Here is a 72089-nt window from a genome sequence, read left to right as displayed (position 1 = left end):
TCAGTGCAGGCAGTTGCATATTAACTACCAATTCCTTTTCTTCTTTCTTAGGTACTATTTTGTTATATATCATTCATATTTTTGTGTATCTATGATGGGCACATTCATATTTTCAATTTCACACACAAATATTGGCAATCCATTATTCATTGGGTTGCTTTTCTTCTTAGGGTTATATAATTTTTTTTTCTAATGTTATTGGTTATCATAATCTTATCTGCAATTAAGGTTCAAAATATCGATATCAATGGAAATGTCGAAGTTCTGTTCTTATGGAAAATATGAAAAACTTTATAGAAATTGTTATAATTAGTTAATAAAACTTTGATTGTGACTGAATTATACTATAATTGACCATTTTTAATGATTGTTTCTATGGAGTAAGATGATGTTTAGATTTATATTGTAAGATATTTGTGCAAATGTTGATGCGGGTGTAGAAATTTTAAAAATAAATGGAAAAATAATTATAAAATAATATCAACTATAAAAAATTAATTAGAAAATTAAAGAAGATGAAATATTTGTACATAAAATAATTGTAAATTGAAATAGATACAAAAATGAAAAATCAAATTAACATAACATAATAAAGATAGAAAAATCATAACATTAAATATAAAAGGGATGTAAATGCATAAATTAAACATAAGACAACATAATTAAAAAGAAAAAAAAAATTAGAATTTGAGAGAAAATACGAGAAATATTAGAGAATTCACGCTAATTCAAATTTGAGGTGACATAGTATAAAAATTCGAATAAAAATATGTGATTTTTTTTTTAATAATATGATCTATTAAACTAGTATAATTAATTGTTAGAAAAAAAAAATAAAAAATTCGAAACTTTGATGGAAATATCGAATTTTCGACTCATTTTAAATTTTAAACCATACCTGCAACATAAGATAATCTCAATTTTACGTTACTTTACTTTTAAAAAAAAAGTTTTTTAAATTAAAAATGACGTCATTTGCGTACGTCGAAAAAACAATCAGTATTTTAATGCCTAGGAGAATGTGTGGATTTATTTTATATTCAGCTTAACCATTTCAAAGGTTTAGAAAGGAAGGGTTTTTTATGATTGGATCTTAAGAATAAATAATGAAAATATAATTTAGTTTAATTTTTAAATTTGGTCCTATGGCCCGCTTGACCTTAATTTTTAATTTGATTTTTTTATTAAAAATTTTCAATTTGATTCTTGTGATTATTTAATTTGGTTTTTTATAGGTTTAAAAATTTAAATTTGGTCTCTACTCTTTGGTTTAATTTGGTTGAACTATTCTCTTACATTACCTTCAAGCCCTTTTACTCATTGAAAATTTATTAAGTGTATTTGAAGTGTTGAGTTAACTATATATAATTAATAGTTATTACAATAGTCTTTGTGGTTGTGGTGCAAATTAATTTAGTATGGATTATTAATTTATGTTTGGGGTATAAATTATTTTATTTTATAAAAAATAGTAAATATTGTAATAAAGAGAGAAAGATATAAAATAAGTATGAAATAAGGTTATAATAGTTGGAAACACCAACTATTATAATTGGAACTTCAAACATGGAGTAGACTATAATAGCCCACTCCACCTGTTACCCACTAAGTTGGAAACGAAACACCCATTTTAATTATTTTTTCTATTTTTTACTCAAACCTAAACTCTAATTTAACTAACACATGAAGCTAAGTAAAAGATATATACCTGAGTTGATCCTTAACACAAAAATATACAATTCAATTACGTCATATTTACACTAGGTAAAACGTAAACCACCAATGGTAATATGAAAAGAGACCCCCCCCACTTGATTACATTTGTTGTTGTCTACATATGTTCCGTAATCGCAATGAATCATAGGACCTGTCCCAAAATCTGTAATCAAAATGTGCAATCTCATTGAGGAACGGATGATGCTCAATCTGATGTGTTTAAAAATTACATGGGACCGACTACCTTTACCATTACTGTTACAAATATTTGTTACTATAATAGTATGAAAATTATGAATATGTCACATTTACCTTTATCTTTACCATTATCGTTACTGTTAGGGATGAATGATGACTGTAATAGTAACAACTATAGGAAATGTGGCAGATTCATAATTCTAAGTAAACGGGATCAAAAGTAATCCAATTAGGTTTATGATTCAGATCCATTACGATTGATCAAATAATGGACTCCTATTACAATAATACCAATTTTCATTACTGATTAATAAATGTATCTTTAAAACGAGAACAATACACCAGAGATGCATGAAAATTGACTATATATATATATAAGATAAGAACGATTAGTTTGATTAGGGTGGATTAATAATAATAATAATAATAGTATAATGGTGGTGTTTGAAACACTGATTTGTGTTGGTCGGTGGGTTCTTGCACCGCACAAAACAGACCTACGTTGATGTTCACTTAGGCTTTTGCTCCATTCTCCGATGGAGGGAAAAAAAAATCTACAAATCTCTCTTTTTCTTATTATCATAAAACTCTCACCACTTCAATTATCAATATTCATAATAATAATAATTCATACAACTTTTCTTAGTTCTTTACCCTATAATAAATAAAAAAACGTCCCCTTACAAAAGTTAAACTAATAAGGGGAAAATAAATAAATTTATATATATATATATTTCTTAAGCATATAAAAGTTTGTCTAAAGAGTTAAAAATGGTTATATTTGAAGGGTAGGTTTAGATGAAGCCCAAGTTTAGAAAGATTGTGTGAGAAATTGAGAGAATATATCGTTAAACTTATAGGTATTGTCATTGATACTGGCCAAGTGGCAACTAACTATTAGTGTGAGGTTGGCCACCCCTATAGAAGAGGGACATGAGTTAATATTTCACCTAGCCAATAATGTTGTGGAGCTTTAAGATGAAGTTGGATTAGTCTTGATTGTGAGAGTCTAGCTTAACATATGAGTTAAGAGGATGATAATAGTCTGCATGACTTCATGTCCCATCTGAACTCTAAAGGAAGCAAGTAGAGTATGTCGGAAAATCTAATCCTAAATTGATTCAAGTGACTGATTGAGACAAGGTAGGATAATCATGATTAGAGCCTTCAACATAGATACATACTTGAAAGAAAAACTCTCGTTAAGCTGTGAATTAACAATCAATCCTTATTATATTCAACAATACTCCCAAATTGACTTAGGAATTAAAGTGTATTTGATGAAGTAATACATTTGCAATGTTAGCTAAGAAAAGTGAAGAAATGGGAAGGAATGGAGATGTCCCTTCAAAACCAATTATTCAAAAGAGTGACCCTCTATAGAGTCTTTAGAAAACAGATACGTGTATGTGTGTGAAAAGACATGTTTCTTTCCTTAGGAGATGAGAACATCAACAAAAAGACAAACACATGACCCTTTTCAAAATTTAGTTCAAATAGTGTGCAATTTTTGACCATTCTCAATTATATAGAAAAACATTTCAATCTCAAACAGTAGTATATTTCAAATTTCTTCTCCAAAATTTGAACCAATTGGCTAATAAAATAAAAGAAATGTATGGGTCATTGATGATATGATTCCCATAGAAATTAGAATAGTTAAATGTGAAGAGAATAATAAAATAAAATAATTAAGGGCCAAGAGTATATTAAAGGATATCAAGTTAAAGGGCACATGCCCCTCAATCCTTGGATAGTTGCACAAGTGTGGACAAATAAAAGAGAAAACATAAAAACAAATTTGAAAAGATATGTCATTTCACATATAAGCAATATTTTTCATTGAAGCCCATAAATGTGAAGGGGCACTTCTAGTGCCATATGCCACATTCTATCGTTTAACTTGTCTCCATCAAATCAACCCTAGTGTCTTTCAAGTTTTCTATAATAATTCTTTATTGTTACTTGTAAATGGGCCATTTGTGGTTTAATTTGTTCGATAACTATTTACGTTTCCTTTTTTTACTTTTTTAAGTAAGATTATAGACACTACTTCTATCTCTAAATTTGTTCTTTTGTTACCAACTTTTTATTAAGAGTTTAAAAAAATCAAACAAACATTTTAACTAAAAAAATAGCTTTTAAAAACTTGTTTTTGTTTTTAGAATTTGACAAAAAATTCGACCATTGTACTTAAGAAATATGCAAATTATTGTATGGAATCAGAAAAAAATAGACTTAATTTTTAAAAAATAAAAAATAAAAAACGAAATGATTACAAAATAGAATCTTAATTTTTATTTTTAGTTTTTTTAAAACATTAAGTCTATGAAGTCAACGTGAGTTTAGCTCAGTGATAATTGACACGACTTTTGTCCCTAGAGGTTGGAAGTTTAATCCCCACCCCTGTAATTATTTTACTTAAAAAAATAAGATTATAGACTTGTAATATATATTTTATTAGTGTTTCCAAAAACCAACGATATTAACAAAAAAAAAAAAATTAATTTATTTTTATTTTTGAAATTTTGTTAAGAATCAAACTCTTTTATTTAAGGAAGATGAAAACCATTCTAAGAAATGTGAAGAAAAAAACCAAAAACTAAAACTCTGTTTGAAAACCATTTGGTTTTTTATTTTTAAAAATTAAGTCTATTTACTCATAAATTTTTACCATGATTTGCATTTTTTTTAAGTTAAAAAGTTGAAATCTTAACCAAATTTTAAAGATAAAAACATGTTTTCAAAAACTAATTTTTTAGTTTTCAAAGCTTAAATTAAATTTTAAAGGCAATAGTAAAAAGTATATAACAAAAGAACAAATTTAAAGAAAAAATGCATGTTTATGATCTTAATTTTCAAAAATTAAATAAAAAAACTAAATGGATATTAAACAAAGTCCAAATAAAAAAACTAAATGGATATTAAACAAAGTCCAAATAAAAAAAATTAAATGGATATTAAACAAAGTCCAAATAATTATCAAATAGAATCGTAATTATGGCCATATAAAGTTTTGCCCTTTTGTTTTTTAATCCAATTTCAAAATTTACCGAGGCAAATTAAAATTAAGCTATGTTGAAGACTTAAATGAAAATGATTTTTTATCTAATTCCCTAAAGAGATGAAGAGGACAGAAAGGTCAGGATGAGGATCCACTGAGTATATTTATTACTGCTTCAAAGGACAAAGATTAAAAAAAAAGGGTAAAAAGGAAATAGTTGAGAACCCCAATTTTTCTATTGGCCAACAGTAAAAAGCAAAAAAATAACCTTTTTTTTTTCTTTTCTTTTTACTGAAGTGTAGATTATTTTATAATTAAAAATAAGTTAAAAACTAAAATGAAATTTCTTGAAGTAGTTAGAAAAATCTGGATTCCGAATAGAAACAAATTGATGTATTGTCAGAACGTCACATTGATCAATCAGACAAATAAACTCTTAAAAAAGGGGGAAAAAAAAAAAAGAACAGACAGATAAACTCTTCAATTATTAAACCCAAAGTTTTGGTAAAGTAAATACATACATATATGTGGTAGTGAGGTAATATTTCAATTCCAACTATTGTTTTCACTTTTCCATTTCCTTTAAAATAATAATAATAATAATAATATTAATGCTTAAATTACTAATATTGAAATTTGGTGAAATATACATAGTGCTCCCCTAAACTTTTAGGAGTTAATGTATTAATACTTCTCAACTATGTTATTTTGTAAATAAATATTCTTTAATTACATACTTGAACATGTGAATGATTATATTTTTAAAAACACATGCGCAGGTGTGATTCAAATGTTAATTACTTAACACATAAAATTGAGTAAAAAAAATTAATACGGTTACGAAATCGTAATCAAATAATACAGAAAATATGAAAAAAAAAAATAGAGAATCGATACATAGATTTAAGTACTTTACTAATAATGTGTTAATTATGTCTATGGATTGAAGCAAAACGATATTATTAAAGAAAATGTTACAAATTACAAAATAATTACACCTCTATAATTAAAGAGTTCATATAGTGCATTTCACTAAATTTTAGAGACATACCTTCGTACTAGAACCTTCAAAGCTTTGATATCATATTTAAGGCATTTCAATAAATACAATTATAGTGTTATGAATATTAAGGACTAGAAAAAAAAACAGATAATATAAAATACTACCTTCTATTATCCAACGTTGCATTTGCACTGTTTTTAAATGATGTTAATCCAACAATATTAAAATGATTATTCACGAAGAAAAAATCATAATGTGAAATGTGAATAGAGAGAGTAGATATTTTATGGAATCGTTAATTAAAATAACATGCCCATATATCCAAATATGCTAATAAAAGCATTAATAATATGAAAAGTTACTAACAAGAATAAAAAAAAGAAATTTTTTCACAAAAAAATGACAAACTATTTATAGAAATAGCAATAAAAAAACATTGATAGACTTTTATCAGTATTTAAGTATATCAGTGTCTATCATAGAGTATTAATGATAGATTTCTTTCAATTTTATATCAATAATAGATATTGATAGACTCCTATCAGTCTTTATTTTTCTGTAAAAGGAGATTAAATTTTGATATTTGATATGAATAATTTTTCATATTTTCTATTTTTGAAGAACTCCTTGAAAAAAAAAATAGAAAAAGTGCTAGAAATGGTTAGTACGGTAAAATGATAAAAAAGAGGTGATATTTATGAGGGAGAAAAAAAAAAAAAAAACTTATTTGGTTTGTTAAACAGTGAAGAGAAAGAGGTGTGATTCTGCAGCCCATGCCTACACAACCCAATCTCACTGAGATTTTCATTAATTTAATTCCAACCATGACGTTTGCTTTTCCAACCTACCCCTCAACACTCATTATAATCAAAACCCTAAATTCTTTTGTACCGTTTTTCAATCGTTTTGATTTATTTTGACATTATTTCTATTTTTAAATTTTTTTACAAAAAAAATTATTAAGATAATTTTTAAAAATTTATTTTTTGTTTTTAAAATATAGCTAAGAATTCAATAATTTTACTTAAAAGATATGCAAATTATTATAAAAAATAAGAAAGAAATAGACTTAATTTTTAAAAATAAAAAATAAAAAATGAAATAGTTACCAAATAAAACATAAACAATTACGAGAATAAAACTTTCAATTTTGAAAGAGAGAATTAATGTGAATTACTGTTAATACTTAACATTATTTTCTTCTTTTTTATATTCCATAGAGTTGTAGTGATGGTAGAACTGTGTCAGTTTTAACCCTCTATTTGATAGCCTTTATGAGTAAGACTCTTCTTGTTAGTTTCTTTTCGGAAGAGAAGTGATTGTATTAAAGAAAGAGAATAAGAAACATTTTTGTGTTTTTATATTTTTAATTTAATTTAATTTAATAGGTCAGAGAGGCATCAATGAAATTTTCTAACGTTTTCCATCTATAGCTTAACAGTAAGGATATTTTTTAAATTTTTTTAAAAAAGTAAAGCGTATTAATCAAACTTTTTTAAGTTCATGAGTATTATTGAAGAGTTTAGGCCTATAAATACTACTTTTATATCTAAATTTATTTCTTTGTTATCTACTTTTCATTTATAGTTTAAAAAATCAAGCCAATTTTGAAAACTATAAAAGTAGCTTTTAAAAACTTGTTTTTTAAATTTGAAATTTGGTTAAGAATTCAACCATTGTACTTAAGAAATATGCAAATCATGATAAGAAATGGGGAGAAAATAGATTTAATTTTCAAAAACTAAAAACTAAAAATATAATGGTTACCAAACAGAGTCTTAATGTTTTTTTTTTTAAAAAAAAATTAAGTTTATAGATAATCCTTCCACATCTTAATTGTATTCTTTGCTATCTACTTCTTACCAATATTTTCAAAATACAAGCTAAATTTTGAAACCTAAAAAAATAGTTTTTAAAAACTTGTTTTTGTTTTAAATATTTGACTAAAAATTCAACTATTGTATCTAGAAAGATGCAATTTACTGTAAGAAACTAAAAGAAAATTAGCTTACTTTCTAAAAACCAAATACAAAATACAATTGTCAAACGAGACCTTAGATTTTATATTTTCAACTTTGGTTTATTTTAATCGTTTTAATTTTTTTAAAACTTTAATATGAGAGTATGTGTCATGTCATTTAAATCACACTGACATTGGCGAACAATATTAAGAGGTATTTGGGTCTAACTTCGAGTGAGTGGAGTATAGCCCACTAAATGTTTGAAGTTCCAATTATAATAATGGGTGTTTCTAACTAATAAAACCTACAATTAACTATCGTATTACTATTTTAGATCTTTTTTTTATTAAAATGTTTACTATTTTCTATCCAAATTAAACTAATCTATATTATAACTCATGGACTATAATAACAATCATCTATAATAACGAACACATCATTACAGCACACAGTGGGGAGTCGATATTACGAAATTGACAAGTAAAAAATACAAAAAAAAAATGTAAAGAAAGATTGACACACAGATATATGTGGATCACTAATAGAGTGTTAGCTACGTCCACAATATAGAGGGAGAACAATATTATTAGAGAGAATGTTTTCAAAGTTCAAAATGATGTCACTAAGGCTTGAGAGTTTATACAGTGCACTTCTTTAAATTATATAACCATAATTGTAAATAACCATAAATAATTAAATATGCTATATACAAATTTTAGATAGGTTTAGAGGACATTGTCCTCAAACCCTATCAAGACGTATAACCTCTAGATCCAGCTTGCTGTCCTAATAGTAAGACGTTCGTAATTAATTATTTGAAATGCTAGATAATAAATTTAAGGTGTTCCAACAATCCACGTAAAATTGGCATATGCCATGTGAAATCCTAGAAAGTTTATAAGTTAAACTAAGTTTTGAACTTTATATTTGAAAGCGGTTTGTGGGCCTATAGAAGGCCCAGGTGATAGCAACTGCTACTCCCATCTGCACTGCCATTTTTTGCTCTGTTCTCTCTTCTCTTTTCCAGTACTTTATAAATACAAACCCCAACCCTTTCCCTCATTTCCTCCTCAACTCTTCAAAAAAAAAAAAAAGAAAAAAAATCTTACATTTCTCTATCCTTCAATCCCTCCATCTCTTTTCTTCACAGAAAACACAGAGAGTTGAGAGAGAGAGAGAGTTAAAAAAAAAAAACAAAAAACTGTAATCTTCTTCATCCATGGCTTCCCCGGTCGCTGCTACTGCAACTACTTCAACTGCTACTCCCAACGATCCCCCTTTCTACTTCGATGAGAAATGGAAGATGTCCAAGAAAGAAAGCTTAACCAGATCAACCCGATCTTCTTCTTTCCCTATCATGAAAAATTCCTCTCATAGAAGGTGTTCTTTCACAAGAAAGTGCGCTAGATTAGTTAAAGAACAGAGGGCTCGATTCTACATCATGAGACGATGCGTCACCATGCTCATCTGTTGGCACGATTACACCGATTCTTGAAGCTAACCCATATGGAAAAACTCATGAATCTAACATACTCAATAGAGAGAAGTTGGAAATTTCCCTCTTTTTATCAGATGGGTCAGGTTCAGAACAAGCTGCTTCAGAGAACAGAGCAACTCTCAGATTGGCCTATTGAAGAAGGAGAGAAAAGAAGATGGTCCCTTTTCGAAGGTGGGCTGACCAGTGCTAAATCTTGGGGCGAGATCGATGAAGAAACCCACTTGTTTGTGAATATTTTTTGTTTTGTTCTTGTGTTTCCCTCTGTTTTTTTCCCTCTGTTTCATGTCCTTTTTTTTTTTCCTCCTCCCATGGAGTCGGTGTTTGCTGTAAGTTTTCACTGTTGTATGAGATCAGAGGAAGAAAAACAGAGTTGAAAAGAAAAGAGTAAAGAATTAAAGAGGGTTTCTACTGTAATGTGAATCATTATGATCTCAAAAAGAAAGAGAAAGGAAATGAATTTTTGAAGGCGTAAATGGATTTTGATGATTGAATTGAATGACGGGTCTTTCTCAGATCTCTCTCGATTTACAAGAGGTTTTAGGAGAGAGAGAGAGAGGGAAAAGATGGGAATTTGGGGAGGTGAGTATTTTATGGATCTAGTGTGCTTGTCTGACAACAAACAATTAATTAATCAAATTTGTTCCAATTGTTTAATTACTTACAGATACAACAACAAATATATATAAAAATATATTATAAAATCAGAGTCTTTGAACAACATGGATCAACGTGGGGTGTGGGAAACAGAGACGAGATGAGCCTCCTTCAATTCAATTCTCCAAGGGCCAAGGCCAAACTACTTCCACCCACTTCTTATATTATAATACAGCGCGTATAGACGTTTCAACCTTCAAATTTTGTAAAGAATATGCTGTTAAGTTATTCGTTGGACCACGGCTTAATTAGTATAGTGTTTATATACTCAACCTCGATGTTAGAAATTGGATTTCTTTGACGTGTCAAAATGTGATCTTTTTCTTTAAACGTTCGAGATTCAATTTCCAATATTATAGATGTCTATCATCTTAATTTAAATTTCCGTTCTATCTTTATCTTCATGTCATCGTGTAATATGAATGTGATGGTATTTATAATCTTTTTCTTTAATAGGCTAATTATACTACAGGATTTGAATCTAATCGGATTTTCTTTTTTTTATTTCACCTTCAATGTATTTGAAAATTTTAATTTATTATTGTCAAAAAAGTTAAAATTTGTTAACAAGTTTTGGTGTTATTAATTATTTATTTTATAATATATTTGAATATTTTTTACCACATATGAAGTAGGCGATTGAACCTTAGACCTTGTTATATACACATATACATATGAAAAAATCTCAAAGATAGAAAAAAAATGTAAAACTATTTACAGAAATAGAAAAAAAAAAAAACGACGAACTTCTATTAGTGTCTATCACATACACATAGTATTAATGATAGACTTCTATCATTTTTTATCACTACTAGATATTGATAGACCTCTATCAACCAATATCAAAGAAGATTAAAATTTGTTATTTTGTGTAAATAGTTTATCTTATTTTTCTATCTTTAAAAATTTTCCTATATATTAACAATATTTGGACACTTAATCATATCATTTTGATATAGCATTTTTATTATGTGTTTAAATGCATTAATAAACTATAATGTCATAGAATGATCTAATTGAAAGCTTTTAATATATTAAGAAAATTTTGCAAGACTAAGGTATAAATTATATATATATATATATATAACTTCAAATACTAGTAGCTGTTTAATATAATACATTACAATTATTCAATAACTTCAGAGAACTATTGAATTCTAATAATTTCATGCTTCCAATACTTTATCAAAATATATATAAATATACACCATGCTTGCAATAATTATTAAAATATATTATTTATATTGTAGGGAAAATTATTAAAATATAACATCATTTGATTGTTTGTGTAAATTAAATAAGAAAAAAGATATACTTTATTAATCCAATAATTTGCATATCTTTTCAACAAAACTAGATATTTGATGTGATATTTTATATGTTAAAGAGTACAGAAATTGATTAGAAAGAATTTAACAACCATCTCAGAACGTAATTTAATAATTATTAGATGCCAAAAGTTAATTTTTAATAATAAAAAAAAGAAATTAATAAATTTGATATTCATTCATTCACATTATTATATTATAAGGCATTAAATTTGTTACTATTTATCGTAATTCCTGGTGATGGTGGAAAATTTGAAAATAAAATGTAAATAAAAATTGAGGAGAGAGAGAGGGGGTGGGTTTCATAGTAGACAGGTAGCTGGTAAAAGTAATTTAGAGGTGGTGGTGAATTACTGTTTCACCCTTCTAAATTGGCTACTCTTTTTGACCCATTGTGGACCACTTGGACCTACTTTTTTGGACGGTCAAAATTTTGGGCTTCACCACACATTTCTCTCGTTTTTTTTTTTCTTCTTCCAAGTATTTATAAAATTCAATCTTTCTCTGCTGAATTTAATGCTTCATATTTTTTAAATTAAATTAAAATTGTGGATATAATAAAGTAATCGATGTATGTCCCATATATGTCGAGAAGGATTAATTCCTCATCACACCGTATTTAAACTCTTGAAGTAGATAAGTACGAACAGAGTCCAAAGACTATCAAGAAAGGACATAGGGAATGCATGTCTCAAAAGAGAAATGTTAATGTCTTAAGGTTTGGGCCAACCAGTTAAGTTAGTGAATACATACCAATTAGAAAATAATCGAATCGGATTTGAACTAGTACCTTGCAATCTTGAATGCCAAAAACGTCCTTAACACCACTGTTGTCACACATAACTCTAGACATATGTCAGAGGACTAACTTATAAATAATCTCATTTAACCACCGGGGAAGTATGTAATCTCTAAAGGAAAGACCCAACCTTATTTTTGTGCTTACCTGAATTAGTCATTCTTCACACTAACTTATGCATCGAAGTATAGTAAGCTTGACAACAAACCGGTGTAAGGATCTCTTATGCAAGTTGGCTCAGAGAATATCAAGACTTAACTAGAAAGATGCGAATCGGAGATCAAGACAAAAATGTACCTGCAATGAAACTTAACGCAGATAAGATTCGAGCACAAACATATCATTATAGACCCAAACTAAAAAAATAAATCTTAAAATCTCTCCAAAGAAGTAGACATATTTTCAATGTCAAACTTATGTGGGCGAAAAAACCATTAGGTACATTATTGGTTAATTTAATTGAGGAAATTTATAGTATGATTTGTTTATATTTTAGTTGTGCAAATTTAATGGAGAAACTTAAGATGTATTTGTGGAATAAGGACTTAGGAGAGATGGTAGTGGTAAGGAAAAGATTAGCATCCAAATAAAACAAACACTATAACTATATTTATAGTTAATGGAATTAAGATTTGGCAAATGATTACCAAATTTTGACTTGGAGTGTTAGTGAGGATTGGAAGTCCAAAAGCAACCGAAAAGAGAAGAATCTTTCATTTATTTATTTCATTATTTTTTCCTAACAATATTTTGTCTTTTACTTAATCGTGAAAAAAAAAGAAAGAAAAAGGAAAAGGAAAAAGAATAATGATAAAATAATGCACAAATATGAACGGCTTTTTCTTCATGATTGGAGACCTCTAATCGTCTTTTCCACCATGTAAATCTTCTAACTTTATTATTATTTTTTTTTTTTAGAGAAGAAGGACATTATTTTCTTAGATTTTTTTTTTTCTTTTTAAAAATAAGTTGTGGTTTTTCTTTTAATTCAACCTATTCAAATAATGCGTCACTCAAATGCTATTACATATATAAGGTCACGCAAGAACAAAATTTAGCCAAAACTTAGTACTTGGTAGCTCGATTCATGTCTCATATGAGAAGCCAAAGATCCTCGTGGAATTAGGAAACTTTCAATTTAGTCGCAAATTTTGCCATATAACTAATACGAGAGAATTTGAGATGATCTTAGTGAAACTATTGGTCATTTATTGATGATAAAATATAGCCAAAAAAACTCATATGATATTTAGAATAGTATACAAGTGTGGTGTTTGTCATAGAAATTACGAGGCTTAAGTTAGTTTCTAGCAAAGGGTCACAACAAGTATTTTAGGAAGAAGATCATAAACTTATAATCTAATACGAAGTTATCATAGTCTATAGTGGGATTAAACCTAAGGTTTTTCCTTAATCCCTTTATGGATAGGACTCCGAAAAGGTGGATCGAGCCTTCATAGGGAGAACTAGCTAGCGTAGGATGGCTTAGGCCTCCATGGCTAAAGCAGACCTTTTGAGTTGAATGGCCCCACTTTCCTCCAATTGTGGCCATGCAAACGCCAAGCGTTATAAAAGTGGAAAACTTGTTATCCTCATCCTCGAAGGTCCAATGGCCTCACCTACTCTCGAGTTGTGCGTCTCTTTGGCATGTTTCCTATCCATCTTGGGTCTCTGTTTTGGATGAGAAAACTTTCCTGGCTTTATTCTCAAACTTTAGTTTCCCCTCTTGATCTTTTTTATTGGTTCAATATTTTCTAGAACACCATTTGTAATATGAAGAAATTAATTAAAATTATCTAAGGTAGGGGTTTTTTGTAGCCTAATTATAAGTGAGACTTAAAGTTGTAGGACACTTATGGGGTTGAACCCAATTAAGATAAGGTGAAGTGAAGAAGTTTGTTCAGCTTGGGTGAATTTTAAGTGATTTGGCAACCCAATTCTTGTAAGCTGACTTAGACCTAACTAGAGTTATAGCATGCTACCTTGACCTAACCCTATTGAGCCCCAAGCACTTGAATCATGGTCAACGATGTCACACATTAAAGGTCAAATAATCACTTTGTTTCATCAACCAGGCAAATATCAAACACAACTGGTGTAGGGGAACATGCATTTAATGGTAAGTTATCACAATTCATCACCTAGCACATTATATCTCAAGCCTAACTTGTGAAGATGCACTTAAATTATATAATTGACGAGCGGCTATGTCTCTTTTGATAAGTCATATCTTAACCTATAATTAAAATAGTGATTAAATTTTCTTGAATTAAGAAAAAAGAAGTTAAGATACATATCAACCGACTTATATATTATACATTGAAAGTACGCTTAAATTCAAGACTAAAGTTTGATTCATATAATTAGTTTGATGAAGTTGTTAACGGTGGAATATTCATAACATTGTCTTCTTCGAAAAGAAGATTAAAGAAAAAATAAAAAAGAGAAGAAGAAGATAATTTTTTTTAAAGGCAAAAAATGATAGTATTCTAAAATTGAAGTAGAGGCAGGCTTATTACTTTATTTCCCATCAATATCGGTGCTCCCATTTGACCGAAATCATTAGTTATATAAAACACAAAAGTTCTATAGAAAAAAGGAAAAGAAAAACATAAAATTATATTACAAATTTAATCCTATAATTTAGTTCGATAAAATTCTCATAAATAATCTCTATCTATAAAACTAAATCTAAATCCTTAAAATTATTAGAAATAGATTTTAATATTATTTAAGTCCTAGACACTAAAGGTGTAATTTAAATAAAGAAAAGAAAAGAAAAGAGAAAAATCTCACTTTTTAAAAATCCATATAATTTAAAATTTTTGCTTTCATAGTAAGGTTAATTAAATCCAGGTTAAATCATAAGTTCCATCCTGAACATGTATTTTGTATTTTTTTAACTCAAAATCTTAAAAATCATAGTTTTTGAATTTTGAATTTTTTTGTTTACTAGGTCATTGAAATTTTAGTTTGTGTTGAGTACATCCATTTTTGAAAATGAATTAATATGAATATTTATTTTTAATGATGGCTCCAAAATTTAATTTCGTATAGGTAGTATATTCGTTAATTAAAACACGAAAGCCTAAAAATAAAAATTGTAATTTTAAAAATTCAAAGAATGTTTTTGTTCTCTTTCTTAAAAACAAATAAATAAAATAAAATAAAGATGTGAAAGTTCATTAATTCATCTAAAGGTTAGGGAGTTGGGGGGTGGTAATAAATATGATAAAAGAGAAATTAACCAAAATGATTAGTCAGAATAAACATTAAAATCATGATGGAAAAGAATAATTAGAAAGGGGAAAAAAAAAAAACAATGGGTGAAAAAAAAAAGGTAAAAAAAAAAAGAGGAAATAAAAAAGCGAGAGAAATTGAAAAGGTCAAAAGAAAAAACGTACGAGATTCTTAAGGACCTGAAAGTGGGGCCCACCTTAGATTACTAAAATCCAAATATTTTTTCATGGAAGTGTGGTCCCCACTTCTCAATTCTTACCTTTTGTGGCTTTCCATCATCTTTTGGAAAAAAGAGTGACATTCCCATCCCGTCCCAACCAAACCCTAAATCTCTCTTTTTTACGAAATAACTTATCAATTCTTAATTAATTAATATATACAATTTTTTTTTTTTTAAAAAAAATAAACAATCGCGTTATTTAGTATTTGTTAGGTTTAAAAACATTTTTATCACAATATAATCTTTAAACTTTAGTTTATAATAATTTAGTATTAGTATTTTTAATTTTGTAATAATTTAATATTTATATTTTTAATTTTATAATAATTTAGTCCCTAAATTTTAATATATAATAACTTAGGTTCCGTTTGATAACTATTTCATTTTTTATTTTTCGTTTTTAAAAGTTAAAACTTATTTTCTCTTTATTTCTTACCATAATTTGCATCTTTTTTAAGCACAATGGTTGAAGCTACGTTTTTAGTTTTCAAAATTTAGCTTGACTTTTTAAACAATCGGTAAAAAGTAGATAATAAATGAATAAATTTGGAGATGAGAATAGTGTCTATAGGCTAAATTTTCAAAAACAAAAAAACCCAAAGAGTTACAAAATAGGGCCTTAGTCATTGTACTTTCAATTTTTTTTATTAATTTATGATTAGACTGCATAATTTATAAAAAAAAATATTGAATCTCTAACTAATTTATCCGTTTATATATGTATAATTCTTAACATTAATTTTATAGTAGAGACTAAATTGTTAAAAATTTTAATGGATAAAAATTAAATTGTTATAAACTTAAAAGTAAAAAGATTAAATCATTATAATGATTAAATTGTCACTTTTATGAAAGTTTAGAAGTGGGACTTTCGGTGAGAAATAATAAATTAATTGTTAGAAGATTAGAAAAAGGTTTAAAAAGAGCATGGAAATGGATTAATAACTAATTGTAGTGATTAACTTACTAAAGGGAGTGAAGAGGTGATGTAATTAAGTAAAAAGAAAAAAGAAAAAAAAGAAAAAAAGAAAGGGGGAACGGCGGATGGGGCCACGAAGAGGATTTGGTAAAGAGTCACAATCAATGGCACGCCAGCAAGAATGATATCATATGATAAATGTTTTGCCTACATTATATTATCTCTCATTTTCATCCCCCAATTGGTCCGAGTAATTTATATCTATCCATCTATGGATCTATGTGATGTCAGCATATTTTTTAGACATAGAAAAAATGCATTTGACTTTCACGTGATAACAACGATAAATTTGTAATTTGAAGAGGAGAGAATCTATCAAAACAAATAAAAAAATAGTTCAGACACCAAAATTTAAAAAAATGGAGAAATGTAGAGTGGAGACTAAGTTATAAGTTTAAGTTCATGAAATCCAAATTCAAGATTAAGATGTCGTATCTCATACTTATCCTATATAGAACTAGAATTTACTTTTTCTTCTGAGGATTCAAATGAAAGTTCCTACATATGTTAGAATTAGATTTGATTAGATAAATGATTAGTTACATTTATTTGAACCTAAGTCCAAACTCTTTTCCTAACTTTTAACATATTTAGCCCGGTTCTATTTCATCTACAACATGTTTTGTTGCACCTAAGAGTTCAAGCCCATCAACTACTACAAGTTTAGTATTTAAATTTAAAAACTTGTATTTATTTGGTCCATAAACTTTAAAAAGTGTAAACTTAAACTTTTAATTTGTGTATTAATTTATGAATTTTCAATTTTATGTTTAATAGAGAAATAGATCATTCGAATTTTTTTTTAAAGAATTCATGAATCTACCAAACACAAAATTGAAAGTTTAAATTTTATTAAACATAAATTCAATTTTATATCTAATAGATTGATTAATTTTTAAAGAAAAAATTGTATGTCAATAACGTATTATGCATGGAATTGAAATTTCATACGCCTATTAGACATTTGTAAAGTTCAATGATTTATAAGACATAAAATTAAAAGTTAGAGAAATATATTTATAATTAAAGTTTTTTTTTACTCATTTTAAATATTTTTGTGAAATTTTAAACTAAGTCCCATAAAAAAGTAATGGATCTGTCACTTATTGCACTCGAGATATCGTTGAATGAGATGATAATTTAAGAGGGAAGGAAACATGGCAAATGTAAACTTGTGAGGAAGGTAACAACTGAAAATGTAGTATGATTGGTAGACTGTTTTGTGATGAATTAATAAAATTTGAAGATAAATGAAATATGAAAACATTTCAGGAATATACATTATTTTAAAATTTTAAAAACATGGATAAATTTGTTGCTAGGAGGTTTTTGATCATATAATCTAAAAACATATGTACATGAATTGCAATATAGATAATAACGTCAATAAAAGCAATAGTATTAAATTTTATTTATTAAAAAGATGTAAGGACCTTGAATAAATATATATTTTCTAAAGCTTCATATTGTCTTAAGGCATCATTATCAAACCCACTATATGACATTGCACCTTCCTTTTAGTTAATATATTAGTAATACCTTCTATCCATTATTGCAATCTTCAAGTCAAATGCATAGGGGTTGGGGGATTATAAATTTACCCCAATAGAAAATTGTCATTATTATTTGTTTTTATTAAAAAAAAGGTTAGATGCCTTTTCTTTTAAGTTGATATTTTTCAAGTAAATAATCTAAAAGCATAAATACTGAATGAAAGGGGATTTTTCAAAAGATATTTTAAGTGTGTATATATATTGAAAAATTAAAATTACGCAAAAACCATTTGATTCTTTAATGGGTCAATGAAGCCATTTAATGTTCGATACTTTTTAAATTTAAATTTCTTCTCTCCCTCGTAATTGCATCTCAAAAGAGGAAAACCACACATTTAAATTATCTTTTCTCGAGTTATTAACTATTCTTTTTCATTCGCACAATGTAATCATATATGAAATATATATATGAAGTTATATTAAAAAATATACTTAAATGTATATACTTTACAAGAAAAAGGGACTCTCCGATGCCTAAAACAACCGTAAAAAAATATATCATCAAGAGAGACTCTCTTCCAACTACGTGAGGATGCTGTTGGGAGTGCTCAATAACTCCCGATGCGGTATGTGTCTTGTCGATAGTTGGCAAGAACTCTCGATGCGCCAAAAGCAAGGGTTGGAGACTCGGGAAGGAAAGAAAATTGAAAGCACGTCAAGTAAGCATCTCAATTAGAATTGATATCCAGCTGGAATGGGCGTTGGAGACTTTAGAGGGAAAGAAAATTGAAGCAACTAAGGCCAATCTGGACATATCGAACTCCCGACGAATTAAATAATTCGTTTAATTAATCGGGAGTTGTGTAGGAACTCCAGACGGTTATGATAGTCCGTTGGGAGTTCCGTTTTAAAACCCCCAAATTGAACCCCCAATTTCTAAATTTGCCTTCTTCCTTCTTCTAACCCTAGCACATAGATGAGAAACCCCTAAATCGAAGCCAATTGTTCACTTGCCATCTATCCATTCTATCGTTGTCCATCGTTCGTTCGTCCTTTAGTCTTGAAGGCAGCTATCATCCATCCGTTGGAAACTACTTTTGGTTAGTTAAACTTTGATCTACTTTTGGTGAATTATATTAAAGGAATGGAACTTATGCATATATTTCCTTGGTTTGCTCGATAACGATTTCCTTGTTTTTGTCTTTATGTAATTTTTGATTCGTACATTTTATTCATTCCCATTTCTGTCCCCCTTATTTTCAGCTCTAAACAATTTTTTTACACATTAAATAAATTAAATATGTATAGGAAGAGAATCAAAGTGGAATTTAGACAAGCACCTCAACTCAAATTATACGTTTTTTAAATTGTAAAATAGTTCCTGAACTTCAACAAAGTCATCATGACACAAGGAAATTTAATTGAGAATTCATAATCATTTTCTGCCTTTGATGCCTAAACTAGCAAACAATTAACCAAAATATTCTTCTTAACTTTTCCACTTTTTTCCGTGGTGGTTTTTAAATTTATTTATTTTATTATTCTTAAAATTTTATTTTTCTAGACGGTTTAAATGTTTCTACTTCAATCTTTGTGTTTAATAGAATTCCATGCTTTAAAACATTTTCTAATGTTATGTTTGTTTAGTCATGTAATTTAAAATGTTAATAAATAAATAAATAAATTGATTTCCACGATGAAGAGTTTTGTAAATTAATTTAGCATTAATCTCCTTTTGGCATTGAATTTGGTAATTAGATTTGTAGGATGAAAGGGTAATGAAGGGAAAGAATAAATGGGATGGGCCACTTGTTGGGTTGGGAGTTTTTCTTATAAAGTTGTAATATTACCTCAACTTTATAGTTGGGAATGACTTTGGACCCATGATCCATAGCAAAAAAAAAAAAAAAAGAAAAAAAAAAAGAAGGTATTTTGAGGGTAATATAGTAGTTTATCATTCATTGAAATATTTTGATTTACCAAAGAGGTATATATAGAGTGACTTTTGAATGATCTTTGTAAATAAATAACAGATTATCAAAAGTGTTAGGAATGACCTAAACTCGCAGTTCGTAAATGTTGTTAACATATTCTATTTATCAATCAAAATGTTGTTGAGTTTTTTATTCAATAAATTACTATTGATATTGCATCCTTCTATGAAAATCCAATAGATGAATCCAAGGCTATAGCATGAATACTTTAACTTTATGTGGTGACATAACAATGGATCGAGTTTTAGTATGTAGCCAAAATGGTCTATAAGTATACAGATGAGATTTGGTACTTCATCTTGGTGACACTATTGGATGCGACCCATTTTGTATACTAATATAAATGATGTTATAAAAAAACCATTCATGAAGAGACATGTGAGTGGGGGCATCTTGTGCAATGAGTTTGCATAAGACCGGATCTCGAAATAGTCACTTTTCTTTATAACATCTGTTTACTATTAAAACCGATTATCTCAAACTCAATGACCTAGGCTAACTTGATCTTAATCCTGAGCTAACTATAAACTCCTGTTTATTCAGGATTATCTTTTGATATGCATAGTTGATAGTGGTCCCACAACATTGCTCAATAAGCCTCCCATTTTGGGATAAGACCGGATAGATAGCTAGGGACATAACTTTGTAATATGGAATTCACTCCTACCTGATTTAGGGTTAGCAGATGAGTTGTTCTCTTAAGCGTTGATGCCTTGTCTTGAACAACAGGGCCTTGCCCTCTCATGGAAGAGAGGGTTATGATTTATAAGTTGGACTATAAATCAATTGTTCAATGGAGGATCAATAGGAATTTAAGGAGCAAGATGTATTTACAGGGGATAAAACGGTAATCTTTGACCTAACTGTAAATACGAACGACCTGTGAATGATTGACTTACCAATTATGGTTAAAATGGACAGAAATATATCTACAGTGAGGAGAGTGAAACTATCGAGCTATAATGGAATGTCTTGATAGTTGACGAATAGTGATTACTTCGATTTAAAGAGTTTAACTAATTAATTACAAGTCGTTGGAGCTTATGATCTGTAGGTCCATAAGGTCCCTCTACTAGCTCGTAATTTGGATTAGTAAATTGAGTAATCTTGATAAGATTTTAGGGTTTAGAATTTGTTTGAAATGTTCAAATTCAATTTAGGTTTCTATTTATTGTATTCGATACAAATAAAACATATACTTTTATCGAAATTAAACGAAATTGGAGAAACGATTAATGTTTAAAATATAATTTAAATATTAATTTCATTATGATGGAATTAGTTTTTTTTATTAATTTAATATTAGATATTAAATTAACAAAATTAATCAAAAGGTTTTATTAATTAGTTTTATTTAAAAATTAATTAATTGAATTAATTTTTATAAAACTAATAAATCAAATTAAATAAGTTTAATTTAGAAAATGATTTTGAGAATCATTTTTTAAAAAATCTTTTCTAAAAAATCATTTTCCAAAGTGAAGATTTCCAAAAGTTGGAAATCCCCACTTTGATATAAACCACCTTATTCACTCAATTCCATTTTCTCTATAAGTAGGAGCTGACCTTCATGCAAGCCATTAATTTGCATGATGAAAGCTCTATAAAATGAAGTGCTGAGCTGAATAATTGGGTCATGCTTACAAGAACTTCTTAAAGAACCTTGCAGAAACCTCCAAACCCTCTTCAAATCTTATATACATCCAGTTCAATTTAGTGTTTCCATCACGCAATCCTTGCAAAATAATAGTAGAGAAGATCTTGATGGTAGTCTACTTGAAGATTGAAGCTCTTTCACGTGGAACTCAGCTGGTATTGAAGAGGATACTTCAAAGGTGTTGTGTTCAACAAACCCTATTCTGTAAAAGTTACTTTGAAGCATGTTTTAATCTCAAATTAAGTATAATTAGAGTGTCTATTGATTTTGTTTTTCTCCGTTGCACGTTAATATACTCTAACAGCAAGTACATTTCAATTTTATAATTTTCTAAGTTTTAAGATAAATTTTTTATATAACTTTCTAATGAAAAATTCTAGGCAACACTTGAAGTTAATTCGTCGTGAAGCTCAAAACGTCTCTGATTTATATATAAGACATCAATACAAATTTTTCGATTGGTTCATATCTCAGGTATACATATTATTGGAAGTTGAGAGGTGATTCATTTTTTATAGTCATTTTTAACATATAATGAATTATCAGGTTCTACAACTGCGCGAGAGAGACGATCTCTCTGATGATTTCTTTTCACTTGCAATGGGGTCTTCATCTAAGGTGCGCTCGTACAATAGATGTATTGTTAATGGGGTATGATTTCACACTATAAATTGTGATAATTGTCGAGCTACACGAAATAGTGGAGTCCTGTGGTGGGGAAGATCAGTGGGAACGAAAGTGTTGATAACAATTTCTACGATTTCGTAGACGAAGTATTACATTTCCAATATGCGAACAAAAGACGTATTTTTATGTTCAAGTGTAGATGGTTTGGCACAGATAACAACAAAAATAATAGGATACATGTGGATTTAGGATACAAATCAATCCACAATCTCACTTTTGGTATGTTGATGAGCCTTTCCTCTTTGCTATCCAAACACAACAAGTCTTTTACTTCAACGACATAAAATATGGTAGCAATTGGAAAGTTGTTCAAGTAGTCCAAAATAAGCGAATATAGGATGCACTAAAAGTGGAGGATGTTGAAAATGAACAAGTGGATTTACTAGAAATTGTCGATGGAGTTCAAGTGGATTAAACCATTACGGAGGTTACTTTATACAGAGTCGAGATTGATTCTACAGTTGTGGTGCTGGGTTGTATGTTCTAAAACTTGCAGTTTGTAATGTTAAATGTATTCTATAATCAATAAAGATGTTATTGACGTTTATTCAATAAAACTATTGTTGATAAGTGAATTGCACTTGTATAGACTAAATCCAATAAACTAAAGATCCATGACTATTATATGAATACATGAACTTTATGTGGAGACATATGAGTGGATCAAGTTCAGTAAATAAACCAAAATGGTCTATAGTATACGAATAAGGCTGAGTACCTTATTCTGGTAACACTATTGGATGCGACCCACTCTGTAGTTGTTACAATTTGTTGTAAAGTGCTACAAACGAATAGATCCTGATTCTTTCATGTATTGATATGAGGAGTTAGGGCATCCTATGTATTGAATTTGCATAAGATCGGACCAAGAATTGAGTCACTCTTACTTTATACGTTGTTTACTATTTAAGACTGACTATTCCAAAGCGATGTCCTAAGTAACTTGACCTTAATTATGAGCTAATTATGAACTCCTGTTTATTCGGGATTATTCTTAGATTTGCATGGGTAAGGGTTGGCTTAACAGTGCGGCTCAATATGCTTCTCATTTCAAGGGTAAGATCGGGTAGATAGATGGGGACATAGGGTGCAAGATGGAATTCACTCCTACCCGCTTTTAGGGATAGTAGAGAGGTTGTTCCCTTAAATGTTGACTCTAGTTCTTGAACAAGGGGTCCCATCCTCTCATTGGCTCGAGGGACTTGGTTTAGTGATTGGATCACAAACCGATTATTCAATAGAGGATTAGTGGGACTCAAGGAGCAAGATGTAATCTCGGGGTAAAACAACTTTTGACCCAGCCGTTATTACAAACAACCTGTAAAAGGTTAACTTACTAATAATGGTTATATCAAGTGGACATAATATATCTACAGTGAGGAGAGTGTAACTATTAGTGAAGTGACCTGAAAGTTAACGAATGGTGGTTAATTAGGTTAAAGAGTATAGTCGGTTAATCTCGGATCATTGGAGCTGATGATCTGTAAGTCCATGAGGTTCCCTTACTAGCTCATATCGGGCTAAACCTTTGAACAGTGTGACGAATGAATTTGAAATGTTCAAATTTGATTTTTGGAGCAAAGGGTTAAATATGTATGGTATATTTAACCTAATATTTAATTGTGAATTAAACATAAAGAGAGAGAGAAAATAGAAGATATTTAAATAAGATTTAAATATCAAGATTACGAATAGAGATTCATATTAATTGGGATTATTGTTAGATTTAATATTAAACTAAATTAATTAAATTATTTAATCTTAATTTAATCTTAAAATTAATTATAAAAAATTAAATGAAATTGGTCAAAATTGCATTAAAAGTCAAATTTCTTGACTAGGTAAAAAAATGCAATGAAAGTCAAATTATTGACTTTTGACTTTGAAAGTTAAAAAAGTCAGATTTGTTGACTTTAGACTTTGAGAGTCAAATTTTGACCATTAACCAAGTTAGTAAAAAAATCTAATATTTGTGGGTGGGAAATGCCAACTCTTGCATTGTTAAGTGTTGTCTTCGTTTGAAGACACTTTACTAAATTCCACTTTGGGTTAGTGGATTTTTTAGTGTCAAATTCTCATCAAATTCAATATTGCATGTTTTCCATATAATGGCCTTTAAAATGAAGAGTTTCTTGATTTTTAAAGCTTCTTGGCCAAAGTGGAAATTTATGAGAATTATGTGATAATCTCATAAATGTTTTCTCTAAAATACTTAGCTTTTTCCTCTCCAAATTAGTCACTCATCGGATCCCATCATCCCGTTCTAAGGCTGGAGAATAGTCGGAAAGACTCTCGTGGCGGTCTATGAATCATTTGTCAGGAGATTACAACTGATTTGGAGAAGACTAGAGACTATCAAGATTGTATTTCTACTTTGCCGTTATTCTTATTTTACTTGCATGCTTATTTTTTAAATTAACCTAATTAGAGTACTTTAGATCCATTATTTCTTCCGTTGCGCATGTTTTATTCCATCATGTGGAACGACCAATTATTTGAATGCTGATGATGACTTCATAAATGATGATGAAGAACAATTATCCCAATAATAGTTCAATTCCTGACGAATAATTTGATTTAAATGACGATGATGACTAATCATGTATCTACTAAATTCTCTTTCTCTGTTTACATATATTTAATATTGGTTTTATATTATTTTTTCTTTTTTGTGTTTGTATAGATATGACATCAACCCCTAATAGGCAACATGAGGCAGAGGAAGAATTTTAGGAGTAAGAGATATATCTAGGCAATATGAGATCTTTTAAGGGTGACACTTCAGGTTAGTATTCGTACACATCTTTTGTTGACTAAAATATATCCTAAATTGTTTTAAATTTTTATTTCTCAGATAGTAGCTCTCCATCCACTTGGAGGAAACGCGAGCATTCGTGGAATATCGGATTGGAAAAATACACAAAAAAAATATGGAAGAATTCCAATCGTGAACAAAGAAGGGGAGAAGACGCCAATTTATCAACATTCTATACGATTCAGTAATGCAATTGGTGTCTTCATTAAATCTGCATTTCCAGTACGATGTCGTACTTTCGTTGATGTTCCAAACGAATTTGTAGAATTGGCTAAAAGTCAATTGTTGGTAAATTTATAAGTTTGTTCTTTTAGATTGTCATACACATCATATATGTTAATTATTCCTTAATTCTTTTGTAGCCTCATTTCGTGATTGATTTATCCGATCAAACACTTAATAATTTTATCGAACATCAAATGCAAAACTCATTCAAAGAATTCAGAGAAGATGTGCACAGAAATTACAAGAAATGTAGCAACCCTCAGCAAGCACGTGTGAATTCGCCTAGCTTGCTTAAGAATAGACCAGAAGATTGACAATTTTTGTGTGATCGTTTTTACGATGAAGAATTTTTGGTATAATAATTGAGAACGACTATTATTTACTTCATTTACTATCATGGAATTTTATTTGATTTTTTTGTTCAAATGTAGGAAATTTTGGAGACGAATAAGAATAATAGAGAGAAATTACCGTTCAACTACGTAGGCGGATCGAATTCGTTCCTACAAATTTATTTGAGCTACATAAAAAGGAATGTCGAGAAGTAGGACGTGTTGATCTATTTAAAGAAACACACTCTAAAGGTGACAAGTTCGTGAATCAAGTAGTTGAGGATGCACATGTAATCAATTTTGTTTTGTTTTCATTTTGTTTTTCATTTGTAAGTTTAGTCACTCGTACTTATACACTTAATTAATATATGCAAAATCAAATGTTAGAATTATAATCCAACCCTACTCCAGAAGGTTCCCAACCACTAATAGAGGATGAAATTTGGGAGACGGTTTTGGGTAGATGACCTGATCATGTAAAAAGCTTAAGTCAAGAAGGAGTAGTAGCTCATCGAGTTCCTCATATACTCAAGGAATAGAAAGTAGGGAGGTGAGGGAATTGAAAGCTAATTTCAAACAGTCTCAATCGAGGATTAAGAAGATTGAAGACGTTAAAAAAAATTATAGAAGATCATGCAAGACAAATGGAGGAAATTTAAAGAAAAATGATTGAAGATATGATACGATCATGGAGAGAAGAGCCATCGAATTAGGTATGATTACTTCATTATCTAGTTGGCTAATATGTTGTTGTCCTGCAGTTATGGTAGCAAAATAATTATGTTTTACTAGTAGCTTTATGATAATTAATTGTTGGCTATCTTGCAGTCCAAACAACTGAATTTTTATGTGTTTTATGGAGTTTTTGTGTTTGTGGATGTTTTATGAAATTTGAATGTTGTGTATGGTAGGTTAAGATTAATTATACTTGTTTTGGAGTTCAACTTGGAATTTTTTGTTTGTTTATGGAACTTTATGAAATTTAAATGTTGTGTGGGATGAGTTGAGATTAGTTATATTTCTTTTGGTGTTCAACTTGTGATTTTGTGTGTTGTGGAGGTTTCAGGTTGAGAATATGTAGTCTTGCGAGTGTATTGATTTTCTTTGTTTTGTAGGAGTAAAAGATTCATCTTATTGCTTTTGTTTGATTGTGAAAGTTTATGAATTTTGAATGTTGTGTGGGATGGTTGAGAATAGTTATTCTTTTGGAGTTCAACTTGTGGCTTTTGTGTGTTTGTGGAGGTTTCAGGTTGAGAACATGTAGTCTTGGAAGTGTGTTCATTTTCTTTATTTTGTAGTATTGTAGAATTTTCTTTCTTTAGTAGGATTGTAGGATTTCCTTTGTTTTGTAGGATTGTAGGATTCACCTTATGGTTTTTGTTTGTTTTGTAGGATGTTGTTTGTGTTGGGATTGATGCCTGATGGTAAGCGCAAGCGCACACGTCAAATTATAATATAGTAAAACGGTTAAGAGACCGAGTATCATCATTTGAGGAATTGGTTTGACTCTTTTAGCTATTCAGAGATTCTTCTAATTTTATTTTGGGGACTTGACTGTGATGAGAACCTAACTAATTTAATCCTAAAAAGTAAAAAAATATAAAACTGTGGTGAAACTAAACAAAGACACGTCCTAGGGTATGATTTCGTTAAACGGATTAACCAAATTAATTATTTTGACCTTATATTGATTTATGAAAATTATAGATTTAGGAACCTTTTATCCATATATCCTCTCTCGAGCTCAACCCTTACTAATGACTAACCATTGATCCGAATCTCTTCTTTCGCTCGACTAGCCACAACACTAAGTTCCTCCGTCGATAATCTCTATTCATCTTCTATCACTCTCGTGCATACTTGATTAACAGTTTAACATGCTAGATCCAACTCAACACCTTCTCTCTCGATATAGACATTAAGTAAAGAACATTCAATTAGTGATTAGTTAATCAAAAGCATTAAGAACAAACATGCTAAATGGTGACGTAAAATTATGGGGGTGGACGCAATTATACGATGCATGTCTTAAGCTATGCGTTGATTCTCATGCGTCGGTGGTCATGTGTTGGAATGAAAATATGCGTTACTCTTATATGCGATGACCATGCATTCCTGTCACAAGTTTTTTTGCGTTCTCGCCAAGTATAACGAGAACGCAAGTTTCTCGGGTGATCCGAGGTCGAACTCAGAGACTTGTAACTAAATGTTATGCGGTGATGTGTTTGCGGCGGATGAATAAAGAATGATGGGGGTTGTAATCTAATAACTACTCCTACTCCTAACTATCAGACAAAGCGATGGGAATATGAATGAGAGGTAGAGACACGACAACTGTTGACGCATAGTAAATGCATGGAAAAATAGATAAAATGGTGAAGATGTCTTCATTGCATCCCTTAAGATTGACCGCAAGGGCAACCCCAAACAACACAAGCTATGTGATCATGCTACACACACTTTTGCCTAATTCTAGGATGCATGCAATGTATATGCGAGTGTCGAGAGGCCTTATTTCTAAGTCTCTATTCCTGCTCATGTGTTCCCATACATAAACAAGATGACCACATACCACTGTATCATACTTCTTGGACGCATGCAATGTCCTCTCCATAGGGTGCATATGCTGTGTAATAGCAAACAGAGCATTTCTCTAAGTCCCCATCTCTTGCTTATGCATATCTAATCTTGCTCTCTCGAGTCTAGATTCTAACCTAGCTCTCTCAAGTCTTAAGTTCTTTCTTTAGACTATCTCTCGAGTAGCTCTAAAGGGTGTTGGGCGCAACATAAGATAAGATGATCGCATAAACTTGGTTGACGTAAGATTATTCCTATCTCTAGTGAACAATTGCTTACATTGCTTAATGCGACCAACCACTTATCCTTCCGGGCAGTTGGTTGTTGCTGACTTTACTCATAGACAAGCATTGTGTCCACTTATAGACAAGCATTCCTACAGTTTCACACTAAAAAAAATAAGGTTTACTCACAACACTCACGCAACGCACACCTCCCGGTGGTTTTTACATGCTTCATATTCCTATGCCGCATGATTAAGTATACGATACTCTAATAGTCTCATTAACTGATGCAATGAAAGTTAAATATGCTAAGTAAATGAAGATGGAGATGGATTCGAAGGAAAATGGAGAAATTCATTGATCATAAAATGTATTAATTTCTTAAGCCAAAATGTAATACAATACAAGAAAAGAAAAGAAGAGAAATGGAAAGGCGAGCTGGAAACAATGTCTTGCTTCCAACAGATATATGTCAAGGCTACTCGTGGTACCATGGAAAGGCAGTGGAGCAGACTCTCTCGAGCTTTGACTCCGGTGAAGGCTCCGGTCGTCACTCGGAATGGATGAAGGGGATGAAGAACTCTCAAGCTTTCTATTACGCTTTCGTCTTGATCACAAGGATCTGCCCTAAGGCGAGCCTCAGGGGAAAAACTTTGGATAAATTGAAATTCTGCTCATCGACTTTTATTTATAGAGCTTGATTGCCAATAGCATTAATGGACTTGCTCTGATTCTGACATTCGCGGTGCGATGATCCTTTTCTGAATCTCTTTTACTCGTAGCGTGGTAGGTGAAATGTCAACAACATCTTTTGATTCTCCCGAGGTATGCGTTCATGTTGCATTCCACCAACCTTGCGTTCATCCCTCTATTATGGTTATCATCATGTAGCCGCAATCTTACGATGACCGCATTCGCTCGATGATCGCAACCTCTATGTGATAGCCGTATTCGCTTGACAACCCAACTTCTATGCGATGGATGCATGCGGTTGATGGCCGCACATCCATGCATCGAATGTATGCGTTCGCCTTTGCGATGGAGAAATTCTCCGCATGCGGTGGTCTTTGCGATAGCTCGGCTTCCGCGTATGCGTCCACTTCCTGCGTTAGCTACAAAGTTAGACATATGAACGCATAATAATGCATAATAGTGGGTTAGCTGAGATTCTTAATGCCGAACGATGCAAACTCATTTTCTCATGAATTCCTAACATATTCGCCACATATTTCACTTAAAAATCCTCATAATTCTAAATAAAAGGCCTAAGATGACGTGCAGATCACTAAAATAATTATGCATAATTTCAATCCAAGAAATAACCAAATAAGTTTTCACAATCCATAAAACTAAATCAACACCCTAGAAACACAAATTAGTCACTCATGCTTACAACACAAACATAGACCATTCATGAGGTTTCCAAACATAAAGGATAGAAATTAAAAGAAGGAAGAAATTGAAAGTCGTGTTCTTGACTCTCGTCCTCGAATCCGAAATCGCAACCAAACAATCTCTTCAAATCTTCAATCCTTTGAAGCTCCAAGCAGCGTTGCAACACTACCCTGTTTCCATGAGCTCTCTGCTTTTAGCGTCACGGGGCAGTGTTGCAACGTTTGTTCAACACCGCCCTGCCTCCGAATTCCGCATTTTCTTTCCTTTATCTCCTTTGATCATAACCCTAGGTCAAAACTTTGACCTTCTTGGGGGTATTTTGGTCATTAATCTTTCAAAATTGCTTGTTCTCATCCAATTGCTCAACTACAATCAAACAATAAAAACATTAAAGATCTTAAATAAAGCATAAAACTAACTAAATTCTAAACCTAGAAAACACACTTTTTGGATGCATTCCAATGCCCTAAATCTTGTGGGTCCTGTAGTTTGTAATAGTAATGTACAAGTATTTTATTTATTTAATAAATAATGAGTTATTTATTTGACATTTAGTAGCATTAACCCACAAATCAATAAACTAACATCCAAGGTTATCTTCTGTAGCTTAAATATGTATGTAGAGACATATAGGTGGATCATGTTTAAGTGATAACTTAAATGGTCTGTAGTATATGGATAAGCCTAAGTACCTTATTCTGGTGACATTACGAATATGGCCCGCTTTGTAGTTGTTACAATTGTTGTAAAGTGCTACAAATTATCTGATCCTGATCATTCATGTAAAGACATTTGAGCGGGGGTATTCTATACAAAAGCGTTTGTACAAGATCGGACCACGAAATGACTAATCTCATTATATAACACCGTTAATAAAGAGACTAACATTTCACCAGAATGACCATAGGTGACATGACCTGAATCCTGAGTGAGTTATAAACTCCTGCATATAAAGTGGTCCTTTGATTTTTATGGGTAAGAGTGACCAGATTGCCGACTCAATTAGTTTACCATTTTAGGGATTCTTCTAATTGGGGAGCTGGAAACACAACTACACAGGATGAAGTTTAATCCTTCCCCAATATCGAGGTAAGTTGAGAAACTGCTCCCTTAAGGGTTGATTCTGGGGCTTGAATAATGTGGCGCCACACCCTCTCTTGGCTTGAGAGAGGGTTTGGTCATAGTGGGACTATGACTTATTGTTCATTTGAGGAATCAGTGTTACTTACGAGAAATTTATGAAGGGTCATCGCACTATTGACTGGTTATATCCAATTGACACAAAATATATTTATAGTGCGAAGAATGCAACTTTTTTGTCTTAATGGAATATACAAGCATACAACGACAACAATCAGAATCAATAAGCACTCTAATTATACTTAATTTGAGTTTCAAAAGCATGTTAAAACAGATGATCAGAGAAGAGGGTTTCAAGTATTGGGTTTGATGCCTTAAATCTCGTAGGGTCCTATAGTTTGTAAATGTTATGTACAAACTCATTGTTTATTTAATAAAATATATGATATTTTATTTCAATTTCTTGTTGCATTAATCACAAACCAATAAACTAAGTTCCATAATTATCTCGTTACTTAAACATGTATGTAGAGACATACAGATGGATAATGTTTTAAGTGATAACCTAAATGGTCTGTCGTAGATGAATAAGGCTGAATACCTTATCCTGGTGACACTACGAGTATGACTCGCTTTGTAGATATTACAATTGTTGTAAAGTGCTACAAGTGATCTGATCCTGATCATTCACGTGGAGACATGTGATCGAGGATATTCTATACAAAGGAGTTTATATAAGACTAGACCAAGAAATGAGTAGTCTCATTATATAACACCGTTCTTCATAGAGACTTCTACTTCATTAGATCACCATAGGTAACACGACCTAAATCCTAAGTGAGTTGTGAACTCCTGCCTATGAAGGTGGTCCTTTGATTTGTATGGGTGAGAGTAGTCAGATCGTCGATTCAACATACTTACCATTTCTGGGATTCGTCTGATTGGGGAGCTGGGAACACAGTTACACAAGAAAAAATTCAGTCCTTCCCCAATGTTGGGGAAAGTAGATAAATTACTCCCTTAAGGGCTGATTCCGGGGCTTGAACATTGTGCGCCATACCCTCTCCTAGCCCGAGAGGGGTTAGTCATAGTGGGACTATGATTTATTGTTCATTAGAGAAATCAGTGGTACTTAAGGAGTTAGATGAAACCATAGGGGTAAAATGCTAATTTGATCCAGCTATACTTATGAGCAATTTGTGAAGGGTCGTCATACCGTGGATTAGTTATATCCAATGGACACAAAAATATATCTGTAGTGCGAAGAGTGCAACTATCGGTCTTTAATAGAGTGTCCGACCATTAACAGATGGTGAATAATTTAATTAAAGAGTTTAATTAATTATTCACAAACCGTTAGAGCTTCAAGCTACAGGTCCATGAGGTCCCCTCGGTAGCTCATCGAATTTTATGAGAATCAAGTTTTGGATTGATTTGAATTGTCCAAATTAATTGAGAGAATTAATTATATATGATATAATTACTATAATGTATTTGGTACATTATAATATAAAAAAATTAGGAGAGGAATTAAATATTTGAATATGATTCAAATGTTAATTATATGAATTAGATTAATTTTAGTATAAATATGATTTATATTAAATTTCATAAGAGAGAGAAAAGGAACTATATGTTATATATTGTATATGATACAATTTTAAACTATATGTTATATGTTATATATGATATAACATATGATTGTATAATATATAATAAGTTGGTTTATATATATTTGTTATAATTTTAATTGTGAATTAAACTTATTTATTAATTATTTTATTATTAAGTAATTTGTTAATTATTTAATTTTAAGTAATTAGAGGGAGAGGGGAGTTACAACTCCCTCCCCATCTTTTTCTCTCCACCACTCATGTAAGAAGTGGTTGAGGTCTCTCTTTCATATACTTGCAAAAGGAAAAAGAACGATACAGAAACAAGGTAGCTCTCTGTAAAGTTTTTTTTGGCTTCCCAAGGTTTTTCTCTCAAAATTCTTCCTTCTCCCTCAATCCCAAAACACTCTACACTGCACACCTCCTAGATTCTCACTAAAGAATAATGAGAGCTCCTTTGTGGTAGTATTCGAGGGATTTGATTGAAGAACGTCTTCAAGGGTAAGGTTTCCTAAATCTTTTTGGTTTAAATTTTTTTTGGGGCATGTTGTATAATTTATTTTTTCCCTAATGCATGTGTTGTAAATTTTTCTAAAAAAAATAATCAAGAATTGAGATGATTCACTTCCGATGTGGTCCCCTTCACAGGGGTTCCTTCATCAAAAACTTATACCTTGGAAGAAATCCACCAAATCCAAGCTAGTCTCCACGGATTTGACTTCCAAATCAATAGTAGACCACCAAGAGTGTCTTCTTTACTTGTCTCCAACTTGGATTTGAGTGGTGGAACTCTAGATTGAGCTTAATTAGGAGGAAGAAGAGATGGTTTGAAAGAGTGTGAGAATTTCTGTAGCAAATATAAAATCCAGCGGCCTACTCCTCTCAATCTCGGAAATTAGGAGCTTTTTATGTATCATATGCATGCAAACACGTAAGGAGGCAACCTTTTGATAGAGGCAGCCTTTTGACACTTCAATTGCCATTCTTATAATGGGATAAGTGTTGAATTTAGGATTAATCCACCAAGCAACTCAATTTGTGGATTTTTCCACTAACTAAAATATTAATTTTCAATTTCTTTTGATTTAATTCAAAAATTAAAAAATTAATTTGATTTTAATTAATTAAATAATAATTTAATATCAAATATTTAATTAATTAAACATCCATATCATACATGAATCCTATTCATGTAATTAATATTTAAATCAATATTTAAATGTTTTAAGCTCTCCAATTACGTTTAATTTCAACAAAATTAAACTTTAATTATATCGAATATAATCATCCAAACCCTAATTTGAATTTGAACATTTCAAATTCAAACCCAAACTGCAATTCGAACATTTCAAATTGAAACCCTAATTTCGATTTTGAACATTTCAAAACCGCTTAGTTCATTAATCCAAGGAGTTAATGTTTTACGAGCTAGTAGAAGGACCTTATGGACCTACAGATCATGAGCTCTAACGATTTGAGATTAATTGGTTAAAATCTTTAGACCGAGTTAATCAATATTCGTTAACTACCGAAACACACCACTATAGCTCGATAGTTACACTCTTCTCATTGTGGATATATTTTTGTCCCCTTGATTTAACCATAATCAGTAAGTTGACCTTTCATAGGTTGTTTTAATAACGACGGGGTCAAATGTTGTTTTAACCCCGAAATTACATCTTGCTCCTTAAGTTCCACAGATCCTCTAATGTGAAGGAAATCAGTCATAAAGATTTCCCTAAGCAGTGGAAGGATCGTTCCAAATTTCAATCGTATTTGAATAACAACAATTACAATACAAGAAACGGAAACTACAGACTATGCATACAACGAAATTACAACATGCTTTACTATACGATCAAAGGAAAAAATTAACATACCTTTGAGGACTCATTTTCAATCTCCCTTGATCACGAACACTCATTCACAGCAAGAAAACAATCACGAGCGCTCGAACACTTCGACCCCTACACTTCACAATCATAGCGACCAAGAACTCAGCAATCTCCAAAATCACGAACACAGTGAACTCCAAGACCACGAACACAGCGAACGACCTCCAATAAACCTCGACAATGTCGAGTTGAGTACGACACCACCATAATGGCTACCTTGGTATTCTCGGTATGAGAATCCAGAAGTGTGGGCTCTATGTGGACTTGGTTAGAGGAAGAGACTAGAGGAACAACAATCGTGTAAACGATTGAGTAAGTGGGAGATGACAAGTCTATCGTATAGACGATGCCCATCATTTAACAAATGTTAAGTGATCGTTTAGCAAAAGTTGCATGGTCGTTTAGCTAATTGGCCAGCTGAGTGACTATCATATAGAAATACTCCACTATCGTCTAGTCTCTCTTCAGCCGTCGTTTAGTGAATCTCATTCACTCGACAGCATCTGCATGAGAACTTTCCGAGAATAGAAACTCTCAAAATCAACTTCTAAATTTAGGAAAACATTTTTCATTTTATCTCACGGTTATCATGAAACCACCAATAACCTCACACTCAATTAGTTAATAAATAAAAAGAGATAGTTATCCAATAATTAATATTATTATAAATATAAATGATAACCAACTTACCATAGTATATTTATAACCTATAGTTTTCATATTTCATCTCATTGAACATATAAACCATAGCTCTTTTTCTATTTCATGACACTTAATGTAAATCTCATTTCATTAATCCTCCACTTGATATATCTCATACATCATATCTATCATATCATATATAATCGAATTATCTCTATTCAATTTGAACACTTCAAATCAACAATAAAAACTGATTCTCAACTTGAATCCATTGAGCTACGTGGGGAACTTATGGACCTGTAGCTCGAAGCTCCAATGGTACGTGAATAACTAACTAAACTCTTTAGTCACGGGATCCACCATCCGTTAACTGCCAGACAGTCCACTAAAGATCGACATCTAAACTCTCCTTACTACAGATATATTATGTGTCCATTTCAACCAATCAACAGTGAGATAACCCTTCACAGATCGCTCGTAAATACAACTGGACTAATAACCATTATGCCCCTATAGTTACATCTAACTCCTTAAGTATCATTGATCTCTCTAATGAACATAAGTCATAGTCCTACTATGACCGAGTACTGATCTCTTCCAAAGAGAAGTTGTGGCCACTATGTTCAAACCCTAGAATCAACCCTTAAGGGAGCAAGCTATCTACTTACCCTTGCTTCGGGGAAAGAGTGACTTTCATCTTGTGTAACTGAGTTCCCAGCTCCTAAATTAGACAAGTCCCCAAAAAGGTAGGCATGTTGAGTTGGCAATCTAGCCATCTCACCCATACTAATCAAAGGACCGCCCTCAAAGGCAGGAGTTCCCAAAACACTCAGGATTGAGACAAGTCCCCAAAAAGGTAGGCATGTTTCCAGTATCAACGACGTTATATACAGAGACGAATCATCTCGTGGTCTGGTCTTATACAAACTCTTTGTATAGGACACCCCTGCTCGCATATCTCCACATGAATGGTCAGGATCTACCATATGTAGAAGTTCATAACACTTGAAAACCTCTACAAAATGGGTCGTATCTGTAGTGTCACCAGGATCAGGTATCCCACCTTAATTCTTATACTACAGACCTATTTAGGTTATCACTTAAGGCATGATCCACTTGTATATCTCATATACATGCTTAAGTTTACATACAATAATCATGGAGTTTTGTTTATTGGATATGAGTAAATGTCAGATAAAATAACTTTTATTTTATTCATAACAATGTGTATAAATTACAAATTATGAGACTCCAAGAGAATTAGGACACCAATCCCAACATAATGAACAATTGGTTTTTGATCCAATCACTAAATCGAGTCTCTCTCAGGCCAATGAGAGGGTGAGACCCTTTGTTTCATACCTGGATTCAGTACTTAGAGAACAACTTTTCTACTATCCCTAAATCGGGTAGGTGTAAATTCCGTTTTGCACTCTATGTCCCCAACTATCTACCCAATTTTATTCTTGAAATGGGATGCTTATTGAGCCGGTGCTATTGAGCCAACCTTCACCTATTCAAATCTAAGGATAATTCCAAATAAATAGGAGTTCATAGTTAGCTCAAGATTAAGGTAGAGTTACCTAGTTCATCGATTTGAAACAGTAAGTCTTAAACAGTAAATAGCGTTATAAAGTAAGAGTGACTTATTTCTCAGTCCGATCTTATGCAAACTCATTGCATAGGACGCCCCCGCTTCTTATGTCACTACATGAACGAATCAGGTGAAGGAAATTTTTCGAAAAAGATCCTTTGAGCGGAAGCAAAGATCGACCCAAATTTCATTTTTCATTGAATATAAGTTTTAGAGTAAAACAAGAACAAGATATGTATTTACATGATTATAGCATGCTTTAAACAAAAGAATACTTAGGGTTTCAGAAACCCTTACCTTTGAAGAACCCTTTCTTCAATAACTCCCTCGTACAAGCCACGAATGGAACTTCTTATCCACGCGGGTCTTTTTTTTTAAGAACGAACACCATCCCTTGAGAACCCTCTGTATTCTCTTGGGATAAAGGATTCAAGCAAGAGTTGTGGACTTTGCTTGAATCCTTGGAAGAGGGAAGGAGATGGAGAGGAGAAGAAGGAAAAGAAGAACTTTTCTTCTTTGTGGGTTTTTCCATAGAGAGAACATTTCCCTCAAAGATAATTAAGGAAGAAGATAGATAACCAACTTCTTGAATCCCATGTAAAAACCATTGATAGAATAAAGGGAGGGAGTTATAACTCCTTTCCTTTAATTAATTTCAATTAAATTAATATATATATATATATATATATATATAATAACTAGTTATTATATATATATACTATATGTTATATCAAATATAACATATAGCCTATAGTTTATATTGCATCAAATACAACATAAACTATAGATTTTATTTTCTCTCAACAATACATGACATTTAATATAAATCACATTTATATTAAATTCACTTATAGAAATTTCATCCATATAATTGATATCTGGATTCATATCCAAATATTTAATTCATCTCAATATAAATCATATTTATATTTAATTACATGAATCTCATTAATATAATTGGTATTCGAATCATATTCAAATTCCTCTCATATTACCTTAAATTATAATGTATCAAATACATAATATTAATTATATCACATATATAATCAATTTAATTAATTATATCATATATAATTAATTCCCTCAATTAATTTGAACACTTTAAATTAATCCAAAATTAATTATCAATTAAATCTCTGTTGAGCTACAGAGGGGACCTTATGAACCTGTAGATTAAAGCTCCAACGGTACTTAGATAATTAATTAAACCCTTTAATTAAATTACCCAATATTCATTAACTGTCGGTCACTCCACTAAAGACCGACAGCTGCACTCTTCGCAATATAGATAAATTTCTGTATTCATTGGATATAACCAATCAACAGTGCGATGACTCTTCACAAATTGCTCGTAAGTACAACTAGGCCAAAATACCGTTTTGCCCCTGTAGTTACATATAACTTCTTAAGTACCAATGATTCCTCTAATGAACAATAAATCATAGTTCAAGTATAACTAAGTCCCTCTCGAGCCAGGAGAGGGTGTGGCCACTATGTTCATGATCCGAAATCAGCCCTTAAGGGAGCAATTTATCTACTTACCCTTGCATCAGGGAAGGAGTGAATTCCGTCTTGTATAACTGTGTTCCCAATTCCCCAGCTAGATGAATCCCCAAAATGGTAGGCTTGTTGAGGTGACAATCTGGCCACTCTCACCCATATAAATCAAAGGATCGCCTTCATGAGCAAGAGTTCACAACTCACTCAAGATTCAGGTCATGTCACCTATGGTCATCCTAATGAAATGTAAGTCTCTATTATTAACGGCGTTATAAAAAGAAACTAATCATTTCGTGGTCTGGTCTTATACAAGCTCTTTGTATACGGTACTCCCGCTCACATGTCTCCACATGAATGATCAAGATCAGATAATTTGTAGCACTTTACAACACATGTAACACCTACAAAGCGAGCCGTATTCATAGTGTCACTAGGATAAGAATAAGGTACCTAGTCTTATCCATGTACTATAGACCATTTATGTTATTATTTAAACAAGACTACTTGTATGTCTCTACATACTAGGGTTGGCAAAAAAATCCGCGGAGACCCGCCCCGTTTGGGTAGGGGATTCCCCGGTTTGACTGGGAATGGGGTCAAACCGGGAAATTTTTTCAAGGCCCCGTCCGGGGACGGGGACGGGGACATTGAATCGTGATTGTTCGTGATTATTTTGACTAGGCAGGAGGCTTTCATGAAAACTATTCTTGAAGGATAAGTCACGGTTCTAATCCTTCTCTCTTTCTTTTCTATGCATGCTGTAAATTAATTTTTGTTGTGATGCATAATTTTGGTTCTGTAAAATTTGCTATTCTATGAAAATATTTGTGGGACCAATCCCCACTTTCGCAGTGGACCAAAGGTTCCTTCAGTTTGAAGATACTGTTCGAATGTTGTTGGAGATGATGTTGAGAGTTCTTTCTTCTATGTATTTGTCAAGACATTTCTTTTGTAGACCATTTTGTCAATTTTTCTCTTGTGTAATAAAGAATACTATGGACTTCGTTTGTTTGTTTGTTCGTTATGTGAATAGTTTTTATTTGCTTAATAATGTTATACATTTTAGGTTATTTAGATCAAATTAAAAAAATTAAAAATTAAAATAAAAAGACCATCTACCGATGAAAAACGTTGGGAGTTCTCCTATCTTCCAATGGTTGATAAGTTGTCGAGAGTTCAAATTCAAAAATTTAAATTCTGAATTTGAAGCCGTCAGGAGATATAAGAACTCCCGAAGTCGTAGAACAAGCATCAGGAGCTTATACAAACTCTCGACAGTGTATGTTGCCGCGTCGAGAGATGTTCTTCCAACAGATATCTTCCGACCAAACAAGTCGTCGAGTGTGGATCTTCCAACGCGTTTTTTTACCATTTCTTGGCGATTTTAAGTGTCAGGAAAGGAGTATTTTATGTAGTGATAAATATATATTAATAAAATATGAGTTTATATGTAATTATGTACTAGTAGTAAGTGTATATATAAAGGTATATATTGATGACAAGTGTATATAAATACGAAGGTATAGCGACAATAGTATATAAGGTAATATATACACAGTATATATTAATAATCATTTACAGTGTGATTAAAAAAAAAAATTGCATGACTTTTATTTTGAAAGATTGGATAATGAAATTACAGTGTGATTAAAACCAAAAAAAAATTGCATTACTTTTATTTGGAAAGATTGAATAACAAAATTAATAAAAATTTGGGCAAATACCAATTTATATCCCTAACTTTAGGTGTTGTATCAATTTAAACTCTAAATAAATAATTGTATCAATTTAAATCATAAATTTGAGGTTGATCAATTTAAACCCCAAATTAATAATTGTATTAATATAAACTCTGAATTATTATAAGTGTATAATTTAAATTCTGAACTTTCATAATTGTATCAATTTAAACTCTCTATTATATTTTATTTGGATACATTTATAAATATTCAGGGTTTAAATTGATATATTTATGAAAGTTCAGGGTTTAAATTAACACATTTATGAAAATTCAGGATTTAAATTAATATAATTATTAGTTTAAAGTTTAAATTGATACGAATCCTAAAATTTAGAGTTTAAATTGATACAATTTCCAAAATTTAAGGTTTAAATCGATACAATTTTTAGTTTAGGGTTTAAATTGATACAATCCAAAAATTTAGAGGTATAAATTGATATTTATCCTAAAAATTTGATATAAAAGTTCACTAAAATAATTAAATAAAAAAAGCAAAAACGGATGAAGAAGAAAAACATATTTCGTAATAATACAATCGTGTGAAAATAAATCTAATTTAAAATTTTGGGAATTCTAATAAACAAAAGACTATAATTATGTAATATAATTTTCTTACAAAAAAAAATTGAGTAAATATACTTTATTGATTATGGAGAGATATATATTCATTAAATCTAAAAATAAAAATATTTAAATATTTGAACATATTTTCAAATCTAAAGTTTGTCAATTTCACACATTTCCTGTTAGAAAAAAAAAGAAAAGAAGAGGAAGCAGATATTCATGGGCCACTATGTTTTGGTTGGACCAGGCCTTTAAGTCAAATATCAAAGACCCAAACAACACAACACTTGATCCAAAACTACCTTCTTTCGGCAGAGCATGTGCTGTGGTATGTGAATTGAGTGGCACATGATAGAAAGTCACTTCTACAAAGGAAGTCATAAGCTTCTTGACATCAATCACATAATTAGCCAAATCAACATGGACATCCACTAAACCTCTCAACATCTGAACAATCCTCAAAACGTCTAACAACACCAATATGTGGGATACATTCAATTTGAAGGCTAAATGGAGGCCCTCCAAAATGGCCAGGGCCTCACCACTCGAAGGATTCAAAGATAGATTGCATAGAAGCCCTTAAAGATCCAAAGGGGGTCTAATCACCCACCAACGCTCACCATCAAGGAGCTTACTTTGCATGCTGCATCAACATGCACTACTACATAAATAGGATTACTTGACATTTTTCCAGTGTCAAGTAAATGGTATACTTGACACTTTTAAAAACATCAACTATTCAAGTGTCAAGTATAGTGTGATAACTTGATCCCGAAAAAATGTCAAGTAATATGTTTCTTGATACAATTTTCGTCTCAAGTAAGATAATATACTTGACATTGGTGGTATGTGAGTTTATTCGAGTGTTAAGTATAGTGTGATACTCTTTGACGCTTTTTATGTGTCAAGTATATGTCTTTTTGTTTTCAAATTAAATAACCAATCGATATTCTCATTTTCTACCTTGTATTCCAACAATACAATTACATCAAATAAATAAACATTATACATTTAAGATCTATCAACTCAATATATTCACTAAAAATCCATATGTTCAACTATGAACGCTCCTCACAAATTACAACAATATTTCTCTTTCATATGTACACATAAAATAAAATCTCAACTATTCTTTTGTATACAAAACTCAACTTTCAATAAACACATAAGTGACAAATTGTTTAATAAATAACCTCTCAACAAAGTACATTATTTAATCTATACATTGAGCTTTGAAGTCTAAAGATCGAGAACTAAAGGTCAGACAAACCATGTTTAAGCAAGTCAACCTGCAAAATAGAATAAAGGGCGATAACATCAAATTTCAAAATATATAAATAAGTGTTAAAATACAACAACGTAATCCAACCTACAAAAAGTTCAATAATAATAGTTACAAAATGCAAATTCCAGCAACTATGTAATAATTCCAAAAGAGTTTCAAGGCCTTAATACGTATTAAAACGTCCAAACATCGTTAACTTTGTTGGATAGTGGCTCCAATCCCTTGAAATCTTTGAATTGAACATCAAAATTTGAAAATAACTCAATTATTAGACCAATACTTCAATGGGTAACAAGGAACTATCAATACTAACCTCTAAACTTACCAAAACCTTGCCAAGATCGGTCTCAAACCTATTGGACAGCAACTCAACTCCTTCCAACACTTCAATCTAACATAAAAAAAGTGACAGGTATTACTAAGTTAATGTCAAAACTTATTGAGTGTTCATAAATTTTCAAGTAAAACCATCAACACCAACCAAAATATTGTGGGCAACAATGGAACAATCCTAATATCAAACAGCAAACAAGATATAGCTCATATACTTACCGAAATCAATATCAACCTGTTGGACAGCACATTAATGTTCTCCGAATCTTGAATTTAAAGCCAAATCACAAAGAGTATCAATCAATTTGGGTAAAAAAAACTTATGGGTATTCAAAAATTTCCAAGAAACCCACTAAAGTAATTAAAACTCACAAAACTTACCAAAACCTTACCAAAAAATACAAGATTCCAGCGAGATGGAGTATAGATCTGACGAGATAGAGTGAAGCCCACACTTGAACAGATCTGTTACAAAGCTAGACCTCAACGAAGACGTGGACGACCTCGACGACAACAAACGAATTTGGCTGGACCAACTTGATTGAAGCGACGGAAGCGGTTAGGGGCATTCGGCTACAGATCTAGGCAGAGCTGAAACGACAGAAGTGACGGAAGCGTTCAGCTACAGATCTGGGCACGGCTGAAGTGACGGAAGCAGTTGGGGGCGTTTGGCTACAAATCTGGGCGGGACTGACGACTCATGAACGACGTGCACAGCTGGCCGGCTGGTGCGGCTGAACAGACAGCGAGGGAGCTGAGCAGACGACGAGGAAGAGGGCTGGCGTGGTTGAGCAGACGACGAAATGAAAAACTCAATAACAGCGGCACGAACGGAGGCGAGGGGAGAATGAAGACTGACGAAAGTTAGGGCTCTCGGGCGTACGAAAGAAGAAAAAAAATTGGAAAAAAGGGAAAGATCGTGAGTGAAATAGTGTAGGAGCGTCGATAAATAGGAAGGGTGAACCTTTAGACTAACTCCAACCCTGACTTCATATTCTAAAATCCACTCACATCTAAATTCCACATATGAGACCAAATTAAAATACAAGTTTTAAGGTTTTGAAAATTATATTTATAATAGAATATAAAATAAATGTAAACCAGAAGTTTATAGTTTACTTCAAACCATATTTTAACTTTTTTTTTTGTCCCTAAACTTTTTAAATTTTCTATCCTATCCCTTCAAAATTTGAATACTTGTTTTTCCAATCATCAGTAATTTTCTATTATCAATTTAACAAAATATAGACTTTTTTCAAAATCATCCCTATTATCAATTTAACAGAATCTAGACTTTTTCAAAATCATCCTACTCCTAGTTTATGAATCATGATTATATATATATATATATATATATTCACTTTTTTTATATATAAACATCTACTCTAAACGAATGAAATATGAGAACCAAAAAATTGAATAAACATGAAGTTTAACCAATAATATCATAGCAATGTCCAAATTCAACCATGAAAATATTCAAACCCTAAACCTTAAACTCAATTATAAAATGTTTAATTCTAACTAGCATCTAACATAATTAGAAAAATAAATACTTCATTGCAAACAACTCATTTTAAAAAAGATATTTGTTTTAAATGACTAAATAGAGCTTACACCTTATTCAAATCTAGAATTAAAAGGTTCTGGAACTGAAAGTTTTTTTTTTAATGAATAATTGAGACAAGTAGTACAAACGTTAAAGAAAAAAAAAAAGAATTTTCCTAACCTTATCTATAACATCTAGTTATTATTTATTTGATTTGAAGACTTCAATGAAGTTGGTACAACATGAAACCCTATAGACATTTTGTGATGTTTATAAATAGGAAACATTTAAGGTATGAATTTAATTCATGTTGAAATGATTTGAGAAGGGAACTTAAATACTTCCTTTTCTTAAAAAATAAAAAAAGTGAAAAAAAAAATAAATTGATTGAGTAAAAACTTGAATTGAGGATTGGTAAATGTGGGGCATATAGAAATAATTGTATGGAAGTTAAATGGAAGTTTTAAGGGGTGATGAAGTTTGGAGTTGTTTGGTAGCTACCATAAACCATTACCAAACAAGATACAATCCCAATGAAAAATGTAATCTCTAATGTCCTATGTTTCTAATTCCTAACCACTAGTTGTTCAGCCAAATACATCCATTCCTACCCTTCCTCTACCTTCAACCACCATACACTTTTCTTTCTTTGAGATAGGGAATCTTCATTTAGACTAGCTAGGGTCGGGTTTCGGTCCAAATCAAGTAAAAATTATCGAATGAGGAAAAATTATTTCGCCTAATTTATTTTTTACTTTTTTAGAATGGAAAAAGAGATTATATATGTAACAAGTTTTGAAAATGAAATTTTGTCTATCTTTATATAGGTTTACTTCTAATTGAGATGAAGGATAAGAAAAAAAAAACTTGTCCCCTATTTTTCATATCAAGAAATATATTTGGGAGGCTAGGTATAAGTTATTATGTAATAAGAAGTTTTTTGAGTTAGGATTAGACTCCTAAAATTTGAGTTATCCATCAATATGATGTTGTAAATATAGCTTTCTTATTATTTTTTTTTATATAAAAAGAATTGAATTTGAAAGTTTATAATTTATTACTCATACTTGATATTAATTTCTAGGACAGAAAAGGGTTTATTCATGTATTTATTATTATTTTAATTCTTTATAGTAGAAGTCGATTGTTTAAATAATGAAAAATATTTGGGTATTTTCTAGGCCATAACTATCTCTCTACATCCTAGGGAGTTATCAAATAAAAATCTGCCATGTGGTAAATTTGTATTTTTTAAAAGGAAAATGATTTTTTTTTTAAAAAAAAAAAATTTCCTTTGTTTGTGTAAAAATGGGAAATATGGAATTGGATTAGGTGTAACATATGTTGCACCTAATTATCACTTTTAGGGGCTATTTGGGGCAATGAGTTAAGATAGATGTCTAGAATTTATATGTCTGTAGAGTTCATTTTGTGTTTGGGGTGCAGAGTTATTTGGTCTGAGTTTATATGTCTGTGTTTAGGGTGCAGAGTTGAGTTCATATGTCCGCGTTTCTAATGCATTTTTTCAAACTCTAAATCATATGCTTTTATTATTACTATTTTTTAAAAAACTTTTTTATTCAATAATTTTATTTATCTTTGTTTGAATAAAATATGGATTACAATTTTTTTCTTTTAATTTTTAAAAATTTTCTTTCTTTCATTCTTTCTTTTTTGGGTTATGAACAACAACTAATCCATTACATTTCTTGTAGAAATATGGTCAAATAAAATGAGAAATTAAAGTGAAATCAAACTTTTGATTCTAGCTAAATTTTCTCCATGAATTTCATTATCATCTTCTTCCCTTTCTTCTTCTTCCTATTGTTGCTCTATATTTTTACTATGTCATGAATTTTTTTTAATTAAATCTCCCCTATCATCGTAACAACCAAATGGAATGTCACCACATTTCTTTAACAGTTTCACTTTCATTTCCTCTAAATTTGGAAGATCATCAAAGAAAAATCTCTATTTTTCACTAATTCTTGCTAGAAAATGTTCTAAGAAAAAAAATTCCATTTTATGGTTTTTTTTATATGTTACATACTTTTCAACTACAAACATACTTTTTGTCTAAATATTCTTAACACTCGTTTGATATGTGAATTCATTACGTATAAATATTGCACTTAGTGTAGACAAAATAATACTTTTTATATAATCAACAACCCTACAACATACTTTAACAATCATCAGTTTTATAGTAGTCGGAAGTGGTTGTCGAAGTTGATTATTGAAGATTATTTTTATTGGAGTCTGTAGTCGGAGGTGGTTGTCGGAGCCTGAAGTTGGTCACATAAAAGTGTATTGGAATTGGTTGTTGAAGTTTGTCATCGGAGGTGGTATTCAAACCAGAGTTGGTCGGGTGAAAGTGGTCGTTGAAGTTGATCATCGAATATGATTTTCGCTAGAGATTGTAGTTGAAGGTGACTTTCGGAGTCCAAAATTAGTTACACGAAGGTTGTATTAGAGTTGGTTGTCGGAGTTTGTCGTCAAAGGTGGTTATCGAAGCCTCGAGTTGGTTGTCGAAGTTGCTCGCTCAAAGAAGATCATCGAAGGTGATTTTCATTGCAGTTTGTAGTCGGAGCCTACAAAGGTGGTTGTTGGAGTAGGTCATCGGAGTTTATTGTCGGAGCCAATTAGTTGTCGAGTTGGTAGCGTAAAGATGGTTGTCAGAGTTGGGTCACCGGAGATGGTTATCGGAGGCCAGAATTGGTTGTCTCAGTTGGTCGCGGAAGGTTTTCGGAGCTCGGAGTTGGTCGCCGAAACTATCATCAGAGGTGGTTGTCGGAGTCCAAATTTTTTTTGTCTGAATTGTCGTCGGAGGTGGTTGTTGTAGCCCGAAGTTAGTCGCCAGAGTTGTCAGAGCCCAGAGTTAGTTGTCAGAGTGTGACAGTGACCGATGGGTGGAGAAATTGCAAATATGGAAAGAAGGGAGAATTGGGGTGAGTTAGTAAAATATACCAACTCAACTCCACCAACATTAAAGTTTGTGGGTCAAACAATGAGATGGTATATTATAGCAACTTAACTAAACTCATGTTGGTGAGCCAAACACCCCCTTACATAATTCTTGGTCAATTTTAATCTTAGTAGCTAAAGTGAGTTTAGCTCAACGATAATTGACATGACGTTTGATTGCTATTCGAACCACAAACCTTGTGGTTACTAACACACTTGTATGCCAATGAAGCTATATTCGATTTGACGCATTTGATTGACGTTAATTATTGACATTTGTGTGTTTTCATTTTTATGTTTACATTATATACATGTGTGATGAAAAGATAGCACAAACAACTAAATAAGAGAGATCTTCCCTAACAATGAAGGAAACCTACTCCGAAATACAATTCGACCAGAAAAATGCTTTGTCTTCCAAGGAAGACGCAGAGGAACAAAAAGACTTGGAAGGTAGGTCTTTAAGTTTTCCAGAACATGAGTAGTTTTGTTACAGGATCTTTTACATAAACAAAAATCCACCACTTTAATGGAAGAAACAAAACTAAGAATTTCTTCCACAATGTTTCTCACTTACTTGAGATCCTCGTAATTCTTGTTAATGATCTTGATGAGATCTGGACAGTTTGATTCAACCACTATATAAAGAATAATAGAGTCCTCAAAGTGGTTCTTTAAGCTCTTGAGCCCTTCTAAAACTACTAGCCTTTCAAGCGCTATGATTGGCTAGTTCTTGCGAGTTTCTTTACATCTAGCACCAATTAGAGACCCTTGAGAGTTTCGGATAATCCAACTCAAACCTCCTCTGGTTGATGAGACAGACCATGAAGCATCTATATTGATCTTCCAATAACTTTTTGGAGGAGGCTTCCATTTTTTCGGACTCGAGTGGGTCTCGAAACCTTCATGCGTTGAGAATTCTACTTGATCCTATCTTCTAGAGCTTTGTGAATTTTGATGTTGGGTTTGTAACATGAGCTTTAGAGCCATTTTGGTTAGGAGAATTTTGATATGCCCAAATACTCCACAAGATGAGAATGCCTTTGTCTCTCTTCTTCGTTCCTTATATTAGTCCTCTGCTTCCACAAAACCTCTAAGCTATCCACATTCCTATTCAGAAAAGAAAGGTTCATATTAGGAAAATAGCACAAACAATTAATATGCATAATTTCCTTTTAAATATACTTCTCTTGGTAAAAATAGCATCCTTGATAGTTTTTCAAGTGCAAATTCTTGCTCTATGAACAACTCTGCTTTTCCACAAGCTCCTCAAAAAAGATGTTTACGTCATAGTTTAAAATTTCGATCGAAATTTCAGTATGAGAGAAATTTCGATTTTCCCTATTGAAATTTCGAAATTTTTTAAGCAATTAGATTCAATAGAAATTTTTTAAGGTTTATAAATTTATCTTGATTACATGAATTGTATAGTTTCACACATCAATGTACAATTTCACCTCAAAATTGAATTGATTCAAGTTTTATTTTTTACCATCAAAGGCTTTTAATTTCAAGAAACCAAATTTGAGAGAAATAATAACATGTATTTATTTTTAACTTCATTCAAACATTTTTCTACTGATTTTTCATATCATTTCATCTCAAAATTGGACTGATGTAAGTTTATTTTTTGCCATCTAAATCGTTCATTTCTAAGAAACGAAAATTGATGAAAATAACATATATATATTTTTAATTTCATTCAAATATTTTTCCATTGAAATTTCATGTCATTTCACCTTAGTATTGAATTGGTGTGAGTTTTGCTTCTTTTACCATCTAAAGTTTTCATTTCCAAGAAAAAAGTCTTAAAAAAATAAAATAAAATTTGATATTATTTTGTAATTATTTTTCTATTTCTTTCTTAAATTTATGCTCTTGCAACGATATTTACACAAATATTTACACTATATCTCTAAATATTGTCTTAGGGCCCATTTGAATTGACTTAAGAAAAAAAAATGTTTTGAAAAAAACTCATTTTTATTTATGTATTTTTTATAAAAGTTAATTAAAATATATTTGAAATATTATTTTGAGTGGTTGTCAAACACTCAAATTTTATCCAAAATGACTTATTTTTTAAATTGAACACTTGAAAATTTATTCCAAACACACATTTACTTTATAGAAATAATGATTAAAAATGGTCAAATATAATCTAATTAGGTCATAATCAAAGTTTCATTAACTAATTATAACAATTCCATCAATTTCCATCAATTTTCATAAAGTTTCTCGAAATTTCTATCGATATCGATATTTCTATAAAATCGACAACTGCAATAATATTTTGAACCTTGATTTACACTATATTTTACCAATTCAGAGTCCAATTTAATAAATACATCATCAATCTTCGTTTCAAAAGTTACAATTCGATTCAATCTTTTCTCTATCATTATTGAACTTTAAAAGAGAAAAAAAAAAGCTCTACATATGCTTCAATGACATTCTTACACGTAAGCATTTGAGCCGTTGATCGGTTTAAACACTCCAAAAAGGAAGCTTTTACACCACATGATCTAGGAATTTCACTTTCTGCAGTTTCTATTCTATTCTATTTCTTGCACATTTTCTTTGTAATAAAAAAAAAAAAAAAAAGTAAACCCTAAATAATAATAATTGATAAATAATATGAAAAGTTCCAATTTAGCTTTTTATTTATTTATTGAGCCGTTGAGGCCACTTTAAATTTAAATTCACCTACAAAATCTGGCCGTTGAAGTCCGGTATTCTATTGAATTGTTCTTCACTAAATGGGACCCAACATCTTCCTCCATTTTCTAAACTTCTAAGCCAATTCCATAATTTGAGTGTAAATTACTTTTTAATTCTACCCTTATCTTAGAAAATAAAATGACTCTAACAGAAGTCCAACCTTTAATCGTCCTTTCTATCTTGTTGTACTAAAACAAAATTAGTTTAATTATTTTAATTTTTTGTAATAAGTTATTTAGCTAAATTTTGATTCAAATTGTTTGTCTTGGTCAATGAACACGTGAAGTAAATAAGAGCATTTTAATGAATCTTAATACATAAAGAAGTTATTTAAATGGTAATTTACTCTAAGCTATGTATTTTTAATCTTTCATCTAATATTTATTGGAGTAACCATCACTTTATGGCCCTCTATAGTTGAATAAATTTTCTTTATGAAGTGATTGATGAAAGGAATTAATGAAATTAACATGGTTATTGAGAGAGATTAAAATATATAGAAAGATTATAGATTAAAAATTTTGTTTCATAAACTAATTAATTTGTATCTAGTAATATCAATGAGCTTTTAAGATTATCCGCCATATAATTTTTAAATAATACAACCAAACATATTACATCTCAAGTAATTAAGATAAACATTTATTAATGAAAAGTTTTCAAACTACCAACAAAACCCAAATCAAGGGCCAACCTAATAATTTAATCAAGTTAAATAATCAAAACTTTAAAAACAATAATATGAAAAACAAGGTTAAAATAACATATTGCTCCTTGTACTATGAAGTTTTGTTTAATTTTAGTATTTTTACTTTTTAATAAACTTTAAATTTAATTTTACTATTAATTTATTATTGATTATTTAAAAAACTCTGTGTTATCTATTAACACTTTCATTTACATATTATATTTTCTTACCTGAAAAATATTATTGTTATTATTATGTAACCAATTTGATGAAAATTAATTTTAAAATATTAAATTTAAAATTTATTGAAATTACAAGTGAAAAATGTATTTTAACCAAATAACATGATATTAAATTTACGTCAATTTAGCTATATTTCTATATTTTCATAGATTTAACATCGATATGATGGGTGAATCGATATTTTTATTGCATCTTAGAAAAAAAAAACATGAAATATGAAAAATAAATAACAAAATGTCATTAAGGTAAACCTAATATAAATAATAATATTTTAATATATTTAAAAATTATAAAATATTTATTTACTAATTTAAATTATTTTTTGAATTTTGAATTTTATAATTTTTTCATAAATATCCATTATTTTTATCAATATTTCCATGGAAAATTTGTAGGCAGGCCCCACTAGGGAAATGAAATGAGGAAAAAAAAAAATGGAGAATCATCTTCCTCCTTTTGCTTTTTTTTAGCTTTTTAGTGTTGTAAGTTGTACCCGAGCTTCTTTTTCTCTGGTTTGAAATTCAAAATTTGAAAGCTTCCAGTTTTTCCGACATGACAAAATAATACCCAGAAACCCCCTTTGCAATAATACAACTCCAACAATACCATTTCCCCATCTTGGGTTCTTCCTTTTGTTTTTGTTTCTTTCACTTGGAGCTTCCATGGCAGATTCAACTTGCCTCATGCAGCACCCTTTCTCTTACACTTCCGGTTTTCCCAATGAATCCATGGAGGTCAGTCAGTCCCCACCATACCCTTTTGTAATTTTCTACAAATTTTGTTTCAATTCCATTCCATTTCAATCATTTCTTCTCTGTCTTTCTCTGTTTCTTTTAGGGTAATCTTCCAATTCATGCTCTTTCCCAGTCCGTCTCCTTCGGGAGATTCACTTCGGAGTCTTTGGCTTGGGAGAAATGGTCTACTTTTTCCCACAATCGATATGTTGAAGAAGCTGAAAAGTTTTCTCGCCCTGGATCTGTTGCTCAGAAGAAAGCTTTCTTTGAAGCCCATTACAAGAAGGTTGCTGCTCAGCGAGCTGCGGCCTTGCTCGAGCAAGAAAATGCTGCTTCTTCTTCGAAATCTACCGAAGAAACTGAAACGAAACAGAATGTTAGTGATGTTGGTCGCTCTGCTTCTCTGCGGACTGCAATGCCGACCTCTGATGCCGTCCAGCAACATGGGGTTGAGGTTGTAACTGGGCAAGATTTTGTTGCTATTGCCAGTGGCGATGACAGTTGCAACGGTTCTGATCTTAGGGAGGAGAGAGTTGGTAGCAGGGAGGTTGAAGGAGGTGATTCAGGCGTTGCCCACCAAGTGATCGAGGAAGTTCCCCAGAAGGTTGAGTTGAAAGTTATGGTTGATTTGAATGATGGGTTGACTGAAAATGAGTTCAATCGGACACCACAAATGGAAAAATCTCTTCCTAAGGTAATGCTAGCTGTTTCTCATTCATGTCAAATTGGGAAATATGTAGATGACAGTGGCAAGTAAGAATAGGAGGATTCAAACGGATTCAACTGCTACTTGCTTTCTTTTTGTATTAATTAGTCTTGCGAAATCTGGGAAATGGATATTGATACTATTTGTGTTGTTTTTGCAGAGTTCCCGCCAGACTTGGGAGCAACCGAGCACCATTAGCAAGAAGAAAGCAGCTACTTCGTCGTCAAAGGATTCAAAGCTTTCATTGTTTGACAGATCATCTAAGATCCTCCCATCTACACCTGCCAAACCAATTGCTCCAGCTTCTTGTCTCAACAATGCCACTCCAAAACAAGTTGCCAACAAATATGTAATGGAGTCTGTAGATAAAAGGAAATCTAACAATGCGACTCCAAAACAAGTTGCCAACAAATATGCAATGGAGTCTGCAGATAAAAGGAAATCTGACAATGCCACTCCAAAACAAGTTGCTAACAAACATGTAATGGAGTCTGCAGATAAAAGGAAATCTGACAATGCCACTCCAAAACAAGTTGCTAACCAGTATGTAATGGAGTCTGCAGATAAAAGGAAATCTAACAATGCCACTCCAAAACAAGTTGCTAACAAGTATGTAATGGAGTCGGCAGATAAAAGGAAATCTACTCCTAAATCTCTTAGGATGGCAGTTAACTTTACACCCATTCGAGAACTCAACAAGTTAACTTCAACAGTCATGAGAAAGATTGAACGTTCAAGAGCTGGGTCCAGTACTTCAAAACCAGCTAAAGATTGTCCAACTCCTCTTAGGACACCGAATACGGTTGCCACACCTTTCATTTTTATATACGAATGTATCTTTTAAATATGGGATTTTTTTTTTCTCAATCTTTCTGTAATGTTTGGTACTCTGCAGGCAATGAAGAATGAGTCTCAAAAGCATCCTTCTGCTACACCCTGGTCAGAAAAGAAAAGGTAGTAGTTTTTCTCATGTCTGCTACTTGAGTTTCATCTTCTATGTTTTGCAACTGAAGTGGCCTCATCATGTTATCTTTTAGTTTTCAATTTGCTAGGTGATAATTGGCCAAAATTCTTGTGTATTAATTGCAGAAACAAATCGTACTCGCCATTTTCATTCACCCCTTTCAGCTTGAGAACCGATGAAAGAGCAGCGAGAAGAAAGGAGGCAAGCTTTTGCTGCATACTTGTCATGTGTCTTTTTCAAATTCAATAACTTTTGTTTGTTCAAATTCTAATTGATTATTTGTTTCTCCTCAATATTTACAGAAACTTGAAGAGAAGTTCAACACAAATGAGTCACAAAAAAAGGTGCAACTTCAAACTAAGCTAAAGGTATCTCATCAAAAACTTTACTTAGTAATCTGTAAACCGACTTATTGACAGTGAGTCACGACTTAACAGACTAACATTCCTGCAGGAGAAAGCCGAAACAGAAATAACTAAACTGCGTCAAAGCTTCTGCTTCAAAGCCAGGCCGCTGCCAAACTTTTACAAGGATCGAAAAGCACAGAAGAACAACGAGGTAACAAGGGATTTTCAACTTATTCGGCATAATTTAGAGTAAACTCGAGTAAAATCCTACATGCTGATAGCATTATACTACAGGCAACGAATTTGTGTAAATATTTCTGTCCCTTTCTTTTCCTAGGAGGTTCCCAAGTGTCATCCCCCATCGCCAAAACTAGGAAGAAAGACCAGCCCCAAAACAGGAGAAGCTACAATGGCCCATTCTAGCCATGTGCCTCCAGTTAAAAGCACCAGAAGCATGAATAAGAATGTCCAGGGAAAGGCTCGTTCTCGGTCATTACAAACTTTAATGTCAGCTCATGAGAACACATCTCCTAACATTCAGCAGTGAAGGTCAAGCAGAATATTCATTCCTTCCCAATACTTTCACTTCTGTTGAAGCCTTGAAGCCATTTCCATTTATTCATGAGGTAACCAGATCTCGACATCCTCTAAATTACAGTGGATCCATTTTGTTCTACTGGTAAATCTGTCAATTTTTATGTAACAAAGCCACGTTTGATATGAACTACTGTATAAAAATATCAGTATATGTAGAGAACATTGGTTTGATGGCCTATGAAGTTATCATTTATTCATCAGAATTCAACAAAGTGTAGCATCTGAAATTGGGGAAATAGAAAACAGTGAAAGATTGAATGAAAATGATATCCAAAGAACAGAGTTAGATATCTATTCAAAGTGTCTCCCTTTGATCCTGGATTTACAGTGAGAACCCACTTTGTAAAGTTTGAAACCATTATTCATATCCACATTGATAAAAGTTTTGAGGCTAGAAGTTACACAGCCATGAATGGAAGGTGTCTGTTACTTTTCAATTGCTTCATCCATGGTCCATTAGATTGTGTGTCGTTCTTCTATCAAACACCAACTATCATCCCCCTCCATGGTTTCATCCACGACGAACTCCACTCTGTAGCAACTCATTTCATCTTCGACTTTCAATTCAGAATCTGTTACTTTCTGCGGCTGATCGTCACCGTCGTCGTGGCGATGAATATCTCCATCCCTCAACTCAATATCTATTTCTTCTAGTAAGTGGTCGTCACCCTCATCATCGACAAAGCTGGGGCGTTCGTCAAAGTCATCCAGCAAGTAGTAGTCAATGAGGAGATGGTGTGACTTGAACTTATGAGATCCCTTGGTTTTATCCTTGGCCTTCTGAACCGGGTGTAGCCTGCAGCCAGAGCAACGGGGCTTGCTGCATTTTCCGGTGAACTTGGAGTGGTTGGTAGGCTTGGATGAGACCTTTGTGAAAAGGCCAGCAGTAGGAGGGAAATCAAGCTCGTTAACGAATTGGGTTTCGGGTCTTGGATTCCATGGGGAAGGGATGATCCGGTAGGTTCTTACCATGCCATGTTGGCGACCTTCCCTCTTCATTTTTGAATGCTAAAATTGAGCTGAGGAGAGAAAAAGGGAAAGAGAAAGGTTTGAAGGGAAGAAGAGGAAAGGTTTACAGTTAAATAGAATTTGATGAAGGAAAGAAGCTTGGGAGGCAAGGACTTTGATTCTATCTCATCCTACAATGCGCGTTCACCAAGCTGTTGATAGTTGACTTGGGGTTTTCTTTTTAAATATAAATTTATTCTTTAAACTTTCCTTAAAATACCATTTTAGTCGTGTAATGTGAGTTTTGTTTTATTTTAATACCATTTTCCTTAATATTATAGTTTCAATATATCTTATAATTTATTCATGCAGTTAATTTTTCTGTGAAAATATACTTACGTAGTTTCTTACATGAAAGTTATTATAATTATGGAAACATTTTCGATAAAAATTAACTTTAAATTGAAATAGAAGATTTATTAAAATTACATGATCTAAAATTGGACAAGAAAAGTAAAAGACTAAAATGAAATGAAACTCAAAATATTTAGACCAAAATAGTGTTTTAACGAACTTTTAAATATTTTGTTTTTGTTCAATTAACTTATTATATGTTTTTCATTAATTGTTTAATCTGGAAATCATTTTTTCAAAAAATGTTGCAATACATAACTTACCACAAGTAGATCTACACACTTGTTCTACATGTAAATGAACGGAAAAAAAATGTCTAAATGAGTTTTTACTCCAAGATAAAAAAAATAACAACAATAATGATGATGATAAACAGATTTTTTTTGTTTTTCTGTTTCTGTTTCTGTTTTTGTTTTTTTTGGTTTTTTTTTAAGTTTTATAAATCAGAAAGTTCGAAAATTTTAAGAATATTATATATATAATTAGATCATATTGATTCTTTTACTCAATAATGACAATAATGAGTCATTGTATCAAAGCAAACAAGAACCATATTTCATAATTTCATAATTCATAGTGCATCATAAAACTTTTTTTTTCTTTCACGTACAACTAACACTAGTTTGATGTTTGTTAAGTCATTTCCCATAATCAAATGAGTATGATGGTAAATGAGAGAAACATTCAAAGAATTTTCAACATATATAATATTAAAAGCAAAAAGCATAATTAGAACAATCGTAAAATCCAAAAGTCGATAGTATCGTGTTATGGAAGATGACATTATCCTATAAAGAATCGTGTTGTTGATTAATCTATAGAGGTATGTAGCTATGTCAAAACTAAATAAATCTCAAAATGAATGTATCTATGGAGTATGGACCTATCTCGATTGACTTTACAAATGCGTAAAAAAAAATGCACTTAAAAAGTTATTTCAAACCAGTTCTAATTTGAAAAATAAAACATGTGAAAGTTGGTATTGAACAAGTTTGATTAAATTCTCCTTGGATTTAATTTTACATTTTTAAATAATGCAAAGAAAATTTAGGTTTAATTTCATATTTTTAAAAAATGTTAATAATATAGCCTTAAATAAATAAAAATTCCAGTTGAGCCATCAAAGGGTCAGTAGATTTCTTATTTCTAACATTTTACGTATAAAACCACTAAACAAGAAAGTTTCTTTTCAAAATAATAAGGTTTTGCAAATAGGTATATTTGGTTTCCCAAAATTTCAATTTAATCATTTTAATCCTTTAATTTTAAAAAATAAGTTTAAATGGTCCCATTTCCATTTTTTACATTATATCAATTTATTATTATTTTAAATACCACATGATATTTTTAAATTAAAAAATATATATATATATTTTTCTGTTTATCCTTTTCTCCTCAAGATGAAAAGCAAGGGTGGTCATGAGGAAGGGAGAAAAGGAGGGAGGAGAGAAAAATATGTTTTTTTTAAGACTAAATTATAATAAATATCCTTAACCTTTTCTTTTTGTTTCAAAAAGACCCCTATACTTTCAAAAGTTGCAATATTATTCTTTAATTTTTATAAATATTTTAAAACTACATTTAGAATATAAATTCTTTAGAATTTTGAATAGAAATTGGGACTTGGAACTACGTGGAGATGACCTAAAACAATGTGGTGATTCAAATTTTTGTTCTATGTCACCTACTACAACATTTCACATCCCAATTTTCGTCCAAATTCTAATGAATTTTAACTCAAAGGGTATTTTTGAAATATTTATGAAAGCTCAAGGGTAATACTACAACTTTTGAAAGTATTAGGATATTTTTGAAACATATGACAAAGTTCAAGGGTATTTTTGTTATATAATTTTAAAATAACATGTAGTATTTAAATAATAAAAAGTATACCTAATTAATGTAACAAATTAGCAAATGGACCATTTAAACCCAATTTTCAAAATTGAGGGGCTAAAATGGTGATACCAACTGTCTGACAATAACAAAGTTTCTAGTTTCCATTCTCATAATTCATGTGTTTAATATCTTATAACCTTTTTTTTTAAAAAAAAATCACAACTAAATGTTTCTGAAGTAGTTATTTATTATAATCGGCCATTCTCTTAGTATCAGTATTATATCTTGAATAAGAAACAATTTCATTGATGGTATGAAATTACGATCCGGAGAAAACCTGTATTTCACCTCCTTTGCAAGCTTGACATCATATTCTCTCTCTTAAACAAACTAATACAGCAATCAAGAATTTATACAATTTGACCTTATGCTAAATATACATTTATACTAAATAATATTGGATGTTATAGATTAATAAATTCTTCCTGGTGAGAGAAAGAGGGATTATAGGCGATCTGCTAGCTGAGGGAATTGTTCCAGAAGCCAAGTTACACCTCTAATGGCTGTCTGTAGAGGAAGAAAACGAATCAAATTATGACAAACATAAAAACTCAGCAAACACTTTCTAACAGGAAATTGAAAATCTATTTTCATCCATGAACATTTATAAAGCGAGATTACTGTAAATATATATATATATATATATAACCATTGTATACTTGTGATTTATGTATTCACAACAGTGCAAACCAAGATGATACGAAGTAGAAGAGAATTGATCAAATCAAAGTCCAACTCCGATTTGTCTATTTCCTGTATTTGAAAATCTAGAAGCCTCAAAGTCAAATGAGATGAGAAATTATGCAAATGACCATGGCATGTTCAAAGAAATTTCTCTAGTGCTTCTGGCTTTAGCTGAAAGAGGTATAGAAAAATGGAAACAGGAAGAAACTGATATATTTTATCAGACATCACATGTGCTGCAACATGCAAATGAAATCCCAAGAATTTTATTGGCTAAATTTTACAAAAAAAAAAAAAAAAAAAAAAAAAAAAAAGGCCCAAACTTTGCACTTTGTGTAAAAAATACTCTTAAACTTTTAAAATTTTTGAAAATACTCTTAAACTACCAAAAAAAATATCCTTATGGTTAGTTTGAATGAAACTATTAGTGTTTTGTGTCAAAAATAACTTTAAAAAGTTTCAAAAATACCCTACAAAAATTAAAAAAACACTCTTACAATAAAGACTGTTAATACCTTCTTACTTCTTTATTTTTCATGTTTTTTCTCCCATCCCTTCTTCAATACCCTCATACTCCGCTTTTTGTTAACATTTATTTATGAATAAATCAATAAAATTGTACACTTCTATTCAGGTATATGAACTTTAATAAGAAGAAAAAGAATAAAGAAGGCATCAAGGGATTTTACAACTTAAATATTTTAACAAAGTTGTACCTTAGTAGTTTAGTATCTGTGTTAATAATCAAATACATTTTTTTATTTGACTATTTATCATTTTGGTATGTCTTAAGAGGAGATTTTGACTCTGGAATTTTGTGAGATTTTATGATTTAACTTGCTGGAAAAATTGGTGTAAGCTAAGAATTGAAAAATTAAGAGAAAAAATAATATATCTATATATATATGAAAAAAATAAGAATATTGGTATAATTTGTTTTAAAATTGGATATTTCGAAATTTAAAAAACTTCAAACAAATTGATCACCATATTAACAGTATGAGTATTTTTATTTTTATTTTTTTAATTTTAAAGTATTTTTTAAACGAGATGTGGACAATTTTTGCTCATATACTAACGGTGAAGATATTTTTTGAAACTTTTGAAAGTTTAGGATTTTTTTTTAAACAAAACTTTTAACTATTTCCATTCAAAACTAACAGCAAGGGCATTTTTGAACTTTTTTTTTTTTTTTTAAGTTCAAGGGTATTTTGAAACTTTTGAAAGTTTAAGGATATTTTTAATACAAAGTACAAAGTTCAAGAGGTATTTTTTATAATTTAGCGAATTTTATTCCATATTCGGCAATTGATGTGGCAAAGGCTTTAGAAAGTGCAAAGATCAAGGATCCAGTTATTACCACAAATGCGCATAAGCATGAACAGAGTAAGAGCAACACTACAAACAAAGTACAAACCAATTGAAACGAGTTGCTTTGTACTCCCAAAGTGAAGTTATTATGACACAATTAAGCAGAATTGTAATTCTAGAAATCAGGTCAGATATGCAGCTGAGGGTATCATTGCAAAACAAAATTTAACATCTACAGAAATCTTGGGAGGGGTGAGCATAAAAGTACCAAAAATCGATCAACCGATCGAAACCGACCAAATTGAGGTCGGTCGATTGGTTTTTCATAAAAGAAAGGAAAACCGACCGACCGACATAAATATTATTTTTATTTTTATTTTCTAAACAATAAATAGAAAAGTAAGCCCACTACCATCAACCCAAACTCAAGCCTATTGCCTTAGTATTCATTTATTATTTTCTTTTTTGTATTACCTAAATTCTAAGCCCACTTCTTGATTTAAATTTTTCATAAAAAATGATTGATTTAAATTTTAAAAAGTTGCAAATTATGTTAACCTAACAATAACACTTCATCAATTCATCTTTCATTCTCATTCACTTTGGCTTTGCTTGAAAAAAAAAGAGACAAAATTGATCGACCGTTGATCGGATTTCACGTATTTTTCTTGGTCGGTTTTCTTCCAAAACTGGCACCGACCGACCGATGCACACACCTACTTGGGACCGTAATCCTACTTGGGACCGCAAAGAGCTATTAAGTTGACCTGGTAACATAATCCTAGTGAGAGCTACTAATCAACAACCTAGCTCGAATATGTACAAGGAATGAAGGTAGAAAAAGGAAAAAGTGATGGTAAAAGAGAAGTCACTTGGATAATGAGAAGAAATATATATGTATATATATATATATTTTTTTAAATGGTATGATAATAGATATAAATTAATTATTCGTGGCTAATATCAATACCTCAAAAACTCAAGAAACTAAATAGAGCACTGTCTCATTTGTTAAATCACAAAGGATCCTCATTTCAATTAGACAAGTCTCATATTTCATTTTAAACGAACATCTATCTAGAATTTAGAAATCTCAGAGCCTCACAATGTCCTGTATGATCTAGTTATGTGCTAGAATTCGAAGCCCAACTTTTATTATTCATCAACGAAACCATCTGAAAAACAAAATCAAGGGAAAAAAGATAAAATCAATGTTGTAACAACTCAGTATCTTCACGTCAAAGTGAGCTTAGCTCAATGGTATTGGCATGTTCTTCGATCTAAGAGATCGGAAGTTCAATCCTCCACTCCGCAATAATTGTACTAAAAGAAAACTCAGTATTTTAAAAAATTAAATGAAAATCTTTGGATATTCTCCATGAGTTTGTGGCACTGGAAGTAATGATGCTAGTAATCTAAAACCACAAACAAAATCCCTTAACCACTTCATAAAGTTAAACGCTCCATATCAAATCCCATTTCTTCAACCGAGCTAGGGCTTGCTTCTATAAGCAAAGACAGCACATCATGTCAAATACTCTGGATCCTATAAATGTACCAAAACACTAAAGTTTGAGGCAACTAGAGAGCACAAGTTAATGAATAGAGATAGACAATTACACTTCAAGGTCATTACTTTTGGGGATATAATTGACGATTTCTATGTATGACAAAAATGGTTCATAAGAACTAAATTCCAACAACATTTGGTCTCAACTTGTCTTGTCCCAGACATATTATAGAAATCATCATCAAAAGTTTAAATTACTTGATTATTTGGCTTCCTAAGAGATACAAACAATGTATAAATATGATTAGAGTACTAGGAGGGGCACCCACATCTATGAACAAGGAAAAACAAAAAGAAAGAGAAAGCAAAATCAACATACCAAAGCAATCTCCCCAGGCTTGAATGCAGGCTCTACGCTGTCTCTTGCATATCTGTTAATTGAAACAAGGCAAGTAAACAATTTAATTAGCAGGCCATGACAAGCTATTAAATAACACTGCATATCTCAACGAGGTGAAGAAGAAAATAGAAATAATACTTACATTATTTGTTTCTTGCCAGCAACATCAACCAAGCGATAAAAGCTACATCCCTTACTAAAAGGAAACTCTTTCCCTTTCCATTCTGTAATGAATTTCAAACAATAATCACCTAAATGCCAAAACAAATGCTCTATATTTCAATGTTACACATGACATAAAAATTACCTAAATGCCAAAGTACACCCAGAGCTGATGAGTCTTCGGTGGAGATATCATCAATAACAAATTGGAGATCCTTACTGATGGAATCGTTAAACTTTTTGAAGAAAAGAAGAATTTCCTGCATCAATTGGGTCACAAAACCTTCATCAATATTGCATAAATGCAAAAGGGGTTATGTTATTACGAGCTGAGGAATTGATAAACGGGTGCATACCGTACCTTGCGACCGACGAAAGGGCGAGAAAAGATAAGGTCCTCGTAAACGCAATTCTCAGCAATGAGGGGTTCAACGGAGGCGAGGTCGTGGCGGTTGATTCCATGGTAAAAGTCCCTTACGACATGAGAAGCGGATTGGAGGGTGTCGAGAGAGGCGTTTTTGGGCGGAGATGGAACGGTGATGGCCGGATTATCTGAAGAAGAAGATGAGACGCGAAGAGGGGAATAGGATGTGCTTCTGGGAATCGGAGGAGAAGTGAATGAATGGGAAATTAGAATTGGAAGAGAAGATTTTTTGTGGTTGAAAATTGGAGGGGATGGGGATGAAGATGATAGAATGGAGTTCATCGGTGGCGCAGTCTCTTCGCCTGAACTGCAGCCACTGGTCGATTTCGGTTTCGCTCCACAAAAATACTAATATCGGCGGGCATTCGTCACCAATGTTTAAAATATGAAAATGTTTTTTAAAAATTATACAAACAAACAATTAAAAAAAAAAAAAAAAAACCCATGGTTGGAAATTTTGAGGCGCCTTTGGTATATTATTTTTTAAAATTAATTTATAAACACTGTTGAGAAATTTTGAACCAATCACAAATTACTACGTCAAGAAATTCCAAACCATCAAATTTGGAACGGAGTCGAATTGGAATTGAAGACAATTTCTGATGACGCCACATGGTTTCATAGACCATTTGAATCAGACAAAATTAATTTGACCCAATTTGATATTATAATTTGGGTTAAAGTCTAAATAAGCCCGAAAGTAGGCTGAATTTGATCTAAATGTCGAATCAGGCTCAAGTCCAACCAATCAGGTCCGAGGACTAGGCCTATGGACCAACCAAGCCCAGGCCCACGAGGCCTACCAGAGAATTGGGGCGCATTTTCTACCTTCAGAGAGCCTAGAGAGAATTCATCAACAAGCAGAAGACTCCTAAGACTCCTGAAACTGCACTCCTATAAGATAGAAGACCCTTGAAGACACAAAGACTCTTCCAAGACTTCTACTTAAAAAACGTTCGGTAAGCACGTTCACCCAATTGAAAGAGAATCAGAGGATCAAGTATTATAGATCGAACCACGTCGCAACAAATCAACTTCAACACCAACACCAACTTAAGTTCAACTCCACGAAACACGTTTCTCCAAAAGCTTCGTATGAATAAATTGGCACACCCAGTGGGACCTTTCTACCTCTCATCTCTCTCTCAACATCCAAACAAGCCAAATGGCACCTAAGAAGATGGCATCCAAAGCTTCCTCCATAAACGGCTCGTACATGGGACCTATCACCCACGACCGCTCAAGAGAAGTCATGCAGGAGCAAGAGCAGAGCTCCCTCATCGCCCAAAACATCTTGAGGAAAATGATGGAATCCTCACAAAGTGGGGTTGTCATCAAGGAAAACCCCTTGTTTGACAACTTTACTTCCGCCTCCAGCAAGCTGGAAAGAGATTCACCGCCAAATGTGATTTCTGTCATGATGGCGGATGTGACGGCGAAAGCGGCCATGGCATAAATAGAAAGGAAGATTAACTTTCTGATGAAAGCCGTCGAGGAGCGAGCCCATGAGATTGCTACCCTGAAAGAACAAAAGCAGTCTCGAGAGGCTACTGAATCAAGCCAAGCACCCACGGTAAAAAAAACTAACAAGGGGAAGACCGTGCTACAAGAAAACCAACTGCAACAGTCAGCCTCGGTGGCCTCTTTGTCGGTCCAACAACTGCAAGACATGATCATGACCTCCATAAGAGCTCAATATAGAGGGTCGATTCAAACTTCCTTCATGTACTCCAAGCCATACACCCAGAGGATCAACAATCTGAGAATGCCTGCAGGGTATCAACCCCCAAAGTTCCAACAATTCGACGGAAAGGGTAACCCAAAGCAACACATCGCCCACTTCGTAGAAACATGCGAGAATGCGGGAACAAGGGGAGACCTACTAGTCAAACAGTTCGTCAAAACCCTCAAAGGGAACGCTTTTGACTGGTACACAGACTTAGAGCCTGAGGTGATTAACAGCTCGGAGCAACTTGAAAGAGAATTCTTGAATTGCTTCTATAGCACTAGGTGCACCGTCAGCGTGATGGAGCTGACAAATCCCAAACATAGGAAATGGGAGCCGGTCGTCGACCATATCAACCGATGGAGAGCTCTGAGTCTGGATTGCAAAGATCAACTCACAAATTATCTGCTATAGAAATGTGCACGCAGGGTATGCACTGGGAACTCCTCTATATCCTGTAAGGAATAAAGCCCCGTACCTTTGAAGAATTGGTGACCCGCGTTCACGACATGGAGTTAAATATCGCCAACAGAGGAACGAGGGACTTTCTGAGCCACGAACTGAAGAAAGACAAAAAGAAGGTGAAGGACGTCGAGAAAATTGTGAAAGGCACCACAAAAAAATCAATGATCATTAATACAACCCCGTTGAAGTTCTCTTTGAAAGGGAAAGAGAAGAAGATAGAAAAGAAAGACAAAGGAGGCGAAAGACGTCGCCTAACCTTGAAGGAGCAACAGAAAAAAGTCTACCTGTTCCCCGACTCTGACGTGGCGGATATGCTTGAGTAACTACTGGAGAACCACCTTATCTAGCTACCAGAATGTAAACAACCGGAACAGGGCGACAAAATGGATGATCCCAACTACTGCAAGTATCACAAGGTCGTTAGCCATCTAGTCGAAAAATGTTTTGTACTGAAGGAAGATCCTCAAATTGGCCCGTGAGAGGAAAATAGAGCTGGATCTAGATGAGGTGGTCCAAACGAATCATGCTGCAATGACAGTGACTCCAAACGTGGCGACACCAATTATATATTATGAAGAAAGGGAGAGTTCAGTCCAGTTTGGGACCTTCGAACCTGTGATAGTGCGGTTTCAACATGAGGTCCAAACTACAGATCCTCAAAATGGAGGAGGGCACACTGACGATGACGATAACGAAGGCTGGATCCTTGTGACGTGCCGTAAGAAGGAAAGACTGAAATTTATCCAGAAAGAGCTACGCTCTCATAGAAGCTACAAGAGAGGGAACGAGGCACAAAAAGGGAAGGGTAGAAAAAAGGCTTGGAGGCCCAAGGCTGTTGACGGGAGAGACGAGGATGTTCCTCGTCCCAGATGACAGATGATGTTAGCAGATTTCCTCCCGAAGAACTTCTGCAATTGGGGTTCAGAGGAGATACCAGAGGCTGCCTCATGCCATGCTGTTGGTATCAGGGAGGAAGAAGATATCATTCTAGGCCCATTAAAGTCGACAGAAGAACCAAAGGGTTCGTCACCATTCAACATAAACGATCTGCTTTCACTCCCACGAGAAACTAAGATGACCCTCATTGAGGCACTTTTAGAATCCAACGCCTCTGGTGCATCGACCTCTGTAGCATGTGCTTATGCCTCGTGTTGCACATTCATAGGCTTCTCAGACGAAGATCTGCTACTGGGATCCAAATTGCATAATAGGCCTTTGTACATCTCTGGATACATTCGAGAACAAAGAGTGGGTCGAATCCTCATCGATACGGATCTACCATCAATATAATACCTAAGACGACTATGAAACAGTTGGGCATACTCATGGAAGAGCTATCAAACAACAAATTAGTAATTCAGGGTTTCAATCAAGGCAGCCAAATGGCAATAGGCATGATACGCTTGGAGCTCCTCATTGGCGATCTGAAGGTCGATGCGCTGTTTCATGTGATAGACTCAAAGACCACATACAAACTGCTATTGAGACGCCCTTGGATTCATGGGAATGGTGTGATTACATCGACACTACATCAGTGTTTCAAGTTTTACCAAGACAGGATTAAGAAGGTTGAAGCAGATTCTAATCAGTTTTTCGAGGTCGAGTCTCACTTCGTAGATGCAAAGTTTTACCTAAAGAGTGACGGTGAGACTATGCCAGCAGAGAACTTGCTGGCAAAGAAAGTAGGTGGATCCTGGTCGAGGTCGCCAATAGACACAGAGAAAAGGGTAGGTAGCAAGGTACAAGCCTCCAACCCAAAAGAGAATAGAATATCCCTCGGTATTGGAGAAACACCCGTGGTGAGGGGCGAAAAAGCCTCAAAACCTCCGATTCTGCATTATGTCCCTTTGTCGAGATGAAAAAAGGGTGATTCACCTTTTACGGAATGCTCAAAAGGTTTGCAGGTCGGCGACATAGAAATTCTAAAGGAGAGTTTCGTCACACCCCTCACGCCGACAACATAGCAGGAAGTCCACAAGCCGGAGACGGAAGTGATGGAGTTAAAGCTACCCGAGAGGCGAACTGAAGATGGATTCGATCCCAAGGCTTACAAGTTATTGGCGAAGGCAGGCTACGACTTCACAACTCACACTGAATTCAAGAGTTTGAAGATTTACGAGCAACCCCAACTCTTGTCGACTCAAAAGAAGATTTTACAAGAAGGACACACTATACCCATGTCGAGGGCAGAACTCAGATATGAGCCGTCAGAGCCAGACCGCATATTAGAAAGGCGAAGGAGAAAGTGGCCAACAACAATCATATCACTGCAGAAGAAGTTGATGATATAGGAAAAAAGGAGGGCAAAGATCAAAGAGCCTCAGCCTTCGACCGTATTAGATCGTCTGCTACACGCGCCTTGGTCTTTGAAAGATTAAGCATGACAGAAGCAGAAAGGAGAAGCCCACATATTATTCTCAGAGTTACTCAATGCTCAGTCTTTCGAAGGTTAACTCCGCCCAAATGAAGGAAATAAGGAAATCATCTGTCAATCGCCAGTGGTGGTGCGACCGTCAGCCTTCGAAAGACTAGGCGCAGTTCCAAAGGAGAGCGAAGGAAAACCCCGCACTCCCATTTTTTATCGCTTAAAGCACGAGAGGGTTGAAGATCCCCTCGACCAATATGTCCCTAGTCAGACAAAAGGGAAGGGAAAAGTCTGCTGACGCCCACGAAATGACTACAGGAAAGAGGGGGTCAATACCCCGAGCATCCATCTGGCGACGAATCAACCTTAAAAATGCCGAAGGATCATTGGACCAGAAACCATTAGGAAAGGCAAGAATTGATAGAGAAATCCATAGTACCGTCCCTTCACGCATGAAAAAAAAAAAAGACCTTCGTTACTCTAAACACAAGTGAAGGCTCGTTCAAAGTAAAGAGACGCGACATCGTTTTCACCAATCCTCATAATGGAAATTTAGAGCAGAAGGAAGGCGAAACTTCGTGCCACCACATCACCATCACCAAAGAATCCGAAGAGGGTATGACCAAAGAGGAAGTGGAGGACGCTCTGCAAGGTCTAGAGGATGGTGGTCAATCCACAGTGGACGAGCTAAAAGAGTTGAATCTGGGCACCATAGAATAGTCACGCACGACTTTCATCAGTGTGTCCCTCTCGAAAGAGGAAGAGGACGAATACATGAGTTTGCTCACCAAATACAGGGTTGTTTTCGCCTGGTCATACAAAGAGATGTCAGGACTAGATCCAAAAATACTAGTCCACCATCTCACGATCAAACAGGGGTATCGACCCATTAAACAGGCTCAACGATGCTTTCGGCCAAAACTTATCCCCCAGATTGAGGTTGAGGTCAATAAGCTGATTGAGGTCGGGTTCATTCGTGAAGTTAAATATCCAACATGGATAGCCAACATTGTCCCCGTTAGAAAGAAGAATGGACAGCTTCGTGTTTGCGTAGACTTTCGCGACCTAAACACCGCCTATCCTAAAGACAATTTCCCATTGCCCATCACAGAAATCATGGTCGATGCGACAAAGGGACATGAGGCCTTATCCTTCATGGACGGATCTTCCGGATATAACCAGATATGGATGGCCCTCGAAGACGAAGAAATGACGGCATTTTGAACCCCAAAAGGGATATACTGTTACAAGGTAATGCCCTTCGGGTTGAAGAACGCTAGTGCCACTTATCTTAGCGCCATGCAGAAAGTGTTTGATGATATGTTGCACAAACATGTGGAGTGTTATGTCGATGACCTTATGGCTAAAACCAAGCGACGACAGGACCATTTGAAGGATCTAAGGATCGTGTTCGATTGCTTGCGAAAGTACCAGTTAAGGATGAACCCCCTCAAATACGCGTTTGGCGTAACTTCAAGAAAGTTTCTGGGTTACGTTGTGAGACATCGAGGGATAGAGATAGACCAATCTAAGATTGATGCCATCCAGAAGATGCCAAGACCAAGAAATCTACATGAGCTGAGAAGTCTGCAGGGACGTCTGACCTATATCCAGAGATTTATTTCTAACCTGGCAGGGCGGTGTCAACCCTTTCAAAGACTGATGAAAAAGGGAGAGAAATTCAAATGGGACGAGGCCTGTCAGAATGCTTTCGATAACATAAAGAGATATCTGATCAGCCCTCTTGTTTTGGGAGCCCCAGTAGTAGGCAAGCCGTTGATACTATACATCGCAACGCAAGAGAGGTCACTGGGGGCACTGTTGGCACAAGAAAGACAAAATGGAAAAGAATACGCTCTCTATTACTTGAATAGAACCCTGAATGGAGCCGAGACCAATTATTCCCCTATAGAGAAGACATGTCTTGCACTCTTCTTCGCCATAGATAAGTTGAGGCANGTTAGAAAAAAGAATGGACAACTTCGTGTTTGCGTAGACTTTCGCGACCTAAATAGCGCATGCCCGAAAGACGATTTTTCATTGCCCATCACAGAGATCATGGTCGATGCGATAACAGGACATGAGGCTCTATCCTTCATGGATGGATCTTCCGGGTATAACCAGATACGAATGGTTCTCATAGACAAGGAAATGACGACATTTCGAACCCCAAAAGGGATATATTGTTACAAGGTAATGCCCTTCGGGTTAAAGAACGTTGGCGCTACTTACCAACGTGCCATACAGAAGGTGTTTGACGATATATTGCACAAACATGTGGAGTTTTATGTGGATTACCTTATGGTTTAGACCAAGTGACGACAGGACCATTTGAAAGATCTAAGGACCATGTTTGATCGCCTGCGAAAGTACCAGTTAAAGATGAACCCCCTCAAATGCGTGTTCGGCCTAACTTCAGGAAAGTTTCTGGGCTTCGTTGTGAGACATCGAGGGATAGAGATAGACCAATCCAAGATTGATGCCATCCAAAACATGCCAAGACCAAGAAATCTACATGAGTTGAGAAGTTTGCAGGGACGTCTAGCCTACATCTGGAGGTTTATTTCTAACCTGGTAGGGTGATGTCAACCCTTTCAAAGACTGATGAGAAAGGGAGAGAAATTCGAATGGGATGAGGCCTGTCAGAATGCTTTCGATAACATAAAGAGGTACCTGCTTAGCCCTTCTATCTTAGGAGCCCCAATAGCGGGCAAGTCGTTGATACTATACATTGCAGCGCAAGAGAGATCACTAGGGGCATTATTGGCACAAGAAAGAGAAAAAGGAAAAGAACGTGCTCTCTATTACTTGAGTAGAACCCTGAATGGAGCCGAGATCAATTATTCCCCTATAGAGAAGATGTGCCTCGCACTCTTCTTTACCATAGATAAGTTAAGGCACTACATGCAGGCCTTCACAGTTCATTTAATTGCGAAATTCGACCCCATCAAGTACGTCTTGTCCAGGCCGATCATCTCGGGACGTTTAGTCAAATGGGCAATCATGCTTCAACAATACGATATTGTTTATGTACCACAAAAGGGCAGTTAAAGGGCAGACATTGGCCGACTTCCTCGCAGATTACCCAGTTCCATCGGATTGGGAGTTAAGTGAAAACTTGCCCGATGATGAAGTTCTCTTCACAGAAACTTCAGGGTTATGAGTCATGTTCTTCGACGATGTGGCATGAAAAAGTGGTGTGGGTGCAGGTATCGTCTTCATTTCGCCAGAAAAGCACATGTTGCCTTATAGCTTCGCACTTTGTCGAGTTATGCTCAAACAACGTCGCTGAATACCAAGCCTTGATAATTGGTCTTCAAATAGCCTTAGAGATTGGAGTAGCTTGTATAGAAATCTTTGGTGACTCAAAGTTGATAATCAATCAACTCTTATGCCAGTACGAGGTGAAACATGAAGACTTGAAACCCTACTTCACTTACGCTCGCCAATTGATGGAGAAGTTCGAAACCGTGGCATTGGAACATGTCCCCAGTACGGAGAACAAGAAAGCGGATGCCTTGGCAAACCTAGCCACTACCTTAATGGACGTGGATAATATGCCCCTTAATATATCGCTTTGGTAGAGATGGGTTGTACCTCCGATTGGGACCGCACATGGGGAAATGAATGAGATATCAGTCTACCTAACCGACGAGGAAGACTGAAGGCAACCCATCATAGATTACCTTGAGCATGGAAGGCTCCCGGGTGACCTCCGCCGTAAAACCGAGGTTTGCAGGAGGGCCGCGCATTTCATTTACTACAAAGGGGTCCTATACCGTCGATCCCTTAAAGGACTTTTCCTTCGATGCCTCTATCAAGTTGGACCAAAGCTATAATTCCAATTGAAAATAATGGGTTACTATTGGTGGAGAATGATCCAGGACTCAATGGATTATGCAAGGAAATGTGAAGCCCGTCAATATCACGCGAATTTCATTCATCAACTGCCTGAGTGTAAGTGAAGTAGGGTTTCAAGTCGTCATGTTTCACCTCGTACTGGCATAAGAGTTGATTGATTATCAACTTTGAGTCATCGAAGATTTCTATACAAGCTACTCCAATCTCTAAGGCCATTTGGAGACCAATTATCAAGGCTTGGTATTGAGCGACGTTGTTTGAGCATAACTTGGCAAGTGAGAAGTTATAAGGTAGCATGTGCTTTTTTGACGAAATGAGGACGATACCTGCCCCCTTACCTTTTTTTTTTTTTTTTTTTTTGTAGGTTTACTAATTTACCTCCCATAATTTTTTTGTAGAAGTTGAAGCATAACTCAAGGGAGCACAACCATTTTTTTGAATCTCTCCGACCCATCAGTAATCTTGAAGGGTGGGTTTCTCCTCTCATAAGCTTTGTTTCGTAATTTTTTTTGTTGTAGAAATGTCCGGCCGCGTGACCGATTCTTTGGTGCATATAAGAATGACCCAGGTATGGTCTGTCTATTGTATCCCTGTTCTTCCTCGTGTTCGTACATCCTGATCGTCATAGGAGGGGCCCCACAAAGGCTTACAACTCTCCCATTCGATCACTCTAGGGAGAATCTTCGAAAGGGCTGCCTTGTAATGCCATTCATGCATCCCGATCGTCATGGGAGGGGCTCCGCAAAGGCTTACAACTCTTCCATTCGGTCACCCTAGGGAGGATCCTATAAAGGTCTGTCTTATGCGCCGATCGTGCATCCTGGTCATCATGGGAGGGGCCCTGCAAAGGCTTACAATTATCCCATTTAATCTTAGGAGGGTCTACTATGGTTCCCCCAGTCCCTTTCTTTTAGCAAATTGTCATGGAGGATAGGGTTTTTTTTGTTTTTAAAGGTTGAAGCTTATCCTCTTGTGATGTTTTTTTTTTTTTGTAGAACAATGGTTCAATTCACCGATCATGTTTTATTTGATGAGAGGCATCTCGTGATTCTTAAAGACCAAAGTCAACCCATGAAGGAAGGACTTAGCCTTCCTGTAGTAAAATCATTAGTCGGTTCTTTCGCTGATCGCTGGCCAAGTCTAGATGACAACATGATCCTTTCTAAATTATTGATGGAAGCACCCTTGACCCGAGAAGAGCGTGCATGGATCCTGTAATCTTCTATTCATGAAGAGACCCCTAACCTCGATCGAGTGCTAACTCTTGGATATCGCATAATTGAGGGTCAGATCCGCTGGACCGTTATGACGAAAGTCTTTGGAGAATTCAGCTTCGTTGACTGTTACTGGGAGTGGCTTGAGGTTGTAGTAGGTCGAAACGAGCAATTCCTTCGTGACGTTAGTTTGCTTGGCACAGTGACGGCCTCCTTATACACATATGATCGCAATGGTGACATAGTTCAAGCTTTCTGTGAAGCCTGGTGCCCTTCAACCAACACTCTTCATACCGCGGCGGGCGAAGCATCAATTTCTTTATGGGACCTCTGGTTGCTCGGGGGCCTTCTGGTCAAAGGAAGCTTTTATGAGAAGGTGGTTTCTTCCTTCAAAGAGCTGATCGGTCACCGTGATAAAGAGAGGTACTTGTCGAAGATGTGTGAACACCGTTTTCAAGCATATTTTTCGATAGTATGCTCGTAGAGAGAAAGTCGCATGACTCCCTCGAAGCATGACTCCTCAGTGCCTATCTGCTCCTGGATCTCTTTTTGGTTCCTAGGGGCTCACAAATATGACAAGTCCGTTACACAGAAGCAAAAGAAAGCCTCTCAGTCTCGGTCCACGCAAAATCCTGACAGTACGCAGATTGCGTTTCGAGATTGGTCGAGTAGGGAAAACATGTTATTCGCAGAGCTAAAGGTAAGAGACGAGTTGAAGGACAAAACTTATCTGGCTACCTTTCTATCCTGCTGGTCATGTCTTTTTGTATTTCCCCAAAATGGAGGTTACCTTCGCCCCCGGATCTTCAGAATGGTTAGTTTGATGGCTCACAGAACTGTTTATAGTCTCGCTATTCCAATCTTGGCCAACATCTATCATGGCCTAGGGCTGATAGCAGAGGCTTCTAACCCGATCGGGCGTATGGACTTTCACTTCCCTATGCATT

At 33.1% G+C, this 72089-nt stretch overlaps 3 protein-coding genes and 1 long non-coding RNA gene across 6 annotated transcripts; 1 reads left to right on the top strand and 3 right to left on the bottom strand.

The window, feature by feature from the left end:
* Positions 1-41778: 41778 nt before the first annotated feature.
* LOC120080423 lies at positions 41779-43233 on the bottom strand. The gene is made up of 4 exons (XR_005482508.1): positions 42628-43233; positions 42466-42512; positions 42227-42304; positions 41779-41917 (listed from the first exon to the last, which is right to left on the bottom strand). It is a non-coding gene; the product is annotated as an uncharacterized LOC120080423 (long non-coding RNA).
* A 7629-nt stretch (positions 43234-50862) lies between these two features.
* Positions 50863-53935, top strand: LOC120080341 (protein WVD2-like 7). Its single transcript, XM_039034983.1, has 8 exons — positions 50863-51145; positions 51249-51839; positions 52012-52653; positions 52747-52805; positions 52941-53016; positions 53118-53183; positions 53269-53373; positions 53500-53935. The coding sequence occupies exons 1-8, from the start codon at positions 51074-51076 to the stop codon at positions 53707-53709; spliced, it is 1821 nt and encodes a 606-aa protein (XP_038890911.1). The 5' UTR covers positions 50863-51073; the 3' UTR covers positions 53710-53935.
* LOC120080342 lies at positions 53931-54959 on the bottom strand. The gene has a single exon (XM_039034984.1). The coding sequence runs from the start codon at positions 54756-54758 to the stop codon at positions 54216-54218; it is 543 nt and encodes a 180-aa protein (XP_038890912.1). The 5' UTR covers positions 54759-54959; the 3' UTR covers positions 53931-54215.
* Positions 54960-57238: 2279 nt separating this feature from the next.
* On the bottom strand, positions 57239-61890 carry LOC120079446. 3 transcript variants are annotated; one of them, XM_039033627.1, is made up of 5 exons: positions 61449-61890; positions 61233-61347; positions 61068-61149; positions 60905-60956; positions 57239-57523 (listed from the first exon to the last, which is right to left on the bottom strand). In XM_039033627.1, the coding sequence occupies exons 1-5, from the start codon at positions 61791-61793 to the stop codon at positions 57509-57511; spliced, it is 609 nt and encodes a 202-aa protein (XP_038889555.1). In that variant the 5' UTR covers positions 61794-61890; the 3' UTR covers positions 57239-57508. The 3 variants fall into 3 exon arrangements, with proteins under 3 accessions (XP_038889555.1, XP_038889553.1, XP_038889554.1); XM_039033625.1 differs by having other exon boundaries at positions 57239-57527; positions 61449-61889; XM_039033626.1 differs by lacking the exon at positions 57239-57523 and adding an exon at positions 59962-60190.
* Between the last annotated feature and the right edge of the window lie 10199 nt (positions 61891-72089).

This window comes from Benincasa hispida, chromosome 6 (genome assembly GCF_009727055.1).
Source record: "Benincasa hispida cultivar B227 chromosome 6, ASM972705v1, whole genome shotgun sequence".
NCBI classification, from domain to species: Eukaryota; Viridiplantae; Streptophyta; class Magnoliopsida; order Cucurbitales; family Cucurbitaceae; genus Benincasa; species Benincasa hispida.
Note: the sequence above shows the minus strand (reverse complement) of the source record. Positions and strands in the feature narration are given on the sequence as shown.

Coding starts and splice junctions, on each gene's coding strand:
- LOC120079446 (XM_039033625.1), bottom strand. CDS start 61,793: ATGAACTCCATTCTATCATCTTCATCCCCATCCCCTCCAATTTTCAAC. Junction 61,150..61,232: donor GGGTGTACTTTGGCATTTAG/GTAATTTTTATG, acceptor AATTCATTACAG/AATGGAAAGGGAAAGAGTTT. Junction 60,957..61,067: donor GCTGGCAAGAAACAAATAAT/GTAAGTATTATT, acceptor TTCAATTAACAG/ATATGCAAGAGACAGCGTAG.
- LOC120080341 (XM_039034983.1), top strand. CDS start 51,074: ATGGCAGATTCAACTTGCCTCATGCAGCACCCTTTCTCTTACACTTCC. Junction 51,146..51,248: donor TTCCCAATGAATCCATGGAG/GTCAGTCAGTCC, acceptor TGTTTCTTTTAG/GGTAATCTTCCAATTCATGC. Junction 53,017..53,117: donor GAGCAGCGAGAAGAAAGGAG/GCAAGCTTTTGC, acceptor CAATATTTACAG/AAACTTGAAGAGAAGTTCAA.
- LOC120080342 (XM_039034984.1), bottom strand. CDS start 54,758: ATGAAGAGGGAAGGTCGCCAACATGGCATGGTAAGAACCTACCGGATC.